This window comes from Sphaerodactylus townsendi, linkage group LG05 (genome assembly GCF_021028975.2).
Source record: "Sphaerodactylus townsendi isolate TG3544 linkage group LG05, MPM_Stown_v2.3, whole genome shotgun sequence".
NCBI lineage: Eukaryota > Metazoa > Chordata > Lepidosauria > Squamata > Sphaerodactylidae > Sphaerodactylus > Sphaerodactylus townsendi.
In genome coordinates this window covers 122897079-122969167 of record NC_059429.1, presented here as the reverse complement: position 1 = coordinate 122969167, position 72089 = coordinate 122897079, and positions in this window count along the sequence as shown.

Genomic DNA, 72089 nt, shown 5'->3' with positions numbered 1-72089 from the left:
CCAAGCTAGATCAAAATTAACAGAAAAGGGGCAGTGTAAAGGAAGACCTTACTGATCCTCCTTAAATGTGGGTTAGGATTTTGTATTAACACATAACTCAGAGGCAAATAGTCTTTTAAAAAATATTTTTAAGGTTTATTGAATCAAGCTTCCATTTAACAAACTATTATATACTGGCATAAAATGCATGCGAGTAATCATATAAGAGCCAGCATCAAAACAATTCAAATAAAACCACAGTATTTATTTATTTATGTATTTTATTGGTTGGTTGGATTTATAAACCGCCTCATCCCCAAAGGGGATGCTGCTATCGACTTGGCTAATACATACAAAATATAAGGCAAGCGTGATAAATTCTTCCCAAAGTGCTCTAACAGGCCATAAGCCTCTAGCCTGGTTGTTTGCAACTACCAATTAGGTACTTCAACTAATCAGGAGTCAGACTTATCAGGTGTGAAACTTAGCATTCTTTGAAGTTTCAACCAAGCTGGGCAGTGACCTTCAGCTAATTATTTAGTACCAGGACGGGCCAGCTGGAGAAAAGCCAGAGATGATTATGATTTTAAAAACACCATACCAAAACTTTGCCAGCTAAAGTTGCAACCTAACATGGCTATAGCTGGCACTGCCAATATAAGTTCTTTCTTGACAGGCAGGCAGCAAGTTACCAAACAAAGAAGACCTCGCCTGCTTCTCTCAGGTTTAAAATGAATGCATGAATGGATCCTAGCCTCTTTTTCCTCCTTCAGCTTCCACTTTTCCCTCCTGCTCTCGACCATCTTCTGTTTACAACCTTCCCTTCCATTGTTCAGAGAGTAGATTCCATCATAGCCAAGGCATTAGCCATAGCACAGGGGTACAGCATGTGCTTTGCATGTTTAATGTCCGATGGCCCTGCCACTCCAGAGCCAACTTGGTGTCGTAGTTAAAATCCTGGACTTTGAAATGGGGGAGCCAGATTCAAATCCCCATAGTTCCTTGGGCCAGTCATTCTCTTTCACCCTAATCTACCTCACCAGGGCGTCATAGCAGTAAAATAGAGGAGACAAGACCAGCGTATTTTGTCCTGAGCTCCTTGAAAGAAGAGCTCGTGTTAAGAGCTCATGTATCTAATCTGGAGGAACCGGGTTTGATTCCCAGCTCTGCCACCTGAGCTGTGGAGGCTTATCTGGGGAATTCAGATTAGCCTGTGCACTCCCACGCACACCAGCTGGGTGACCTTGGGCTAGTCGCAGCTTCTTGGAGCTCTCTCAGCCCCATCCACCTCACAGGGTGTATGTTGTGAGGGAGGAAGGGCAAGGAGATTGTAAGCCCCTTGGAGTCTCCTGCAGGAGAGAAAGGGGGGAATATAAATCCAAACTCTTCCTCCTCCTCCTCCTCCTCCTCCTCCTCCTCTTCTTCTTCTTCTTCTTCTTCTATATAAACATATTATAATACAATAAGATAGCGAGAAGTTACAAATGTGAACCATGAGCCAAGGTGCCCAGCAACCTATGCAATATGAAAATATCAACAATGGTCTACATTAATGGATTGCTGCAAAAACTGATACAGTACAGTGTAAGAATGTTTGTTTACATATTTTAAAGACTGCATAGATGTGCCAATTATAATTAAAAGGTCATGGCTAGAAAGGCTGTGAAAAGTCTCCTCCCAGGTCTCTGGACAGCAGCTTCTAATCAAAGAAGACAAATATGGTCCGTGGGCCTGATGCCACATATGTCCGTTCCTTACCTCTCTTGCTAATTTGACAAGACAGCTCTGCTCGCACATCTGCTAAAGCTTTACAACTGTTATTCATGTTGCTGTGTCCCCCTCTCCCCCCCCCCCACTGATTTTATCAAGGGGTCAAGGGAGAAAAAACACTTTGACCTTCCCTCACAAGACTAAAGACATGTCCAGGTTTCAGGTACCACGAGTAACGTTTTGGCATTTCTTCTAGTTCCCCCTTCAAATTGAGTGGAATCCATGATTCTTTAGCCTTTCCTGGCTCCTTTTTGGATTTCAAAGCAGTTGTAGACTGATACAGGCTTCATTCGGATGGCAGTTAATTCCCAATGCTTCTCCTGCCTCTTTGTGTCTTAAAAAGAAAACCACTCAGGGAGTCCTGGGCGTTCATAGACCAACGGTCTTACAGCTTCATGTGTTAAAGGTGAAGATCAAAGAAAACCCTCACTATCTACAAAGGTGGAGGCAGAGGAGGTTTCCAAATGCTATAATGGGATGTGGATTCATCTGAAAATGTTTTGTGGTGCAGAGGTCAAAAGCAAAAGGTCAGCAGCATAGAGCAAGGGTAGTGTGACCAGATGTCCCGCTTTTGGAGGGACAGTCTCGCTTTTAACCAATTTGTCCCACGTCCCATGGGGTTTTTTAAATGTCCCGATGAGAAAGCAGCCGGTGACTGCCTTCTGGCGCTCTTCACTCTTTCTGGCTGGAAATAGGGAGCGCCTCTGCAGCAGTGCGGCAGTTCTCAAGACTAAGTCGCGACTGCCGCGACTGCTTCAAGAGACTGCCGTATTCGCCGCACGTCACCAAAGTCAAGATTGTGCCTTTCACGCTTTCCCGCCCTGTGACAGGACAGGAAACCAGGGAGCGCCCCAGAAGGCAGTGCACTCCTGCAGCCGCATGCGCGTGCATCCCGCTTTAAAAAGGTGAAAATCTGATCACCTTAAGCAAGGGTCACTGGTAGAGCAGGAGGGGGGTAGCTGTGAATTTCCTGAATTGTTTAGAACGTTAGACTAGATGACCTTCGGGTACCTTCCAGCTACACGTTTCTATGTAAAAGGGTTACCTTTTCTTAAGAACACTGTGTTCTTGCTTTTCACTCACGGACTCATCTTCTTGTATGGTCATCCTCACTTCCTTGGCCTAAATTTGGGTTTTTAAGAGTGGTGGATTCTACTCTGGACAACAGGGTTTGATTCCTCCACATGAGCAACAAAATCTAATCAAATGAACTAGTTTGTTTTCCCCTCTCCTCCACAAGAAGCCTGCTGGGTGACCTTGGGCTAGTCACCGTTGCATGGATCACTGTGGCCAAATCGGCTGGAGACAGGCGGCTAATTGCTGAGCACAGCAAAAGTGATTAAAAAGCCATCCTGGTAACAGTGGAGGCCTGACAATGGAAGCTTTGGGTCTTGGATCGTCTTGCTCCATAGGAGATAAGATACAAAACCATGTCCAGCTGAAGCAGCAGATGCAAACAATCTGTTCTTTCCCTCCCCAACATGCTTTTCTAGGCTTCCCATGGAGAAAGGCGAGCAGAACAGATGAGCAAGGCCACTCACAAACTTTCCATTGCTCCTTCCCAAAGACTTTCTAGTTCTTGCCAGAAACCGCACACAAAACAACTGGTAGAAAAAAAGGCCCAAATAAATATATTATTTTTAGAAAACAATGTGTAATTCGCTTGAACAAATTGGAGTTATGGCAACCCTTAGCAATGACAGAGAATGACAAACTTGTCTATTCACTAGAGCATGGAATTGCAAGGTCATTTCTAAAAAAATCTGGTTTCTAGGTTGGCACGCTACGTAACTTATGTGTGCAGAGTGCTCTGGGGTATTTACATTTTTCTTCTCCTTCCCTCTCTGGTAATGGGAGCCCACAAATGGTCGCTTTCCCAAAGGCCTCCCAAAGCATGATGCCACCCCCAAGAGATCAAGCCAACCCTTGAGGGAGGTGGAGCAATTAGTAGGCACTGGATAACCTAGCACAGGGGTCCCAGTTTTTTTAAGCCTATGGGCAGTGGTGGGATAGGGTTGGTAGATGGGAAAAAATTTGCCCCAGTTTGGATTTGGGCCCAGTTCAGGTGTGTGGGGTCGGATCTCCCACCTGAAATTTTATTTTTTTGGTGTTTTTTGCGTTTCGGCCTTCAGGGGGCGCATTTTAGAGGTATTAGCACAAAATTTTCAGGGTATCTTAAGGAGACTCTTTTGATGATACTCCCCAAGTTTGGTGAAGTTTGGTTGAGGGGGGCCAAAGTTATGGACCCACAAAATGAGTGCCCCTATCCCCCATTGTTTCCAATGGGAGCTAAGCAGATGGGGGCTACCCCTTTTAAGGGTCTATAACTTTGGCTCCCCTCAACCGAACTTCCCCAAACGTGGGGTGTGCCATCAGGACAGTCTCTCTATGATACCCTGAAATTTTGGTGTGGATAGGTCAAAAAATGAATTTCCTGGGTGGCATCCCTGTATCAATAGCAGCTCTCCAGACAAAAGAGATCTAGAGAAAATGGCAGCTTTGGAAGGCAGACTTTTTTGGGTGTACCAAAGTGTGTAGGGGAACCTATGGTCGGTGGTGGGATTCAAATAATTTAACAACCGGTTCCGGTGGTGGGATTCAAATAATTTAACAACTGATTGTTTACAAGCACCATTTTAACAACCGGTTCTGCCGAAGTGGTGCGAACCGGCTGGATCCCGCCACTGCCTACAGGTGCATTTTGAATTCTGGCAGCTTAAGAACATAAGAACATAAGAACAAGCCAGCTGGATCAGACCAAAGTCCATCTAGTCCAGCTCTCTGCTACTCGCAGTGGCCCACCAGGTGCCTTTGGGAGCTCACATGTAGGATGTGAACGCAATGGCCTTCTGCGGCTGTTGCTCCCGATCACCTGGTCTGTTAAGGCATTTGCAATCTCAGATCAAGGAGGATCCAGATTGGTAGCCAATTTAGCTTGGTGTATGTAGCAACAAAATGGCTGCCACAAAATGGCGGAAGGTGGAGCCAGTCACAAAATGAATGCGACAGCTTAATTTCAAGAGCAGTGTAGATTCTTGCGCTGCGGTGGCAGCTTCTGCCAGAGCAACATTTTGAAAAAACTATACCCCCAATCAAATCTCCAACAGTAAAAAAAGCCTTACCGGCCTCAACCACTTCCTAAAAATGCTCGGTGGGCACCACAAAAGGTGTTGGTGGGCAGGCAGATGCATGGGGACTTCTTTAGGAATGTAAACACAATACAGTGTTTAAGAAGAAGAAGAAGAGTTTGGATTTATATCCCCCCTTTCTCTCCTTGTAGGAGACTCAAAGGGGCTGACAATCTCCTTGCCCTTCCCCCCTCACAACAAACACCCTGTGAGGTGGGTGGGGCTGAGAGAGCTCCGAGAAGCTGTGACTAGCCCCAGGTCACCCAGCTGGCGTGTGTGGCAGTGCCCAGGCTAATCTGAATTCCCCAGAGAAGCCTCCACAGCTCAGGCGGCAGAGCTGGGAATCAAACCCGGTTCCTCCAGATTAGATACACGAGCTCTTCGCCTCCGACGCCACTGCTGCTCTCATTAAAACACAATACAGCGTCCATGAGAATTTTGGAGGTGGAAATAGGTATTAGGGGTTATGGTTTGGAATGATTTCCATCAGCGTTTCCCAAACTTTTTTTCCCCATGGGACGGTTATTTTAATACCTCCCCTCCAGACCCACCAAATTTTTATGGTCTATTTATTATTAAAATAAAACAAATGTGAACGTCACCTTGCCACGTGTCTGCCCCTGCTGGCTTGGCAGGGGCGGGCCTAGCCCCTGCGCTGGGCCTCATCTGCACATGGCAGCATCAGAGAGGCTCCCTGGTGTGCCATTTCCGCCCCCACCTCCCTCACGACGCCAGCATCTGCTGTGAGCTACGGCTCCATCCCCAGCCCCTTTCTGGGTGGTCGGCTGGCTGGTGAGGAGCCCAAAAGCTGCTGTATCGTCCCGGCTGGTCCGGCTCCAGGTGGGTGGTGCCCTCCGAGCAAGGACGTGGGTGCAGTGGTCATCCCCATCCTCATTAGGTGACCCAGCATTTTGGAAACGCTGGTTTAAATGATTCCTTACAGATCAGATTCACCGGGTTGCTGTTGGGAGACAAAGTGTCATCTGTGTGGGATTTGTCCTATGGGCTTCTGCAAGGCTCAGTTCTGTCCTCATTCTCTATGTCCTGTCCTCGTTCTCTAGGAGCAGCAGTGGCGTAGTGGTTCAGAGCAGGTGCATTCTAATCTGGGTGGCTTACAGAAAAAACGGTTAAAAACCCCATACAATTAAAAACTTCAGTGGCTCCATAAAATAATTCTAACTGAAGGGAATGAAGGCAATGGGGGGAGAAATGGGGGGGGGGGTAATCAAAACAGGGACAGGGAGGCCAGTTCTGATTCAAGTTGGGACCCCATTCTGCAAATAACAGTGGAATGACACAGTGATGGATCCATCAGCCATCTCATCTATTTATCCCCTAAGGTAGTGGTGGCAAACCAATGGCACGGGTGCCAGAGGTGGCTCTCGAAGCCCTCTTTGTGGGCACGTGTGCCCTCTTTGTGGGCACGTGCACCAGTTTGGGCACTCGGCAGTGGCACAGTGTCAAGGGGGCGAGAGGGGTGCAATACACTGGGTGCGTGACCCTCCGGGGACATGGCAAGGGTGTTCCAGGGGTGTGACAGGGGGTTTTCGGGGCGTTCCACGGCAGGGCAGGGGCAGGCAGGGGCACAGGGCACACACGTGCCCTGGACACAGTTTTCCCTTGCTCCGCCCCTGGCACTCGGTCTCTAAAAGGTTCGTCATCACTGCCCTAAGGCATCAACGTGACAAGGCAAGGAAACAAGAAGAAGTTGTTCTAATGGAGACTCCTGGCAAATCGGGTCTAGGAAAAGCTCTGGACTCATGACATGTGATTACCTAACCTCTCCTCTGAACCAGAAATTGTGTGAGCCCTGGAATCCGCGTGTCAAAGGAAATAAACCTGTTACCCTAATGAGTTTACTGTACATCAGATTCAGCAGATTATTGGCTCTGATAAGGGAAAGCTACTTAGGTGGACAGATGAGCTGGAATTTAGCCTGCCAGAATAACTAGAGAGGGGATAATGCACAGCAAAAATCAACATCATGGAATAAACCAGATTATTTCCCACACAGATGCCAGAGCCCCTGGGAATGACTGAAATGGGAAAGGGGGCGTTTTGTATATTACAGAATAAACGTTCACACAGAACAGCTTTCAACCGCTTTCTCTTCTTTGTGTATTTTGAAAATCTTGGGCTGGCTTGCCGGCAGCATAGAAAATCAAATAGTAATGATATAGATATGTGAAATAATAATGAAGGCCATGCCTGGGAGATATGAAACTTGCCTTTTGATTTCCACAAATATTATTGCTATTCCACATGTCAGCACCTCATGTTTCTAGTGGGAAACTGGAGTCTTCTCTGCCAGTAGACCTAAAGACCAGTAGTGTGCTTTATTCAGGAGTGGAGTTGCCTGCAGGAAGCCATTTTCTCCAGGGCTACTGACCTCTGTAGTCTGGATATCAGTTGTAATTCTGGGGTGTTTCCCCACTTGCCACGACCCCCCTATGCCACGACCCCCCTGAGAGCAGCCTGCGTCCTTTCTGGCGCGCGCCCGGGCTTCCCCACAAAAGGCGCCGTTTGGAAGAGCGCCAGGAATGACACATGCTGAGGGGGCGTGACAGCAGTAGCATTGGGGCGGCTGTGTTCGCCGCCCCTGTAGTGGGGAGTGCCGGGGGACCCCGCGCTACTTGCCTACAGTAGCGCAGGGCAGAAGGTAAGTGGGAAAACGCCCCTGGATTCTCTCAAGGGGAGGGAGGCAACCTTAAAGAACACAAAATTTTCTAGGATACATATCTTGAGGAGGCAGGTAACAGATACCAGGGCATACCAGGGCATATACTCGAAGGGACAGGTAGTGGATACACAAATTAACTCTTAGTCAGGTGGTCCAGTGAAGTCACTTGAGGTAGCATGATAAGGTAAGGATTGACACTTGAGGTATTATAATAAGGTGGAAATTGAAACAAGGGGTCCCAAACGTGGAGTCCTGGGCTGGCTGCATAGCATTCACCAACACTTTTGGGGGGCACATACCAAATGTTTTTAGAAAATGACAGGGGCTTGCACAGCAGAGCTTCTGATTGGCTATTGGAGATCAGATAGGATGTTCAATTTTTTTTAAAAAAAATTGTTTTGGTAACAACTGCCTCCACAACAGAAGGATCTTTGACACATGTATATAAGCGGTGTATAGGGGTTAAGAGCAGTTGACTCTAATCTGAAGAACTGGGTTTGATTCCCCACTCTTCCTCATGAAGCCTGCTGGGTGACATTGGGCCAGTCACAGCAGTGGCGTAGTGGTTAAGAGCAGGTGCATTCTAATCTGGAGGAACCGGGTTTGATTCCCAGCTCTGCCGCCTGAGCTGTGGAGGCTTATCTGTGGAATTCAGATTAGCCTGTGCACTCCCACACATACCAGCTGGGTGACCTTGGGCTAGTCACAGCTTTTCGGAGCTCTCTCAGCCCCACCCACCTCACAGGGTGTTTGTTCTGAGGGGGGAAGGGCAGGGAGATTGTAAGCCCCTTTGCGTTTCTTACAGGAGAGAAAGGGGGGATATAACTCCAAACTCCTACTCCTACCCTACTCTTCTTCTTCTTCTTCTTCTTCTTCTTCTTCTTCTTCTTCTTCTTCTTCTTCTTCTTCTTCTTCTTCTTCTTCTTCTTCTTCTTCTTCTCAGAACACTATCAGACACACACACCCCTTACCTCACAAGGTGCGTTTTGTGGGGAGGGGAAGGAATGGCAAATGGTAAGCCACTTTGAGATTCCTTTAGGAAGAGAAAAGTAGAGTTCAAAAACCAACTCTCCTTCTAAGAAAATGTTATGGAAGACTGTGTTCATTTTTAAAGCATCCAGACAGCTTCTGCCCGAAACCAACAACACTGTTAATCATGTATCATTTCATTCCCTGGCATTCTGTAGTTGGCCCTGCCTTCTGTGGTGGTTGTTTCATGGTTGGGTTCACCACTTTGTGTCAGCTTCCAAATTTGCCCACAGAGTCAAAAAGGTTAGGGATGATGGACGATATAAGATCTTGGCTCACTCCTGGTTATCAACTACTTGGGAAACAACATGTCTTGCCTCTGGAACCTGCATTTCCATCAGCCAGGTCAGAGCCAGCCCCCTGAAGCATTTATTTCTTTGCTTTATTTATACTTTGGCTCATTCCGCACGTGCAGAATAGTGCACTCTCAAACTGCTTTCAGTGCTCTTTGAAGCTGTGTGGAATAGCAAAATCCACTAGCAAACAGTTGTGAAAGTGGTTTGAAAACACATTATTTTGCGTGTGCAGAAGGGGCCTTAGATTTCTTTGCTTTATTTATATTTCACCTTTCTCTTCACAGGAACATCACTCTCCTCTACTCCACTGAGGACATCATTTTCCTCTAATTTTTCCCTCTCAGAACAGCTCTGTGAACTATATGTGTTTGAGAGTGAGTGATTGGCCCAAGGTCATGAAGCAAGATTTTCATAAAGCTATAGCTTGGACCTGACCAGTAATAAAGGCATAAATGTGTGTGCCTTGCTTGGGTGACTGACAAAATATCTTAAACTATCCTCATTTTTAGGCTTCATAAAAATCCCTAAGGTGGGACAGGTTGAGCTAGAACATTTTGCCCTAATCTATATAAAGAATTTTAGAGCATGAATTTGAACCCAGGGTCCCGACATCCAAGCCCAATTCCCTCATTAATTATGCATAACAAAACTCACCTTGGGGCAAATGAAAAGGGGTATGTGGGTTAAATATATTCCCCCCTTTTCCTCTGCACAACCTTACATAAGGATATTTTTAATTGGGAAAGAACTCAACTATAGAGTTGCTTCTAATTCTCCTTAGGAAAAGAGTGGAATGTTTTGACTGGATTCTCTCTTTCTCAAAAGCACGGGAGCAAGACTGTTATCTTTTCAACCCATATTTTATCCTTGTCAGTAGAAATTAGGCAGTAGGAACAAAGAGGCATTAATATGTACACTCTGAAGCCTGCAGACTTTAAAAGGTTAGCAAAACAAACCACTAGAAGGGAATATGAGAAGGGAAGAGGGTATAGATTTAGGAAAAGCCACACTTCGGGTGGGTCTCTCCTCACACTTTGTTTTCAATGGCCCCAGGAATGTTTGTTCCTTTTTTGTAAATTAAAGAGATTAATGTCCCTTGTATAACAGCAATGATTTAAGTCCAGAAGATCTTTTTTTTTCCCCTGTGAATTTCATTCACATTGCTGACTCCAGACAATGAGAGGAAGGGCAGTTTACCAGAGGACTTTCTAACTGGAAAGCCTCATGGTTGGAATCCTGTGGAAAACAGCCTCTGCAAGTTGGTGTCCTGTTTTACCAGGTCAATGGGAAGCTTACCTAGCTGGGCAAAGCCCCAAGTTGCCAGACCTCAGGGGTCTCCCTGCAATGGCAGGGGAATGTCAGGTGAATTCTTCCTGACCGTGGACAGCACGGGGCAGTGGTGGTGAACCTTTGGCACTCCAGATGTTATGGACTACAATTCCCATCAGCCCCTGCCAGCATGGCCATCTCCTACCTGTCTGTTCTATGTGTGAGCAGCTCCACCAACCCAGGACTTTTCAAAAGGATTGCTGGTTTAGTCATTTTTTAAAATCCCGGAGTGAGGGAAACAAAGGGGGGCAGGCTTGTTTTGGGGACAGGATCTGTGTGGAGCCCCCCCCCCAAAAAAACAGGTTATTTAGCATCCTGAATCAATTCAGGAGCAGCAGTGGCATAGGAGGTTAACAGCCCATGTATCTAATCTGGAGGAACTGGGTTTGATTCCCAGCTCTGCCGCCTGAGCTGTGGAGGCTTGTCTGGGGAAGTCAGATTAGCCTGTACACTCCCACACATGCCAGCTGGGTGACCTTGGGCTGGTCACAGTTCTTCTGAGCTCTCTCAGCCCCACCTACCTCACAGGGTGTTTGTTGTGAGGGGGGAAGGGCAAGGAGATTGTAAGCCCCTTTGAGTCTCCTGCAGGAGAGAAAGGGGGGATATAAATCCAAACTCTTCTTCTTATATTTGCCCTGTGTAGAATCAACCATATTCAAATTCTAATATATTTCATGATAGAAAAGTTCCCACACAAAAAAGTTGACAAAAGTAACTGAATCTTACAATACCCGAACAATCAGAGCCAGAATTTCTTTTTTTACAGCGGCAGAATGTTTCTTTTGAGTAGATTCAACTTTTTCCTTTCACATGTAGTTGTTTCCCCACTGAGAAATTCAAGCCGGGAACAACCAGGTTTCAAAAGAAACAGCACCTTTTCATCGCATTCTTTCCCCACTGCAGCATGTGTCGAGTGAAGACCTCGACGTCTATCACGGTTTCAAGCAATGCGGCACTTCCCACGAATGTACGATCTGCTAGAGGCTCTGTTCTTCCTCATCCTGATTGGCTGTTGTGTTGGGGCGGGGTGGGAATTTAAAAAAAACTTTTTTGTGTGTGCAGCTACATCACCATGTAGATGCATAGATGGAATTTCCCCGCCTATGCAGGGAGCAGCTTTCTTCTGATTGGCTATTGTGTTGGCGCAGGAACGATAGCTATTTTTTCTGCCCAGCTACGTTTATGCGCGTCTTCGACATTTTCTAAACTCTTTACCCACGCAGCTTCATTGGCATGAAAGTCTAATTTATGTTTACAATTTTACAGTTGGCAGACAAGTCAAAACATGTTTCCACATAGCCACATTTCAACATAGCCGCCACTGACGTGAAACAAAAAAATAGGAGCTGTGCGCACTTCGTGCACAGCCCACTGAGCTCTGATTGGCTGGAAGACTCCATGTCTCTCCCTACAGCGGGAAAATAAATCTAGATTCTGTCCCCTGAACCTCCCCACCAATCTGGCTTCAGCGCGTGTTTTTTAAAAAGGTGCACTGCCATGCAGGTTTCTAAAAAACATGTGATAAGGGGGAAAGCTCGCGCCAGAACTGGGATGAATCCATGTTTGGCAGTGGGGAGTTCTTGCTGAAACCTTGATATTTCGCGTGAGTATCACGTGATTAATTTACCATGGGGAATTGACCGTCGAAACACTTACATGAGTACTGTTCGCTAACAGGAGGTTTATCGAAATGACACAATTGATGTTTTCAACCCAGGTTATTTGGAGGGGAAAAACCCAAAAATGTTCATGAAGGAAAACATTTAAAATCAATAATTTCTAACATAGTTGGTATCGTGGGTATTTTTCTACCCCCAAGAATATATCCCTGTCATGAGGTAAATGTTCTCCGGATTATCAGGAAGAGCCATCAAGAGGGGTCTTTACGTTATTCAAGGACTGTCCAAAGCACCCATTAGCTGTTGAACTCTACCACTACTGATATTGCTTCTCAAGACTAAGGGGCACTAGAACTTTAGCATGGATTTTCAGAACTACTGAAAAATATTTTTACCACAGCTTCCATAATGCATCAACTGATATCTAAAAGGCGAGGTAATCAGGACTGAAGCCAGAAGAGAGGATCTTGGCTTAGCATAAAGCTTGGGGGGGGGGGGGGCAGGAAATGAGTTTTAGATTCTACTATCTGGGCTCCACATGAGCACTGTCTCTTCTCCAAAACAATATCTGTAAATCTATTGTGAAGTTCCACATAAGGGCTTGCCAGAGAGAACCGTCTATGGTAAGATGGAACCATAAGATGAAATGTATTGCTATATTTGGAACCAAATTACTATGTTTGGAACCAAATGGCAGATTTAAAAAAATCTGAAAGGGATTTTTCCTGGACTGACCTATCCGCTCTGGTTTTACATAAAGTATCCCCCTCCATGCTAGGGAAAATGATCAACTTTACTCATAGGATGAAGAAAAAAAAACCCAAACTAGACCAGACCCCCTTAACATTAGCTACTAAGAGCTACGAGTAAAGTTGATCATTTTCCCTATCATGGAGGGGATACTTTATGTAAAACCAGAGCGGATAGGTCAGTCCAGGAAAAATCCCTTTCAGAATTTTTTTAATCTGCCATTTGGTTCCAAACACTACTAAAAGTATCCAAATGAAGCCACAACAATAGGGTTGAAAAGGAATCCAAAAGCACAAGAATTACCCTAACTTTAATCACTGATGCCCATGATAACATGAAGGGTAGAATCTGTGGCAGGATATTTCACTGAGAAGAAAAGTTTGAATTGAAACCCCTCTTTTTTCATCCGTAAGGAGCCTCAAGGCAGCTTACAAACTCCTTCACTTCTTCTCCCCACAACGGACACCTTGTGAGGAAGGTGAGGCTGAGAGAGTTCTGAGAGAACTGGGATGAGCCCAAGGTCACCCATCAGGCTTCATGTGGAGGAGTGTGGGGGAGGGGAGAAACTGGATCTCCAGATTAAAGTCCTCCAGTCCTAACCACTATACCATGCTGGTCCCTCCCCAAACTCCACCCTTCTCAGACTCCACCCCCAAATATCTACAAATTTCCCAATGTAGAGTTGGCAAACCTCAGAGGTAGAGCGAGGGGAAACTGTGCCTGGAGTGTGCGCGTGCCCAGTGCCCTGCCCCAGGGCATACAACGTCACCCCTCGCCTTGGAATGCCACTGCCACGCCCCCACCCCTGCTCCACCCGGGGCATCGCCCCCACCCCCCACCCCGTGAGCACTATGCCACTGGCAAACCTGAAGGAAGGGTAGAACAGAAATTTATTAGCTATATAGTTTGGCAGGTGAATGGCAAGTGTAATGATATACCATCTTCAGGATGGAAGTGCCTCCATTCCAAACCACCACTAATTTCACTTCTCCCTGCCATGCCCTTCAACACTGCCTCGTTTTCTTTCCCCAGGCTCTCAAATCATCACATAAGCAGTGCACAAAGTTATTTGCTAAAGTGGTATGACGATATTTTTTTCTGTAGTACTGTGTGCTCTGAAGTGGAGATTAGGACTTATGCAAAGGGTAAAACTCAATAATGGGATTCGTCTGTTAGTGCTTTTCATAAACACCTGCTCATTTTTTCAGGTGATGAAAGAAATTATACTGTCATGAGCCAGCTCATGGGTACTTACCAGGACGCAGAGGACTCTGAAGGAGAAACTGAGGACACAGTGCAGCCAGAGCTGGCTGCTCCTGGGGAAGACCAGGCAGCAGAGCCAATGCCCAGCCCTGCCCTTCCCTGCCTGATGGCATACAGGAGGAGGAGCCTGCAGATCCTCCTAGGGACCCCAGTGATGAGCCAGTTGTGCATAGGGGGCAGAAGTAGAGGCTGCTACTGCAGAAGCAAAAAAAATGCTCGTTTGGCAGCAAAATATGAGAGATTGGAAGTGTCTGCATCTGATGAGGATTAACTCCTTGCAGAATCCCAACCCCTTGAACAAGGCTCTCTATATAAGCCTTGCTGCAAGCTTGCTTCTGCCTGGGTGCAATAAGTGTCGCCATATGCCTGGTTCTTCATTGATTTCCTTGCCTGCCGCCTGCCTTGACCCATTGGACTGTGACCTGACCACACTTGTGCTTGCTGCATGTTTGGCTCTGCAGGGTCAGACCCAGCCACACCCCTGCCTGTTGCCAGCACATATACTCAGTAAAATATACTCAACAAAATAAGTACACATATTGAGCTAGCTAAGAAACCCTCATCTGGTAGTATCCATCTTCATTTTGCAGGAATCCAATAAGCTAATGCATAAGCCTAGCTGTTTTCTTGTAACAGCTCTCTATGGTAGTTCTTTGCACATGTGATAAGAGATAGGCCCTTTCTGCATGGGCCAAATACAGCGCCCTGGGGATGGCAAAAACGCCATCCCCAGGGAGCTGTTCGCATGGGGGGGTGCAGCTGCTTCGCAGCCGAGCCGCCCTCGTTCCTCCCTAGTGGCGCAAAGCCGCCATTTTCCCACCTTGCTCCCCGAGTGAGGTTTTTGGGAAACGGCGGCTTCCAGCCACCGCCGTGCAAACAGCAGCGGCTGGAAGGCACCATCCCTCCCCCCCCCTTGCCCGATCAACCTACCTTCTCTGCGACCATCCGGCGCGTCGCCGAGGCCTGGGGACACGCCCCCCCTGCCTTGCGACTTCAGAGCGGTCGCGCAGGGCAGGGGGGCTTGTCCCCTGGCCTCAATGACGATCTGGACAGTCACTAGAAGGCTCGTCAATTGAACAATGACTCCAGCGGAACCTTCTTCCCGTTCGTTACTGGGACCATTTGTGCGAATGGTCCCGGGGGGGTTGGGTCGGCGTCATGTATGCAGACCCAACCCCCAGCATGGTGGTGTGGAAACGGCCATAGATTCTGCCGAGGTTTTGATAGAAATACAAATGATTTTTGAAAAGTTACCAAAATTTGTTGCAAAGAGGCAGTTAGAAGTCATGAGTCTGGGTAATCCTAAGCAGAGTTACACTAAGGTAACCTATCTCAGTGTTGCACAGTTACTTGGGGGTGTGCATGGCTGAGGGACTAATTCATGCTTTTTTAGATACAGTTACCCTCATGCGTTTCTCAGAATACTGTAAATGCACTGGCATTTCCCAAATGCGTTCCTTTCAAGCCTTGCCAGCAATGTTCTCTTATTTCTCCCCTTAGGTCGATTATAATGGTGTGTGTGGATTTCAGGTTGCTATGGGCATCTGTGAAGCTTCGTTTGTGGTCACTATCGGACAGAACTGCTGCATGCAAAGGCCACAAGCCAAATGGAGTGCACTGGGGGTGGGAGGTGAGTGACTTTGTTGGGGCCTGGTGCAAGAGGTTGCAAGGACATGGGAACTCAGAGGAGTTAGTGGACTGGAGAATTTGTGTGGACTTGGTTGTGTGTCTTCTTGTTCATAGGCAAAGCATGGGGGCAGGAAAGGATCTATTTTTAACTTATTCCCCAACAGATGAATATGGAGCTAAATCCTGCCCCTCCCTTTCCTTATCTCCTTGCAGTTTCTTGCTTCGTGTGTTTTTTTCTTGCTGCCCCGATTGTTTTGACAAGCAGACTTGTGAGTCAGATCTACAGAAAAATGCTGCGTGTGCTACAGTGTAGCAAGGGAAGGGGGGAGGAGGGGCATGGCTTCATTCCCCTCACCCCTATTTTTAGTGAACTTCACCCCCATTTTACACATAAGCGCACAGACAATCACTTATCTCGCCCTTCCTCTAAGGAGCTCAGGACTAGTATACAGTGTTCTTCTTTACATCACTCTGTTATCACAGCAATCACTGGAAGTAGATTTTTGGTTTCTCTGCACCATATAGGCACTTGCCCCCACAGAAGCCTTTGTTATTTTCATTGTTAAGTAACAGTTTCCCATAGATAGCATGGGTTTAGTCCTCTGTATAGTCCCATAGATATTTATTTATTTATTTGTTTGTTGTTGTTTGTTGCTGTTGTTTGGCTGTTTTGATTTGGCAGGCAGCTTCTCACCAGGATTAGTGTCCTGTACAACATCCACCACCACAAATGATTAAATGAATAACAACAATCCTGTCATTAAAATCCATTAAAAACGTGTTTGACAGACGTTGTGTCAGCCAAGAAGGTGCCTTTAATCCAGTTCAATTGGGATCACCCAAGTGAATGAAAAGGGAGGGACTAGGGTTCTCTCTGGGACAGATGATAAGGTGGTAAAGGGATATCAGATGGTATGTTTGCTTGCGACAGAAGGAGAGGGGGAGGGGAGGGGGCGCCACTCAGCGCCTGGACACTCCAAAGGACTGAAGAACAACTTCAGTCTTACAGGGCCTAGAATTCTGCAAGATTCCATAGGGCCCGAACAGCTGGACAAACAGTGTTCCACCTGAGCTGGGGCCAGGGCCGTATGGGTCCTAGCCCATGTGGGAGGCTCATGCATCATAGAGAACTTAGGAACCTGACAAGCAAATGAAACTCCTACTGGATCGCTAGCAGGCCGAGTAGGTTCATATGGAGTAATGCGGTCTCTCAGATATGAGGGTTTAGTGCATGAGAAAGGCCTTAAAGGTTAGAACCCACACCTTGAAACTAATTGGGAATTTCTGGGAGCCATTGGGACAGCTGGCTGTTAGGCTATGATCACGGAAGGCGCCCCCTGTGAGGAAACGTGCCACATCATGTGGGACCAGACAGTTTCAGAATCATGCGCAAGGGTAGGCCTGCATAGAGCAGGTTACAATAGTCAGCCCTGGAGGTGACCGTTGCCATGTATCACCGTGTAGGTCTGCCTGAGAGAGGAAGGGGGATGGAAAACGAGATGGAAAAACGCAGTAGAGTTACAAGGGACACCTAGGAACCTACGTTGAAAAAGACGAATCCAGGTGGAACCCCTAGACTGCGGACTTAGAAATGGCCAGTGCCAAAATGACCCTCCCACTCAGGAAGCTGGAAGTCCCCCGCCTCCCACCTGCGGCCAAGCCAAAGGGATCCTCATCTTCGGTGGATTTAGTTTCCAGCCTGGTCCTGCTGTATGCTCCAGCAACCGCCTCCAAGCAATGCTGTAGAGGCACAGAGGCCATGACAGCTCCCCACCTCCATCAGCAGAAGGCCAGGCTAGGTGTCATCAGCGTACTGGAAACCAAAACTCAGCCCATTGACTCTCGTACCAGCTGAGCTTAAGTGGTCGCATGTAGATGTTGAATGACAGCTCCTAGCAACTCTGACAGAGGCACCCCACATTGAAGTGGGCACCTCAGGGAGGCTTGATCCCCGCACCACACTTATAGCAACGGTCCCCTAGGAGAAAGCAGGCTTACGTCATTTGAAAGGACCATTTCCCTGTATTCAGGACATTGGTGGCGGTGGGTCAAAAGGTCGTGATAGACAGACCATATCCAGCACTGCATAGAGTACAAGATCTAATAAAGCCAGCGGCGCCGATCAGTCATAGTCCGGCTGCTTACGGAGCATGTCAGTGTGAGAACTGTCTCAATCCCATTTGCTGTGGAGGCTTGAATGGAAGAGATCAGAGGCCGATCAAATAGCCAGGAAGCCCTGAAGCTTTATCAACACCACTCTATGTTACATTTAGAGCAGAAAGATTCGGGACCAGGGACAGTAATTGGCCAGATGGCCTGGATCTAACGATGGTCACTGGGAGTGCAGGCGGACCCACCTGCCTCCTTCAACCCATCCAGAAAAACTCCTTGCTCAAGGGAGCTATTGATGATATTCAATAGATGGGAGTGCATTAGCTCCGCCCAACCAGGTTTTAATAAACCAGGAGAACCACCGAGGATCCAGAAGGGCAGGTAGTAGGTCTAACAACAGCCAGAGACCCATATCCAGCAGCTGACCTCGGAGAGCAGGGAGAACTGGGCCAAACAAGGGCCGGAAGACGGCAAGGGAGCCTCCAGTTCACTCATTGTAGTCAAAGTGGAGGGAAGATCCTGGCTGAGCGACGAGATTTTATCTGCAAAAAAGCTCATAAATGCCTCACAGCTAATAGCTAATAGCATGGGTTTAGTCCTCTGCATGGGTTTAGTCCTCTGTATAGTCTTCAAAGGGAGGGAATTTTAGTTAGCCCCTGTCCCTGTAAGAAGTTTCCCAAGAGGCAGTCTTTTTTTTATTACCCAGTAATCCCCCTGTTTATTACCCAGTAATCCCCCTGTTCAGTCAGTTCAGTTCAGTACAAGGTGCCTAAGGAGTCAGGAGGCAGCAGTATTTTGTCATGTCAAAGGTGAAAAGAGAGCATGAAGTTGAGGTTTACAGAGAATAGTAGCCAGATAACTTCACACTGGATCATAAGTTCAGTTCGCAAACCTCAGCCCGAAACTTTGCCACTGCGAGGCAACAGTCAAGGTCATTACAGTTTAAGAGCATATTTACTTTATCAAGCTCTGTCAGGGTTTTCATAGAGTCAATGATTTGTAATAATAAGCTGGATCTTGGATTCTGGTAAAGTGGGCAGTGGAGGAGAATGTGCGCAATGGAATCCAACTGCCCTGGACTGCAGGGGCAAAGCCTCTTATCATTTAGTGAAGACCCTTGAGTCTTCCTCTATGGAGGCGAGGGATAGCATAATGTTAAATCTAACCAGCAATAATATATATATGGGGTTGAGTAAAGCTGCAATATAGTAGGCTGGGTTTCCCTGCACAAATGGAATTGCCACGTTCATTGGCGAGCAGGATTTGTTGGCCAAGCTCTGCAGTTGTTGATAATCCATTGCTAGTAGCTGCTCTTTGATGAGGGCAAATGCCTCAATAAGGGTTAGCATGTTCAGAGAGTCACTATCATAGCCCAATTCCCCAATCTTTGTTATAACTGTTGTGCACCATTTAGAGTGATGGAGTTCTCTCAAGGTGAGTTGCGTCAGTGAGTTGTCGGAAACAGTCAAAGAAAGAACAAAAGTCTACAGCTTCTACTGTCCAGTCAAGCAAGTGCTTTATTTTAGGCAGACCCTGGGAGGAGTTAGGGTCTCCACTCTTCTAAATATTAAACCTTGTGTTTGAACTGTTAAACTTTGCTTGTGACTCTCCCACTCTGTTCTGGCCAGACACAGGGCACCAGAAACACTTTTGCTTGGGGAACAAAATACTGTTATTTACTCCTGATTTTCTTGAGAGTCAATCCACAAACACTAGAATCAGTTTGAGCACAGTTCTTATGCACATCTGCCCTACTTTTGCATTTTACGCTTGTGGAGTCGGTTTCTTTTCTTTCATGTGCCTTTTTCCTAATATACCGGTAAGAAATGGGCATATCTTTACAAAGGAAGGGACTGAAACTTACTCTTTGGGCCTTTCCCCACTTTTCCTTCTACCACCTTCTCTGCGCGCTACTCACTGCGTGTGTCATTTCTGGCGCGCGCCCGGGCTTCCCCACGATCCTGCGCTCTGCGCGGGGTCATCAAAAGGCACCGTTTTGAGGAGCGCCAGGAATGACGCACGCTGAGGGGGCGTGAGAGCGGCAGCGTCGGGGCGGCTGCATTGTCACCGCCCCTGTAGTGGGGAGTGCCGTGGGATCCCGCGCTACTTGGCCCGAGTAGCACGCAGCAGAAGGTAAGTGGGGAAAGGCCCTTTGTTGAATGAGGGCTGGGACTCAGGGGACCTGATTGACCTGTCAACACAACAGTGTATCAGCATATAAATATTTTAAAACAAAATAAACTATGATTAATACAGTGGCTCATTCCGCACATGCAGAATAATGCACTTTCAAACTGCTTTCAGTGCTCTTTGAACCTGTGCAGAATGGCAAAATCCACTTGCAAACAGTTGTGAAAGCGGTTTGAAAACGCATTATTTTGCATGGGCAGAAGGGGCCACAGTCCAAACACCAAAAGTGGAATGGAGATGGTTGGAAATAGGTGGCAGCTGGGTGGGGTGGGGTGGGGTGGGGTGGAGGAATAAACTGGCAAAACATTACACACAAGGGAAAGTCTGCCAAATCAGCTTCCAGAAAAAGATCTGGGTGAAACTGGGTTTCAAAAGTAATGCCAAACAGGGGGGAGGGGAATCAAAGCCAAAAAAAGGCCAAAGATGACCCAAAACCACAATAACTATGTAAAAAAGCCCTCACTGGCCAAGTGAGTTTCATGGATAAATCAGCATTTGAACCTGAGATCTCCAGATTCCAGTCGATCCCTCTAACCACTGCCCTACAATGGCTCTATAAATTATTTAGCAAGACAGCTGTGTCACTAAACTTCATGCAAGTATTTCGATTTCCACGAGGAAATACTCTTTCACATAACTTATGACAGCGATGGTGAACCTATGGCACGGGTGCCAGAGGTGGCACTCAGAGCCCTCTCTGTGAGCACGCACAAACAGAGTCGCCCCCCAACACATTTAGGCTGGCCTGGGCCGCTGGGCTCATTAGCATTAAACCTAAGACCTAGTTTTGGGGAAGCAGTGTAGGTAACCCTGTTAAGCGCTGTTAAACCCCACTGATTTTCATGGGAAGAACTAAAGCGCGATCCTTTACCTGGGAGTAAGCTTGGTTGCTGGCAATGGGGCTTGCTTCTGAGTAAACCCTCCTAGGGTTGTGATTCACCCATTCAAAGCGTTGCATGGTTGCTTCAAAGCAAAGCCACCGACTACCACCAAGCTTACTCCCGAGTAACGCACGCCTCGGAGCCAACCATTTTTTCTAAACCGAAACCTCAGTATTCAGGTTAAATTACCGCGTTGGCACTTTGTGATAAATAAGTCGGTTTTGGATTGCAATTTGGGCACTCGGTCTCAAAAAGGTTCGCCATCACTGACTTATGAGGAGAGGCTGCAGCGTTTGGGACTCTTTAGTTTGGAGAGGAGACGTCTGAGGGGGGATATGATTGAAGTCTATACAATTATGCATGGGGTAGAAAATGTCGACAGAGAGAAATCTTTCTCTCTTTCTCACAATACTAGAACCAGGGGGCATTCATTGAAAATGCTGGGGGGAAGAATAAGGACTAATAAAAGGAAACACTTCTTCACACAACGTGTGATTAATGTTTGGAATATGCTGCCACAGGAAGTGGTGATGGCCATGTAACCCCCATGCCCAGAATGGGTTAAACCAGTAAGGGGGTGGAGACTCAGAGCAGCAGAAAGGCTGCAGAGCTCTTTGGAGAAGACAAGGCTACCAGACTCGGACCTTGGTTCTATAAGCCCTTAACACCTTGTTAAGGTAAACTGCAATATTATTGGGAACTACTGGGAAGGTAGTTGTTTGTTTTTGCTATGTTGTAAATGTTGGAGTTTACTGTTTCAGGGTTTCTTTTTGTGGTTGTAATGGGTGAGAGTTCTCCTGGAAACCTTCATCATGTTGCATCCTGTTCATCAAGCCCTTGGAGTCTTCAGGAGCCAACCCACTTGCAAAGAAGAATTGGACTTGGCAGTATCAGTAGACTGTAACTAGAAGGACTTGAAATGCAACCTGAACAGGACCTTGAATTGTAATGTTAAATGTTGATGTTTAATGTTATTTGTAAAGAGAAATAAACTGTTTTGTTTAAATTTGGTTCTTTGCAACTCCTTCAAAGTACTGCCCCACAGAACCCACAAGCTGAGGTTACAGCCACTCACCTGGATAGCTTTAAAAAAGGCTTGGACAGATTTATGGAGAAGTTGATCTATGGCTACCAATCTTGATCCTCCTTGATCTGAGTTTGCAAATGCCTTAGCAGACCAGGTGCTTGGGAGCAGCAGAAGTAGAAGACCATTGCTTTCACATGCTGCATTGGAGCTCCCAAAGGCACCTGGTGGGCCACTGCGAGTAGCAGAGAGCTGGACTAGATGGACTCTGGTCTGATCCAGCAGGCTCTTTCTTATGTTCTTAACTCAAAGCAACTTCATTTTAATTTCAGCCAGAAGATTTTATTTGATTGCATTTTACTGCTTTGATGGCATTTAACACCAGAAATTATGAAAAGACTGAAATGGTAGGGAACAACGACCGACCGACCGACCGACCGACCGACCGACCGACCGACCGACCGCACGCACGCACGCACGCACGCACGCACGCACGCACGCACGCACGCACGCACGCAAGCAAGCAAGCAAGCAAGCTAGCTAGCTATTATCTGGGATTATGGACTGCTAATACGGACAGATGCAATAACATATCCCATACCAAGTGCAATTATAAATTGAATAATCAGACATATAAAAATTATGGGTATCAAGGAAAGACAGACACTTTTTGCCCTTTTGAAAAACTTAGAAACGAAGCTCTAATGCATATAGCACTGATTTTTTAAAAAATCAGGGCGTTACCTGGCTGGAACTTTTCCAGACTAAAAGAAGCAGATAACCAATTATTCACACCTCCTCCATAAAAAAAAAAAACCTCAACTGGAACACACCCAGTTGAAATTGGAACTGGTTACGTAGCTTTTCTGAGAATTGTTTTATGTTGGGAATGGATCCAGGCAACTATCAGCAAAGGAGAGCTACTGAAGAAATCGTTACCACGTTCTTATTTCAGCTGCCTACAGGGTCCCCTGAAATGTTGCTATTGAGAGTCAAAAGACTTTTGAGGATTATGTGGGATCTACTAGAATGGAGGATGCGCCAAGAAGGGGAAATTGACAGAAATCATATGGATACTGGTATAAACAGAGGAATTGTCAACCGATTTCTTTCTTGCAGCCCTATACGCTGCACCTGATTCTGCTCCTCAGATTCCCCCAACCTTTAGGAATACCTCTGGAGATGCTGTAAAACAGGGGTCCCAAATATGATGTCATTGGGTGTCATGGCATATACCAAAACCTTTTCTGGTGTCTGTCATGTTTTTAGGATGTAGACAAGGCCAAGTAGGGCTTTTGCCCACCAAGGCTTCTGATTGACTACTAGAGATCTGAGTGGCTGTGCAGACTCTTTACAACGCTGCTTCGGGAGCAGCTGCCACCACGTGGATCTGTACTGTGTTGCTGAAGTTAAGCTAGGACAATTATTTTATGAATGGCTCCGCCTCCTGCAGCAGCCATTTTGTTGCTGTGCCCACTATACTGTGTCAGAATTCCAAATGTGTTGCAGGCTCAAAAAGGTTGGGGACCCCAGTTATAGAAGATGGTAGAACAAAGTGTGGCACAACATAGCAATGATCCTTTTTGTGTGTTCTGCTTTGCTTGGGCCAAAGAACACAGCAAGCCGCTGCAAAACCTTGGAGGTGAAATATTTAAATGAAGAGATTTATTCGCCTTGGCTATGTTAAATCAGAACTTTAATCCTGGCCTGTCTAAGTGTTATCTTTGTTTAGATTTGCACAAATATTTTGTGCAATCTACGGCCCATTGCTAAAAGTAGCAAAAAGGGGGTTGGATCCTACAGAGTCATCCCATGAATAGCAGAACTTTTATTTGGTACAAGAAGCACTTCTGCTAGCAGAAGAGCTTCTGATACTGATAGAAGGTTCATTGTGCAAAGACAGTGATGGTGAACCTATTTGAGACCGAGTGCCCAAATTGCAACCCAAAACCCACTTATTTATCGCAAAGTGCCAACACGGCAATTTAACCTGAATACTGCGGTTTTAGTTTAGAAAAAACATTTGGCTCCAAGGTGTGTGTTACTCAGGAGTAAGCTTTGTGGTAGTTGGTGGCTCTGCTTTGAAGCAAAAGTACAACTCTTCCAATGGGTAAATCACGACCCTAGGTGGGTTTACTCAGAAGCAAGCCCCATTGCCAGCAACCAAGCTTACTCCCAGGTAAAGGATTGTGCTTTGGTTCTTCGCATGAATATCAGTGGGGTTTAACTGCGCTGATCAGGGTTACCTACACTGCTTCCCCAAAACTAGGTCTTAGGTTTAATGCTAATAATCGAGCCCAGCGGCCCAGGCCAGCCTAGATGTGGGGGGGGGGGGACTCTGTTTGCATGTGCCCACAGAGAGGGCTCTGCGTGTCACCTCTGGTCTGTTTCTGACGCCTCTTTAAGATTTATCTGAAATGGGACAAGACATTGTCATTAAACAAGTTGCAGACACGGCTTGCAACAGCTTTGTCCAGTTGATTTTTCTCCACAAACCCCTGCACCTTACTGCAAACCGATGAAAACTGAGGCAAATCGATGAAAACCGAGACAAATTTTTCACTGAAAAAATAGATGAAAACCATAACCGATGACAACCGAAGGCAATAAAAACCGAGGTTCCACTGTAAATAAAATGATGGGTACACGCAAGCAAAAAATATATTTAGCCATTCATTTATGTATCCAATTAAGACCCTTCAGGCAGCAAATAGTTTTAAAAGGAAATATAAATCAGTTTTTAAAAATGGGTGTGTGTGGCTGTGTGGCTCTGTGTGTGTGTGTGTGTGTGTGTGTGTGTGTGTGTGTGTGTGTGTGTGTGTGTGTGTGTGTGTGTGTGTGTGTGTGTGTGTGTGTGTGTGTGTGTGTGTGTGTGTGTGTGTGTGTAAAAAACAAAGAGTTGGATTGAGATATTTGTTGGAAAATTACATTTGTTGAACCAAAGATGTAACTTTATTGAAATATTGTATTGCTGTTGTGCTGTTGGTCCTCTTGTACGCCACCCTGAGCCCTTCGAGGGAGGGTGGGTTATAAATATAATAAATAAATAAATAAAATAACTCTTGGTTTGAAAACTTAATGATGCATTTCTCAGTATTGAAAATAAGGTTTTCTTCTTTATGGCTCATGTAAACCTTTGACACAGTGTGGAGTGATAAAACTAATTTTCCATCATTCTACCAGACGGTTCCAAATGGTAATCTTCAATATGTTGGGACTGTTGGGCTGCTTAAGAATTTTGGATGGACACGCGTTGGCCTCCTCACTTCCTGTGATGAGAGTGGAGAAACTTTTCGGCAGACCTTCAGACTGGGGCTCCTCCAGAACCATATTTGTATGACGCCATTCTCCTGAGGCGATGAGCTTTTGGCGGGAACAGAGGGGGAGCACAATAACAGACGACAGAATCACCAAACAGACGATTCCCTGACAAAGGACAACAAACGTCGACAAACGCAGGAATCCACTGCAAAAAGAACGAAAAGGACAAAACGGAGCGACGGCTACAGAGCTCGGCAAAAACCCTGCTTCCTCGACTAGGCAGGAAAGATACTGGACTAAAATGGCCGCAAACTGGTGGCAGGAAGTGGCCGAGAGAGATTTCCTGCCTCTTCGACAGTGGGTAGAAGGAACCCAACAAGATGGCCTTACACCATCCAGGAGAATCATGGTAGGTATACTTGCCCTCTTTGGTTTTATATAAAGTGATAAGAGGTGAAGAAGAAAACAACAGTTGTGTATGATTTCCTTTTAACAAAGAAAGCAAACAGAAATAGAAAAGGGAGGGGTTACAGAAGGAGGGAAATGAAGGGATGTGGTTAGAGGAGAAAGTGGACTGGGTTGCAATCTGTCACCCAGGGGCTATGGAAACCTGGAAGGAGCCCTGAGGGATGCTTCGCCTTATGTCCCTCAGGTTTTCCATGATCCCCTCAGGTGCTGAAGACCTGCATTTCTCTTGCCTGCAGCGTGTTTGCAAGAAGACGTTGTATTTAGCTGTTATCTTATGTAAGTATTTTTCATTTGCTTCCAGAACCAATCTATGTATTGATACTGACATTGGACTCCATTTTGTGCAAGTTGAATGTAAAGGCTGTTAGCAGTAGCAGGCCTTCAGCAGAATCTCCAGTCCGCAGCATCATCAAACCACTCCACAAACTCAGCTAATGAGACTAGCTCTCCTGTGTTTGGCAGCTCCAATCGAGTTGCTTACTCCACGGTTACATTCATTCTGGGAAACAAACATTTTTTCTCTTCCCAAGGTAATATATAAAACTGAATTTGACTATATGACAGCTCTTTTTAAAAAAGCCAGGCTCTTAAGTGCAAGTCAAACCCGTTCTGAGGTAAAGCCTTCGGTCAGAAAATCAACCAGAAGCCTGAAGATGTTGGCTAATGATAAAAGTGTCAGGTGATGCTTACATCGTACCTGTCGGGACTGTGCCTGCCTGCTTTTCGTTAATGCAGTTAATAACTCCCTTTTCTAAACAAAGGGATTCCTAGAAGTTCCTGTTCAGTGTGAGCCTTTCCGTGAGCTGTCAGTTCCTGAAGAAAGATGTTCTCAGGCAGAGGAAAGGCTGTGGAAGGCAATACCTGCTTATGAAACCAAGAGGTCTAGACAGACACAAAGTGGAAGTCAACTGTGAAATGTGGTTGAAAGGCAATCCTGCATTTTTAAATCCTCAGGCAATGCTGGTTTGTAGTGAGCAAGAACTAACTTCTCGGAAGATCTGGGGAACATCAGAATGACCTTGGGAATGATTTGGGCATGCACTCAGCTAACTCTTACTAAACAGGTGAGCATTTGGAACAATAACAGTTATCATTTATCTGCCCGGTATGCAAACTAGGTACAAAAGTGGTTTAAATGAAAATCAGCTGGAAAGAACAACTTCCCTGGTTGTGTTAGAAAAAAGTAAGATTGTCACAGATTCCTCCGAACAGTCACACCTGTCTATCAAGTCTTTTGCATACTACCCAAGCATTCTGAGATAAAACTGTTTTTTGCTGTCAAGTCACAGCTAATTTACAGTGATCCCGTAGGGTTTTCGAGGCAAGAGACTATTCAGAGGTGGTTTGCCATTGGCTGCCTCTGCATCACGCCCCTGGTATTACTTGGAGGCCTGGAGGAACCGGGTTTGATTCCCAGCTCTGCCGCTGAGCTGTGGAGGCTTATCTGCGGAATTCAGATTAGCCTGTACACTCCCACACACACCAGCTGGGTGACCTTGGGCGAGTCACAGCTTCTTGGAGTTCTCTCAGCCCCACCTACCTCACAGGGTGTTTGTTGTGAGGGGGGAAGGGCAAGGAGATTGTAAGCCCCTTTGAGTCTCCTGCAGGAGAGAAAGGGGGGATATAAATCCAAACTCTTCTTCTTCTTCTTCTTGTCCAAATACTAGCCAGGGTCAGGGCTGGATCTACATTTTTTGAAGGTGGGGGAGTACATAATGATGCTACCCCTACATTATATACCTATTTTTATTTATACAAAAATATACCTATTTTTATTTATATGATCAAAGTATTTACTTATGAATATTTTAACCCAGCCTTATACAGAGATCTCTGGGCAGCTCAAAGTTAAAATAATAAAAACATCATAAATAAAACAGTAACAATAAAGCATGACAATAAAACATCATAAAATTAACCCCAACCGCCACTCCCTCACCCCCACCCACCCCCCAGATCAGCAGCTGTAGAGGGACTTCCAGGGAGGCTAGCCAAATGCCCGGGTGAAGAGAAAATTCTTCACCTGGTGCCAAACTCGTAAATGGTAGTGCCTGGTGAATCTCCAAGGAAGACTATTCCAGAGCCTGGGGGCAATCATAGAGATAGCCCTTTGACCCCATGCACCTATGCGAGGGGGATGCCAGCAAGAGGGCCTCCCCCTGTGACCTCAGTGCCCAGACATGTCTTTGTCCTTGAATATCAAAAACTGAAATTGATCCAATGAAACCAGACAGTGCTTCAGACAACTCCACAGGAGTTCAGTGGTGAAATCCAATCTTGTGTGGATTTGAGCAACATTATACTGACAGCGCACAGCAGATACTCCAGCCACAGAATAAAGGACAGCAAGCTGTTAATCACTCTAAATAACAGAATACATTGTATTGATCTCTATGGATTGTTAGTGAATAATTACACTTTTACATTTTATCATCTATCTATATTTATTTTATTAAATTTAATACCCCACCCCTTCCTGGCTAACGTCAGGCTTCTGATGGCTTACACACATTATGATTAAAATATTCAATGTATACACTTTTAATAAAATAGTCAAAACATTAACTAATTAAATACAATAAAACACAATAAAGCAGTAAAGATGGCGACTGATTGGGTATCCAAAACCCCCAATTTATCCTGAAATCCTTTATCATGACATCCTCTCATATATCTAATATTTGACCATGGGGACCTGGAAAAGGAGGTGGAGAACAAATTGGGAGGCCACCTTAAGAAATAAATGTTTCTCCTCCGCATTCTCATTTCTGCCAAATTTGACCTTCACTAGAGATGTCGGGGTGTGCTGGCTAGGCAGGGCTGATGTGCTGCCACAGCAACATACAGTACTGAGGAGGCTCAGGGCTGGGCTGCTAGCAGCTCAACAAAGAATAAAGTCCATGGTTAGCAAGTCCATGGAAGTCTAAAGAGAAGTCAATCACACCAGGAGTCAATTGCCAGGAATATATGCAGCAACCAGGAGAATCCAGAAATCAAGGTTAGAAGCTGGTCCGTTGTCAATCAGGTCTGAAAACAGCAGCGGTGTGCAGACAAGGGCAGGTATAATCCACTAATGCCCAGTCCATTCTTCCTGCTGGTGGTTGGCTCATGGAGACACCCGAGGCTTGGTGAACTGGATTCAAGATGCTGAAGGTCCCAAGAAAAACTCTCACCATTTACATACACAAAAAACGTGAAACAATAAATTCTAACATTTACAATGTAGCAAAAATAAACAACTCCCTTCCCACTAGTTCCCAACAACATTGCAGTTACCTTAAACAAGGTGTTAAGGGCTTATAAAAATAAATCAAGGTCCCAGCCTGGTAGCCTTGCTTCCTCCAACCTCATGAGTTCTGCAGCCTTCTGCTTCTTTTCAGACTCCACCCCTTTCTGGTTCATCCCATTCTTAGCATAGGGGTTACACTAGCATCCGCTTCAGCCCTGCTGATTAGTTCTGAGCCAGAAGCCCATGTGCTTTCAGGCTCTACCAGTTCAGCTGGCTTCTGTTTGCAAGACTCCATTAACCCTTTTTCAGATGAGCTGTCAGTTACAGCGGGGGGGGGGGGGGGCTATGACATGGGGATTGAATTTGGGGCTTTCTGCAGGCCAAGCAGATGCTCCAATGCACAACCCGCCCCTCCTTTCAAGTAACATTTGTTGTGATCTGAATGGGGGTGCGGGAGGAGGTGGAAGGGTGTTGCATAATGTGCAGTATGCCAAAAGTGATTAGGACAGGTAGCATGCCAAATGCAAGCTGCCAAAAATTTTGCTAAAACCATTTGAAAAAGAGAACATCAGGTTTGTTCCAGGCGCTGGCGAAGGGATGCTACTGCTCAGCATCTCCCTAGTTCCAGGACGACCCCTTTCTCTCTGCGTCCCTAAAGGTGCTCACTCCTCCCCCAGCCTGCCTGCCATTACCTGCCCTGGCCCAGGGAAGTTCACACAGCAAGAGGGCCAGGAAGGAAGTAGATCAAGTGGCTCGGGGATCTCCATGGCTTCACCAGTCTTGTCATTCTCACCACCAGCAGTCCAGAAGGAGAACTCCGGTTGCCACTTGCAAACACTTTGGAGCGGCTGCAAGCCAGTGCTAAACCTATGGAGCCATCTGGCCCCATCCTTCTTCTTCTCCCCATCACAAAACAAGTTCCAGACTTGGGGAGGGGAATGCCAAAGAAGGTACCCCTGTATCGGAGCTGAGGAGGAGGCTGGGCAGGCCCCCTGATGGGGGGTTGAATGGGTAGAGAATCCCTGCACCAATCTGGAGCCAGCAAAATAGAGAGGAAGCTAGGCACACCCAGGGTGGCTGCCCCCCCCCCTTGCCTCCCCAGATACAGTCTTGGTCATCCAATGTCATCCAGAAAGCCTTCATAGAGGAAGTCAGAATTCAAACCTGGGTTTTCCAAGTCCTAGTCCAACTCCATAACCACTACACTGCACTGGCTCTCTTCCTACAGTTTAATAAATGAATGGATAAAACAAGCAATTGCTGTTACAACAGATCGCCATCTCAAATATTCTCATTCCCCGTTACAGAGCAAAAGGATGCTAATTAAAACAAAAAGGGAGTTCTTAAGCACGTCAAAATTAACTCTCACTGGTTATAACTGGCCAACAGTTAGTGTTCTAAAGCTTACTTGATTGACCTACCTATTAAATAATTAGAACTTGCAGGCCTAGGAAAATAACCATTTGCCATAATAATCACAGAAGGACAGGATTCACCTTTAAAAACAACAACCAGAAATCAAAATTATAGATACTTTTGAGATCCACAAAAAAGTTACCACCCTGGACTGTAAGGGAGGAATGTAGCAGGATATAAGGTCATTGGATGCACATGGATCCTGCCTTCGTCTTGCCATGTCTTCAGGTAGGACGGAAGGATGAGGCATCCTGCCGTTGTTTGTAGTATTATTCAGAGAGATGCTATGTAGACATGTGTGGGCTAATTGTACTAGCTTATCCAATGAGTTTTCACCTGGGTCCTCATCTCAGAGTATGGCTCTAAAGAGCTATGCCCTTGGGAATCAATGGTAAGAAGAAGAAAGGAGAAGGTTGCCTAGCAACAGAGTGAAGGGAAGGTGTGTGAAGAGGGGGCTAATGGGAAAGCCAAGTTTGGAAACCTTGAGTTTTGGCAAAGATTCTTGAAGTGTATCCAATCAATAACTCCAATCAATACAACGATTTTATATTCACTGAGTCTGTTTATTTGGGTGGTCTGCAGGACACGGCACCACCCTTCCACGTAGTCATTTTCTCCAGGAGAACTCATCTCTGTTGACCGGCTAAGAGCTAAGTTTTCTCACAAGAAACCGACCTCACAACGGAAGCCTGAGCTGTTTACAAGCATCACTTTGTTTAGCTGATGCTGGCCAGATATCATTACAGCTGGTTTGTTTGGCCTTGAACTCCCATGAAGGGGAAAGCCTGAGATACAAACACCTTCCAGTGATTATGGCAATCTGACCGAATCCAGCTGCCACATTAAAAACAAGGAATACACTTTGGCAACTGCTCAGCCACTGTGTAAGACATGACACAGAACTAGATGAACCACTGATCTGATCCATCAGAGTTCTTCTAATTGTCCATATGTTCGAGGGTGGGCATAATGAACATACAAAGCGGATGGCCACTTAATCAGGCAATCGGTCTATTTCACAGTACAGTCAAACCTGAAAAGCAGCTCTTCTCTTGCATCTCAGGTAGAGAAGGGCCTCTGCTAGCTAAAGTCCTTTATCTGGAGATGCCAGATATTGAACCTGTGAAACTCTGCATGCAAACTTCCATTGAGTTTCCACTGGGATAAGGTCCATAGATGAGCTCCCATTGAGCTTTTATTGAGCTTCCATTGAGATAAGATCTCTAGAGGGCCACTTCCCCCGTGGTGTAGTTAACATCCATGAAAAGTTGTCAGACGTGACCATCTTTACTGAAGACCAATGGAAAGAATTCATTTGACTTCTCTACAATCATCTGGTCACTTCATAAGAACATAAGAACATAAGAACTAGCCTGCTGGATCAGACCAGAGTCCATCTAGTCCAGCACTCTGCTACTCGCAGTGGCCCACCAGGTGCCTTTGGGAGCTCACATGCAGGATGTGAAAGCAATGGCCTTCTGCAGCTGTTGCTCCCGATTACCTGGTGGGCCACTGCGAGTAGCAGAGTGCCGGACTAGATGGACTCCAGTCTGATCCAGCTGGCTCTTTCTTACGTTCTTATGTTCCCTTGTCACTGTTCTAAATGTTTTGATGTGGCTCAGCACAGTCTGCTTTGTTTCTGAGAGAACCCTGGAAGTGGAAATCCCCCCACACACAAATAAACGCATACACGCTGCTCAAACTTCTTCAGCCCAATTCTTTTTCTTCATGTGACATTGCCAAATATTTCCACATAACAATTCGTTCTCGTTCATAATTCACCCGCATTTGTTGTGAACTTTAACAGCACAAGCTGCATTTAGGATCCCTCAAAGTGCTGGCATCCAAATCAGCTTGGCACAACGTTTCCCATGTCAGCTAGAATGACAGCTTCATCACCCTCCAGGATTTTAATGCACAGTAGACTTTTCATGATCTCGAGTAGCATTTCCTTATTATTATGCTGACAATGACCCCACCATTTTTGTTTGTCTGTGGAGAAGAGGATTATGTGTACTCCAGTATATGCCTTCAGATGGCCCTATAACCATGGTGGCGAACCTATGGCACTCCAGATGTTCATGGACTACAATTCCCATCAGCCCCTGCCAGCATAGCCAATTGGGGCTGATGGGAATTGTAGTCCATGAACATCTGCAGTGCCATAGGTTCGCCACCACTGCCCTATAATATAAAGGCTATGGGGACTGAACCCAGACTAATTTCCATAGAAACACAAAAAGCAAAACAAAAACAAAAAGAAGTATACTGTCAGCATGGCAGACTCAAACAGAAAATAAACAAACTATATACCTAGACTACTCAGAAACACAATTAGGAATAAATGCTTAAAAACTGTGTACACTTAATACATAAGTCTGTGTGTCAGCATGCACAGTGAAAACAAAAAAACAGATACAATGGAGTGTTGTGTGGTTTCCGGGCTGTATGGCCGTGTTCTAGTAGCATTTTCTCCTCACGTTTCACCTGCATCTGTGGCTGGCATCTTCCAGCCACAGATGCAGTCGAAATGTCAGGAGAAAATGCTACTAGGACATGGCCATACAGCCTGGAAACCACACAACACCCCAGTGATTCTGGCCGTGACAGCCTTCAACAATACATAGATACAGTGGGCATAGAAATAGTCACAATATCATCTGCAGATCCACAATAAGTAAATAACTTACACTAGTCTCTGGAAGTAACTTGCAAGCAAGTAGAACTCTAGAAAGAGTCCATAAAAAATCCAAATACCAAGACGAGTTGCCCGGTGTATGCCCGTTTCATAGAATTCAACCTACTTCCTTGCCCGCTTTACTCTGGGATCACTATCACCATTTATCCTCCTTGGGGACTTAACATGGAAACAGATTTCTCTAGTTTTCTGTAACTGTTAATTGTTTCTGGTTTTTTTAATCTCATCACTTTGAGAACTGGCAGCAAGCTGTGCTTTCATTTACATTCTTATTGACATTCCACTTTTACTAGCATTCTGTAAGTCCTTACACAATTAAAAAAACAAGGCCATAAGGCTTGCCCTTGGGAAAATCATGTCATCTAGCAATATAAGCGTCCAGCTATTATCAATTAACTTGTTGAAGATCTCTAATTTATAAAGAATACATGACTTTTATGAACTAAAGGCAGTGGTGGGATCCAAAAATTTTAGTAACAGGTTCCCTCGCCAGCCCCCCCACAGCAAAGGGGGCAGAGGCGTACCTAAGCAAACCTGAACCCACCACGACCCCCCAAAATTTTTTTGCACCAGGTCATTTCTAAATCATCATCACATTATAGAAAATGCCCCAACTCACAAATCTGAACACAGCAATGGTGAAACACACAGGTTCTTTGATAGAGACTGGTGAGATAAAAGGTACGAAAGGCTGAAAATCAATGAATTGCAGTACCTGAAAGGGATTAACCCAGTTCAGGGAGTGACATTATTAGTCACAATTGCTATATGGAACCTTCACGTTCAAAGGCAGTATGCCTCTCTGGGAGGTGAGGGCTGGAGATGCAAAAGTGGACCCAATTAGTAACCCCCTCTCAGCACACACAAATAATTAGTAGCCCACTCTCGGGAACTGGTGAGAACCTGCTGGATCCCACCTCTGACTAAAGATCTCATACTGATTGAACAAAATGGCTAATGACATTTGCTTGCTGAGGACATGAAGCTACTGAGTCATCAGATGACTGACTATCAATATCGGCAATGTCTATTCCCATGGTGGTGAACCTTTGGCACTCCAGATGTTATGGACTAAAATTCCCATCAGCCCCTTTTTGCCCCAATTGGCCATGCTGGCAGGGGCTGATGGGAATTATAGTCCATAATATCTGGAGTGCCAAAGGTTCGCCACCACTGGACTCTATTCCAATTGGTAGCTGCTGTCCATTATGTCAAGAAGAGATGTTTCACATCATCTACGACCCAGTACTTTAACTGGAGGTGCTGGGGACGGAACCTGTGCCTTTGGGATGAAAGTAAATGTTCTACCAACAAACCACAAATCCTATCCAAATCCCTGTCAGAATGGTCATATGACCTCCAAAGTTAAGGGCTACATGAAATTCAATTGGGCAATTAAATCACCAGTATTTATCTTTGTTCACATTCTCAAATAATTCCAAAAAATGGGTGAGGCATGACTTCCCTCTGCAGAAGCCATGTTGATTTTCTTCAGCAGGCTTTGTTATTGTTTTGGATTGTACAGGTAACTCAAGATTGACATGAATGGGGAACTTAATAGAATTGTGCTCACTGTTCCCAAACGGCCCAACTGCATCTACGTCTTGCACTAGGCCTCAAGCCCCATTCTGAACCAAGTCCAGACTCACTACCCCTCTGTTTTATTTTGATTCAACCAACTCATGACCAAACTAGATGTGGCAGTGTTCTCATAGCAACCGCAAGGACACCACTGTTTTAAGGTCATTTAAAAATGCCCTCAAGACCCAATCCTGATCTGACCCAAGCACAGTTGTCTGAGATGCTCTCCCCACACACACTTATCAAGTGCCAAAATGACCACTCATACCTCATGGTTGTTTCAGCACCAGAAAAAAATATGCACTGAAGGACCAATCAGTTTCAGGCCCTCGAGGAAATTTTCAATGACTTTAAAATGGTTTCGTTTCCATAGCTGCCACAAGGACGCCATCATGTCAAATTAGGCCTTACAGTGCAATTTTAAGCAGAGTTCCACACGTCTAAATCCACTGAAATCCATGTTCTTAAAAGGGTTAACTCTGCTTATGATTGCATTGTAACACCACTGCCCCTCTGAAATCATTTTCCATAGCCAAAGGGTCTAATTTTTAACGATGTATTTTCTTTTAGCTCTAAAATAATTTTTGTTTGTGAATCGGATGTTTAGCAAACAACTCTGGATATACGCTACTAGATGGCCAGATGGTCCTTGTTTCAAAGGGCTTCCAGCCTGTGTTAAAATGGTGTTTCTTATTCTAAGGAATCTCAGATTTATAGAACTCAGTGGATGTCAGTTTCAGACACATGCTTCTGGTTAGGGGGATTTGGGGTTTAGAAAAGCCAGATGTGTTGGGGTGATCTAGGGTCACGATGCTGAAATTATTTGCAAGTATCAAAAAATTCCATTTATGTGCAGAAATATTGTGTGTAAAAGGTCATCAAGTTGCAGCTCATAGTGACCCATCATGGGTTTTCAAGACAAACAGAGGGGATTGTTGTAGCCTTCCTCTTTGTAGAGGCTTTAGAATTCCTTGATGATCTTCCACACAAGTACTAACCAGGGCTTCACTCCGGAGATCTGAGAAGATGCAGCTGACCTGGGCTATCCAGGTATGGACAAAAATGTTATGAAATATTAACACAGCCATATTAAATGTTCCCTCTAAATTTGCCCCACCACTGTGCGGAACTTCCCAACTACTGAGCGGAACTTCCCAACCACTGAGTGGAACTTTTGATGGTTTGAGCAAAAATATTGTAAATTCAGAGCGATTGTGCGGCATTCAACCTTGCATGCAGCTTATCCAGCACATATTTACAACGTTAAAAGCACCTTTCTATTGGGTTATTGATGCATGGCATGCATCTGGGTTAGACATATTGAGCTTTTAAGGGATATCTCTCAATTGGAGGTGGGGGAGGAAAGTGTCCTCAGGTTGCAGCTGGTTTTCACGGCAAAAGATGTTCAGGGGTGATTTGCCATTTCCGGCCTCTTCATAGCAACCCTAGACTTTCGTCAATTCCAATTTAAATACTAATTAGGAGAGACCCTTAGCTTCTGAGCTTGGGCTATCCTGGGCCACCTGGGTCCAAGCCAATGAGATTTCCCCCTGTGCTGAGGATCGCGCCACAAATGTATGCGAGTCCTCCTTGCCACTACAAGGCTCACCCTTTTCTGTTTTTCCACTTTTGCCCCGGGGGGGGGGGGCGCAGTGGTGGGATTCAGCAGGTTCGCACCACTTTGGCAGAACCGGTTGTTAAAATGGTGCTTGTAAACAATCAGTTGTTAAATTATTTAAATTCCCACCACCAGAACCGGTTGTTAAATTATTTGAATCCCACCACTGGGGGGGGTTGGGTTGCTTTTGAGAATATCTGACCTGAATGTTAGCAACAGTTTTCAGAAAATTGACATAAACTATGCATTGGGGACACTAAAACCGCCCATTATGTTAAAAAGTCATTGGTGCTGGTGTGTAGAAAACTTGCAGGAAGGTCATATAAGAACATAAGAACAAGCCAGCTGGATCAGACCAGAGTCCATCTAGTCCAGCTCTCTGCTACTCGCAGTGGCCCACCAGGTGCCTTTGGGAGCTCACATGCAGGATGTGAAAGCAATGGCCTTCTGTGGCTGTTGCTCCCAAGCACCTGGACTGTTAAAGCATTTGCAATCTCAGATCAAAGAGGATCAAGATTGGTAGCCATAAATCGACTTCTCCATAAATATGTCCAAGCTCCTTTTAAAGCTATCCAGATTAGTGGCTCTGGAACTTATTTTTGGAGGCTCTGGAACTTATTTTTGTCGTTCTGCTGCTATTGGGAGCAATCTGAGACAGAAATATTTAGGGCAACTTTTATCCTATCAATCTTATCTTTCTTTGCGAAGTTTAATTCAGTAGCTACCATCTGACCAGAAAATAATAGAATTACGTTATTAGTAGCTAAATATTTGCGAGGGGTAATTAATTGTGAAAGGGGCTAATTTGGGGGATTATATCAGTGTGGTGCTGCTTGTGACCTTTCGGCTGTTTAAGCAATAACATTTACATAAGTATAGCATGACAAATATAAAGTCAATTGCCCCATGGCTGCTCTCCTACAAGAACTGTGCCCAACAGTACCACCAGGGAATTCAATTGATGCTGTTGGAAGTGATGCAGCTGTAAAATCTCTGTGTGAAACCTTGCGGCTTTGTCTGCAAGCCCTTGTGGGGTCTCTAATGTGCAACTGACTTCTGACAGATTTTTGAGACAGATGGCTTCCTACAGCCCTTTGGGGTCGACAGCCAAGCCTGATCATCAGCCAAAATAAAAAAATATTCTACTCAAAGCCTTTTTGCGTATAGAAATTTACAGCCCCTGCTAGGCCGATGTTCCTGGTCCATCTCTGATGAACATTTTGGTCATGATGGCCTCGCTTGCGATGCCGGGACGACTCAAAGCGCTATAAGTCAGTGTTTCATGTTGATCCAAACAGTGAATAAAAGGACATCCAGCAGAACAAGGATTTATCACTGAAACTAGAAACCAGAAGAACAGACTACTAGAATCTGGAATCTGTGTTTTATTGGGATCTATTGGCTAATTTCAGCTTTCTTTTAGTATTGTTTTCTCTCTCCCATGTTCCTTTTTTCCTCTGGTGGCAATGAATAAGGCTGCTATTATTCTAATAATGCAATCCAACACAATCCTTTGATTTCAGCTGTTTAGGACTGTGCTATAAATTGTCTGGAATATCTAGTTGTTTTCATGCTGATCTCTGATTTTTCCTCCTCGCTTTATAGTTTTTATTAGCAATGTTAATTGACTTTAATTGTTGAAGTTGTTTTGAGGACAAAAGCTGAGGATATGGGGTATGTGGATGTGTGGTTTTGTAATCAAATCACAGCTGACTTATGGGTTGTTCCTGCATGGTCCAAATATCCCAGGTTGAGCAAGGGAAATATCCCAGTTTGGCCAAGAAGTTTGCACGGTTCCCAATCAGAAAGTGGGTTTCTCCCACGATATTTCCCTCATACCCGCATTTTCAAAAATCCTGGTTGAATTATCTACTGTGCAAACTCCACAGGAGCAGAACCAGTTTATTTTTCCCGCCCCGCCGCCCGCCCCCCAATCTCCATACCAGATGTCACGTCAGTTTTCAACTCCGCTGAGCCTCCAATTGTTGCAGCCCACCCGTCCTGAAACATTCCCCCAAGCATGTTTTCTGCTCATGGTTTCGACCGGGTTCCATTTCGCCTGGGTTAATCAGGAGTGGGGGCCCAAAATTTCCCCGTTTTCTTTTCTGTGCATGTACTGTTGCTCGGGGCACATAGCTAGGCAGAGGTACACTTTAAGCTGAATGTTGGTGGGCATATCACGGGAGTAGGGGGAGTCTCGTTTTCCACAAAAATATGAGAACATATTGGCTAGAATTGCCAACTCTGGCTTGCAACATGCCTGGAGATTTGGAGGGGCTGTGCTTGAGGAGTGGGGAGACTGTGGAGGACAGACCTCAGCGCAGTATAACACCATCGCACCCTCCAAAACAGTCATTTTCTCCAATGAAACTGATAAGAACATAAGAACTAGCCTGCTGGATCAGACCAGAGTCCATCTAGTCCAGCACTCTGCTACTCGCAGTGGCCCACCAGGTGCCTTTGGGAGCTCACATGCAGGATGTGAAAGCAATGGCCTGCTGCTGCTGCTGCTGCTCCTGAGCATCTGGTCTGTTGAGGCATTTGCAATCTGAGATCAAGGAGGATCAAGATTGGTAGCCATAGATCGACTTCTCCTCCATAAATCTGTCCAAGCCCCTTTTAAAAGCTATCCAGGTTAGTGGCCATCACCACCTCATGTGGCAGCATATTCCAAACACCAATCACGCGTTGCGTGAAGAAGTGTTTCCTTTTATTAGTCCTAATTCTTCCCCCCAGCATTTTCAATGAATGCCCCCTGGTTCTAGTATTGTGAGAAAGAGAGAAACATTTCTCTCTGTCAACATTTTCTACCCCATGCATAATTGTATAGACATCAATCATATCCCCCCTCAGACGTTTCCTCTCCAAACTAAAGAGTCCCAAACGCTGCAGCCTCTCCTCATAAGGAAGGTGCTCTAGTCCCTCAATCATCCTCGTTGCCCTTCTCTGCACTATTTCTATCTCTTCGATATCCTTTTTGAGATGTGGCGACCAGAACTGAACACAGTACTCCAAGTGCGGTCGCACCACTGCTTTATATAAGGGCATGACAATCCTTGCAGTTTTATTATCAAATATCAGAATGATATTTGCATTCTGGAAACTGTTCTCATTCCAGATGATCTCCAGGCCCTACCTGTAGTCTGGCCATCCTATCAGGCCCACATCCACCCATTATTGGACGTCGTGTTCTCGCTGTGATGTTTTTCTTGGGTAGCCACAACAACCCAGCTGTAAATAACGGCTCGAGTGCAATGACAGTGTGGTATCCAATAATGTGTGGGGGCACATCAGGACTCACAATCAACAATGCCTCATGTAAGCTTTTCCCTCTAGGACGCAACTGAAGTACGTTGCATAGAAACCTTCCCATTTTCTTGTCTTGGGGGAAGGAAAACATGTTTTGATGCATGATTAAAGACCTGCTTCTCCAAGGCCTTCGGGGGTGGGGGGGTTGATTTCCAGCAGAGTCAACGCAACCTCATGGAAGTCTGGTCTCTGGATCCATGCCGATATGGAGCAGCAAAGTTCTTTTTAAAAAAACAACTGCCCCGTACTACAGTCTGCCGCGTTGCAGGGCGTTCCATCTTCAAATGTTCAGCTATTCGTAGCCTTAGGGAGGGAAAATCCACAGTTGAAAACTTCACAACAGTAAAGAATTTCCCTCTCTATCACCTTTGGAATCTTATTTATGAGATGAAAAGTGAGACATCCTGAGCTGGAACAAAGATATAATAAACCACTGTAGCCTTTGAACTGGCTGCCAAAGGATTAAAGGATTGGTGAAGGTTTAGCTGTAACACTATTACATTTTTATGGAAACAGCAGCTTTTAATGAAGCTTAGAGGTGGTAAAAACAGTGTGTGAGGAGGGGAGTCAAGTTTATACTACATTGCTTTCTCATAAAACACACTTATGGCCATCAGGACAATATATTACATTTAAGCAGTCTTGATGGACTAAAATATGTAGAGTATACAGAGGCCGACACACAGTGGCAGCCACGCACTGGCAGCTGGAGTGCACCGTGGCGTTGTACCTGAGTTCTGATCGCTTCCTCCCTGGGGCACAGCACGGGGCTGGGAAGTGACTTTTGGGTAAAAAAAAAATCTTGAGTTGAAAGCCGTCTTCCCTGCAGTGCACTGAGACAGGAAGTGCGTCGGGGCAAGATTTGTTTGTCCTGACATGTTTCCTCTTGCCCCGCCTGCGCTTCTCGCTTCCCCCGTGGCAAGCGAGAGCACTTCTGGCACGACTTTTGCACCAGAGTGGGGCAAGGGCGAGGCAGAGCTGGTTGTGGGGAATCAGCCATAGAGATGTTGCCAGCCCTACTTTGTTGCTGGCAGAGGAGAGGACAGCTTGTAACGGTCTTTGATAAATTAGGTCTGTAGGCTTTGATGAATGGTCTTGGATAAATTAGGTTTCAATTATATGAGGGACATACTTTTTCCTTAGACCTCCGTGATGGAATGGGTAGAGATTTACTTTTGTTAAAAAAAATGACAGCTGGGGATCCAGAGAATTTCCAAGTCTGTAGTTATAAAACTCCAGCAGTACATTACAACTTTAGTGCTCTTTTTAAAAGAAAAATAAAAGGAATCACTAGTCTTTAGGATGTGAGAAGAGAGGGAATACTTTGACCACAACAGTCCAATCATTGAACAGTGGGTGGGAGTGGGTGGGACAGACAGAAATATTACCCCCCAGGAAAAAGTCAACTCAAAACCAACTTCCAGAAAAACATCAAGGTAAATTGGTCTCAAAAGAACCAAGCGGGGGGGGGGGGGGGAGCACAAGGGAGGAGCTAAAAATGCTTGTAGAAATCAGGGAATAAACCAAAAGTGTTATGGAGCCAGAACCAACAGGAAAACACCATGCAGAAAAGCTCATAGGGAGGAAAAGGATAGAGGAACAGAGAGAGGAATGGGCTGAGTTTGAGCCTTCCAAGTACAAAACGTCTGTTTCCCATGGCATCTGAGAACAGCTGATATATACCAGTTGAAAGCCAATTTTAATATTCACTTGGGACACTTTATAAATACTGAAATGTCTGCAATGTACATTCAAGTGCAAGTCGCTGTCTCTGCTAAAATATCAGGGACAAATTGGAGGCAGAAGACATTTCCTTTGTGTGCCAACAGTATACATAAAATAAACGTTTAATCTAAATGAAGGGGAAGGTGGCACAGTTTCCCAACACAGGATATAATTTGATCTCAGTAAATATTTAAATTGGCCCATAGTGTGTAAAACAGGAAGACTATGGAAGGAAAATAAAATGTTCTTTAGGAGCTCAATAGTAATCTGGCCACACTTATGTTTGTTTGGCTTTTCTAAAACTCTCTCTGAAATAGCCAAATAGTTGGTTCATTACTGTCAACCTGTAAGGAAATACAGTAAAAATCCATAATTATGATAATAAGGCCAGATCACTCCAGTGGGAACTAAAATTCATCAAAAGCCACATCAAATCTCTGTTTGGCAATCTTAAAAGGATTGTGATTATATATTTTGCAAACATCAGAGCAGATCAAAAAAGATAAAAGGAATTATTTGATTGCATTCCTCTTTTTTCTCCACATTCAGTAAATAACCACTCTGGGTGGGAGGGATGCTAGAAACATGTCTGTTTTATTCATTCTTCAATGAGCCAGGCTAGTCATAAGCAATTTATGGTTACTGCTCATATCTTGATTATATCTATAAACCACTGCAGGCTTCACATATTGAACTATGGTTTCACCCCCATTCCTCCTTTTTCCCATAAGGAAGACAGGCGGTATCTGCTAAGTGAAGGGCTTACAATTGAACATGCCAGTCCTAAACTGTAAAATCTTGACCCACAAGTTTATATCCCTCCGGTCTCACTGATATGATCTAGAACTGTGGTGGGAGCAGAATTGATAATTGATGAGTAGTTTGTTATTTGTTATACATTATTATTTGTTATACAAATTTGTTATTTGTTAGGCATCGGAATGTTTTTAATTTACTAATTTATTAACATAGTTTACTGGTTGTTTTAAATATGTGTGCCAGCCACCCTGGGCCCGACTTTGGCTGGGGAGAGCAGGATATTAAATAAAAAATTATTTATCTAATTTTGTTTGTTGTTGTTGTTGTTGTTGTTGTTGTTGTTGTTGTAGATTTCACAGCTGCCAGATCTTTCGCTGGTTGTTGGCCTTCATTACAATTTGAGCCTCACACAGAGGCCTAGGAAGTTGTAATGTATCGGCGTAGTATTCGTGCGGATCCCAGCAGGGCTGCCTTCTGAATTTGACCGATGTTAATTTTGTCAATTCAAAGATGTTTCAAGTGCTGCCCTAGTGTTTTTGGGATGGCTCTTCAGCGCAGCCGATTACCACGTCTGGGACAACTCTCAGCTGGTTTGTGCCCTAGATCAGCCAAAGCTCACTTTCAAATCGCGGTATCTAGTGACCTTCTTTGTGTTCTTTTCAATGACCCTGCTGTCACCGGGGTCTGCTATGTCGATGATGGTCACTTTCTCGTCCTCGATCACGGTGATAGTCTGGTGTATTGTGTTTCAACACTTTGTCCGTTTGGATTCGAAAGTCCCACAGGATCTTGACCTTCTCATTTTCCATTACTTTCTCTGGACAGTGTTCCCACCAGTTCTTAGCTGTTCTTATGTTGTAATTCTTGCATAAATTCCTGTGGATCATCTTGGCCACTGAGTTGTGTCTCTGTTTGTACTCAATCTGGGCAATCTTTTTGCACCAGCTGAGGACATTTTTTATCATCATCGTTGTTGTTGTTGTTGTTGTTGTTGTTGTTGTTGTTGTTGTTGTTGTTGTTGTTGTTAAATTTTGTTTAATATCACAGCTGCCAGTTCTTTAGCTGGTTGTTGTTGATCTTTCATTACAACTCGAGCCTCATTTAGAGGTCTAGGATGTTGTGATATATTGATATATATCCCGGCAGGGCTGCTTTCTGCATATGAAAGATGTTGATTTTTGTCGTTTTGAAGATGTTCTAAGTGCCACCCTAGTGTTTTGGAATGGCGCCCAGCGTGCCGATTACCACTGGGATGACCTCAGCTGGTTTGGGGCATAGTCACTGAATAGCGATTTTCAAAACATGGTATTTAGTGACCTTCTCATGTTCTTTTTTAATGACCCAACTGTCACCAGGTATTGCTATGTCGATGAGGATCACTTTCTTGTCCTCAATCATTGTGATGTCTGGTGTATTAAGTGCCAACACTTTGTCTGTTTGGATTCGAAAGTCCCACAAGATCTTGACCTTCTCATTTTCTATGACTTTCTCTGGACAATGTTCCCACCAGTTTTTAGCTGTCCTAATGTTGTGATTCTTGCATAAATTCCAGTGGATCATCTTGGCCACTGAGTTGTGCCTCCGTTCGCATTCAGTCAGGGCGATCTTTTGCAGCAGCTGAGTACATGATCTACAGTTTCGTCGACTTCCTTGCACATTATTATTATTGCAGGACGATTGATATTTTGTCTAATTTTACAGGACTCTTCCAAACTAGATGGAACTTTAGTCTGATAGAGCAAGGTTTATTCTTATTGTCCAGCAGGGTCAATTTATTGATTGATAGGTTGATTACTTCATTTATATCCCAAATTTCTCCCCAATGTGGACCCAAGATGGCTTTCATCATTCTTCTATCCTCCATTTTATCCTCATAACCAACCTGAGGAATAGATTAAGCTGAGAGCGTGTGACTGACCCAAGGTTATCCCCCAAGGTTATTTCCCATGGCAGAGTGGAGACTCAAACTTGATTCTCCCAGATCCTAATGCCATGGTGGCGAACCTCTGGCACTCCAGATGTTATGGACTACAATTCCCATCATCCCCTTCCAGCATGATCAATTGGCCATCCTGGCAGGAGCTGATGGGAATTGTAGTCCATAACATCTGGAGTGCCAAAGGTTCGCCACCACTGTCCTAATGCAACACTAACCATTACACATTGCTGACTCTAGTTCTTATCATCTTCATCTTTGCCAACAACAGACTGTAGTTTATGGACCAGTAATTGTGTCTGTGTCAAACTAGAAGAAGAGTTGGCTTCATTACCCCACTTTTATCATCCATTCAGCAGTTTCAAGGCTGTTTACAAACACCTTCCCTTCCCCATCCCATGACAGATACCTTGTGATGTAGGTGGGACTAAGAGAGTTGAGAGAACTGTGACTAGCCCACCTAGCAGGTTTCATAGAGAGGAGGGAGGAAACAAACCTGGTTCACCAGATTTAGAGTCCAACACTCATGTGGAGGAGTGGGGAAGACAACCTGGTTCTCCAGATTAAGAGTTCACCACTCTTAACCACTATACCACACTTGCTCTCTAGGATGCTCTGGGATTATGCAATCCCATATAAACACATGTGTTTCACATAGTAGAATCTGTCTGAAATGGTTGAATTGTTCTTTTTTCTTTTCCACTGTTTTCTAGCCCTTACTTTCAAGAGTCCCCCAGCAGGCATTTGAAAACGAGTATTCTTTTCTGATTAAGGATACACATTGGAACCAGACCTGACCATAAATATGCGCCACAATCCCAAAGAGAGATTTTTATCACCATTTATTTTTCTTCCTTCCTTCAAGGATGCATTCTAAATGGCACAATCTGCAGAGGAATGAAGAAAGCAGAGGCAGATTCTCTGGGAATGGACTTATGTAGCTTCATGGCTTTTGACGGAGCCCAAAGATAGCAACAAGTTGATGAGAAAATTCTGCAAAAGATCAGGCAGATATATGCAGCCATAGTTAAATAAACTCAGGGAAAATACTTAAGTCAGAATCAGCTGACCAGAGAGATTTGCAGGGCTGCCGATCAGCCTGAGAATACAGCACTGAGCGCCAGCTGGAAACCTAACCCTGCACCAATTTCCAAATTTACAAAGCCAGAGGAGGTCATTTAAGGTTGGGTTTCTGTCTCCTTATTAACACCCCAGATTTTGCTTTCGCAAGATATAGTAGCAGACGGTGATGCGTCAGACTTAAAAAGTCCTTATTTCATACAGAAAGCAAAATGAATTAATAATATCAGTTTTTATAGTTAGCCATTTAGTCTGTTTATACGCAACCGCCTTTCCATGGGAAGTCTGCAGCATTTCACCAGACGTTGAAATCATTGTTTTTAACCGCACAATAAAATGTCTGTAAAAATTTAAAAAGTACGCATTTCCCTTTTCCTTATTTTATACAGAAAGCAAAATGAATGAATAATATTGTTGGCTGTAGTGGGCTTTCCGGGTTGTGTGGCCATGGTCTGGTGGATCTTGCTCAAGATCCACCAGACCACAGCCACACAGCCCGGAAACCCCACCACAACCAGTTGAATCCAGCCGTGAAAGCCTTCGACAATACAATAATATTATTGTTAGTTGGTTAACTCGTTCATTTGTTCATACGCAACCATTTTTCAATTAAAAGTCTGCAGCATTTTACCAGTCAGTAAAATCATTGCTTGCTTTTAACGAGACAATAAAAAGTCAGTAAAATGAACTAAATGTGCATTTCCTCTGCATTTCATCCTTGTTTTAGGCAGACAGGGAATTCAGATCTTGGTTTTATTTCCCACCTCTGTGCTAGAATGTCTCTGTGCTAGAATGGAGCAGCAGTGGCGTAGGAGGTTAAGAGCTCGTGTATCTAATCTGGAGGAACCGGGTTTGATTCTCCGCTCTGCTGCCTGAGCTGTGGAGGCTTATCTGGGGAATTCAAATTAGCCAGTGCACTCCCACACACGCCAGCTGGGTGACCTTGGGCTAGTCACAGCTTCTCGGAGCTCTCTCAGCCCCACCCACCTCACAGGGTGTTTGTTGTGAGGGGGGAAGGGCAAGGAGATTGTCAGCCCCTTTGAGTCTCTTGCAGGAGAGAAAGGGGGGATATAAATCCGCTCTTCTTCTTCTTCTTCTATTTCATATCTTCCAGTATTAATGTATCTGAATCCAGTAATCTGGTCACCTGTCCAGTGCATCTTACCACAATGCGGTCTAGTGGTCAGACTCTTAGACTAGGATCTGGCAGGTTCAAATCCCTAGTGTGTCATAGGAGCTTTCTGCGTGACCTTGGGCAAGTCACAAGCACTCAGCCTAATCTACCACACAGAGCTGTTGTGTGGTAAGCTGCTTTTGGACCCCAAGGGGGAGAAATTAATGATGTAAATAAATTAATTGTGTAATCAAGTTAGGGGTCACACGCAATGTGTGATTGGTGTTTGGAATATAATGCTGCAGGAGGTGGTGATGGCCACTAACCTGGATAGCTTTAAAAAGGGCTTGGACAGGAGAAGTCAATCTATGGCTACCAATCTTGATCCTCCTTGATCTGAGATTGCAAATGCCTTAGCAGACCAGGCAATGGATACCAGTTCTTCTCGAGAGACTGGCTGCTTTCTATGCCATTATTGCAAATGCCTTACCAGACCAGGTGCTCAGGAGCAGCAGCAGCAGCAGGCCATTGCTTTCACATCCTGCAGGTGAGCTCCCAAAGGCACCTGGTGGGCCACTGCGAGTAGCAGAGTGCTGGACTGGATGGGCTGTGGTCTGATCCAGCAGGCTCGTTCTTATGTTCTTATGAGTTAGGGATATGAGCTTCAAGGTGGGACCTGGGGATCCCCTGGAATTACACCTCATCTCCAAACTACGGAGATCAGTTCCCCATGGAGAAAATGGCTGCTTGAAGGTATAGCCTTTGACCCCATTGTGGTTCCTGTCCTCCCCAGGTTCCATTCCCAAATCTCCAGAAGTTTCCTAACATGGATCTGGCGACCTTACTCCCCAATCCCCTGCCAGTGGCCAGGGGTGGGGGGACCCAACAACTGTATCATAGAGCCACGTGACTTACTTGTAGAGTTTCCACTCTCCAGGAGGGGTCTGGAGTTACAATTGCTGTCCAGATGACAGAGATCAGTTCCCTGGAGAAAATGGTTGCTCTGGAGCAGGGGTGTCAAACTTGTGGCCCTCCAGATGTTCATAAATTACAATTCCCATCAGTCCCTCCCAACATGAACATTGGTTATATTGGCAAGGGCTGATGGGAATCGTAGTTCATGAACATCTGGAGGGCCGTGAATTTGACACCTGTGCTCTGGAGGGTCAACTGCATTGTACCCTGCTGGAGTCCCTCTCCTCTCCAAACCCCACCTCCCCAGACTCTGCCTGCAAAATCTCCAAGTATCTCCAACCAAGAACAGGCAACCTTGTTTACATGTGATACTGGCCACATGAGCCTCTTTGTTCTGCAGAACGTTGCACAGGGCTGGATCACAACAAAAGGAAAAAGGCCTCCATGGCAGCTGTTTTGGAACACCTTTTATCCTACCCGGATAGCTGCCTGGAAGCCTTCCTTTAGTCCTTAAAGAAAAGAGCTGTTATCATGGCGACTGGGCTCCCATCCTGAAATTCCTGGCTACACCACACCCAAATCAAAAGGGAAGACTTTTAATGTTTTCCTACAGGAGGAAGCCAGGCCGTAGAGCTGCTGCAGAGCTTAGCGGCTGTTTTCCGAACGACGGGGGACCAGCTAGGAGCTGTGTTTTCTCACAAGGAACCAACCTCACAATTGGAAGCCTGAGTTGTTTACAAGCATCACTTTGTTTAGCTGATGCTGGCCAGATATCCTTACAGCTGGTTTGTTTAGCCTTGAACTCCCATGAAGGGGAAAGCCTGAGTTACAAACACCTTCTGGTGATTATGGCAATTTGACCGAAGCCGGATGCTGCATTAAAAACAAGGAGTATGCTTTTCATTCCCAATGTATCGATCGAATGTTGCATGCTTAACTGATTCTTCCCAGTAGATGGTTGCCAGAGCCGTTTCTTTGGCTAGCCCTCACTCCCCCAGGGAATCGCTCAGGGAAGCGCCCAGAGAACAACACCAATGAACAGATGGCTCCTTTTTAAACTATTTAAACTTTCAGTTGGGACTATCAGCTTCTCGAAAAACTTATCTTCACAGGTTTGTTTCCTTTTGGTTTTTGGTTTTTTATTTGCCACCCAGTCAGAGCTGATTCATGGCAACCCCATAGGTTCTTAAGCCAAACACCTGGTTTTGCCATTGCCTGCCTTTGCTTAGCAATTCTGGTAGTCTCCTATCCAAGTGATATCCAGAGTCGGCCCTACTTAGCTTCCAAGCTCTGACATTGGTTGATTCCCCATGATCAATTAATCCCGTGATACTCACGCGAAACATCCAGGTTTCAGCAAGAATTCCCCACTGCTTGAGCGACAAACAGGGATTCATCCCGTTTCTGGCACTGGTTGTCCCCCTTATCCCACATCCTGGCAGAACCTGCTTGCAAGTACAACTTTTTCCCTTAGCATGCTTTCGATCCAGTTTCATGGGGAGGAACGGGCTGTCCAATCTGTGTTTGAAATTCCCGCAGTGGAGAATGACCCAAGTATAGCAGCTCTCAGTGGGTGCTGAGCGATGCATGTACAGCCTCTTCCGGGTTTCGATTTCGCCATTGGTCTCGGAGAGAGACGTTAGCATAACGAAAAACCATTTAAACGATTAACCGTTCACCCTTCCAAACGAGCAAAAACCCGCTTAGCACCTAAACACTTAAACATTCATCCCTGCAAACAAGCAAACGTCAGGTTAGCAAGTTGCAGGGAAAAATTTCCCGCCCCAAAAAGGTCCCGCCCCAACACGGCATGCCAGCCAATCAGGAGAGACTCACAAAGGAGATTGCGTGGTAGTGGGGATTGCTACATTTCTGGGATCCAAGATAGGCCTATATGTCTTTGCTGCAGTGGGGAGGTTGAAACCTCAATGAAAAGGCACGGTTTCTTAACAAACTTGGTTTGATCTAGATAGAATTTCCCCGTGGGGAATTGACCAAGATCAGGTTCATTTGGACTATCCAGGTCAGGATTTCATGTTGCTGTATTAACTTGCACAGACCAAAATCATGCTTACCCAACTAAAAGCAACAGAATGCAAGTATTCTGATACCATCAGACTTGTGTTGCTCAGATTGTATATATTTTAAAAAGAAATATATTTATTTTAAACCAAATCAAGGTTTCGGAGAGGCCAGTCCCATTCAAGTTTGCCAATAAGGGTGAGTCATTCTTCTTTCCTTGTTGGCACATGCCAACCATAGGGTCTCAGTTCTGTAACCCAGTGCCCACTGCCTCCACTCTTGCATCTTCTCTGTATCCATCAACCTTGTCCAAACATATGCTGGTTTCTCCCAGAGGTTATACAATTAGATAAATGTTTAGAAAACTATGCATGAGGTGGAGAAAGTGATAGAGTGTGCTTCTTCTCCCCCTCCCATAAAACTCAGACTCGGGGGCACCCAATGAAGTTGGCGAGTGATGGGTTTAGAACAGTCTAAAGGAAATACTTCATCACTCAACAGGTGGTTAAATTGTGGAATTCACTGGTAGGGGAGTTAATGGTGGCTACAAGCATAGATTGCTTTAAAAGAGGATTAGACAGATCCATGGAAGAGAACTACATCAATAACTACAAGTCATACCCCTCCCCGGTTTAAAGGCAGTAAACCTCTGAAATCCAGTGCTGGGAGGCAGCATCAGGGGAAGCCCATTGACCTCTTTGTCCTGTTTCTTGACCAACCAGGGCAATTGGGCAGACACTGTGTAAGACATGACATAAAACTAAATGGTCTACTGATCTGATTGAGCAGAGTTCTTCTTATGTTTATGGGTTCAACATAAATGAGAATGGGGCAGGCAGTGGCATAGGAGGTTAAGAGCTCATGTATCTAATCTGGAGGAACCGGGTTTGATTCCCAGCTCTGCCGCCTGAGCTGTGGAGTCTTATCTGGGGAATTCAGATTAGCCTGTACACTCCCACACATGCCAGCTGGGTGACCTTGGGCTAGTCACAGCTTCTTGGAGCTCTCTCAGCCCCACCCACCTCACAGGGTGTTTGTTGTGAGGGGGGAGGGCAAGGAGATTGTAAGCCCCTTTGAGTCTCCTGCAGGAGAGAAAGGGGGGATATAAATCCAAACTCTTCTTCTTCTTCTTCTTCTTCTTCTTCTTCTTCTTCTTCTTCTTCATCATCATCATAATGGACATATGAAGCAGATGTCTACTTAATCAGGCAATTGGTCCATTTCACAGTACTGTCAAACCTGACAAGCAGCTCTTCTCTTGCATCTCAGATAGAGAAGGACCTCTGCTAACTAAAGTGCTTTATCTGGAGAGGCCATATACAGAACCTGTGAAATTCTGCATGCAAACTTCCATTGAGTTTCCATTGGGATAACGTCCATAGACGAGCTTCCATTGAGATAAAGTATCTAGATGGCCACTTCCCCTGTGGTGTATTCAACACCCTTGAAAAGTGGTTCAGACAAAACCATCTGTGCTGAAGATCACTGGAAATAATTTATCTGACTTCTCCACAACCATGTTGTCACTTCTTTGTCAGTGAATATTCCATTTGGTGCATTATTTCTGATATAGTACCCAATCTTGACTTGGACACATTAATCTATTTGGTACTTTGGGCCCTTTCCGCATGGGCAGAAAGCAACGACTTCAGCCCAGTAAAACACCATTTTGGCGGGGACCCTTCACACAGGCGGAGCTCTGTTCCTGCCAAAACGGTGTTTCAAAACTCGCTCAGGGAGCGAGGTTTTCTGCAAACGCCGGCTTCCATCCCTGGCCTCGGTAGCTGCAGCCGTCGCTCTGGCCATGGGGCATGTCCCCTGGCCTCCTCCCTTGCAGGAGCCATTGCAGCAGAGTGAGACGGCTGCCAGCAGAGTAGCAGGGGCTGTATGCGGCTAAAAGGAGCCTGCACCAACAGCTTCCCAGCCCATTGGGGCCAAGCTTTCAGGAACGGACCGGGTTCAGGTGAGAGCCTGCATCGGCATGATTAATGCCGATGCAGGCTCTTTCCCTTGGCTGTGCGGAAAGGGCCTTGGTCACATTATGAGAAGACAAGAGTCACTAGAAAAGACAGGAATCCTAGGAAAGGTTGAAAACAGCAGAAAAAGAAGACCCAACATTAGATGGATTGACTCTATAAAGGAGGCCACAGCTCTCAGTTTGCAAGACCTGAGCTAGACTGTTAATGACAGGATGTTTTAGAAGACATCGATTCATTGGGTTGCCATGAGTTGAAAGTGACTTGACAGCAGTTAAATATTACATAGAAATATTTCTATCCCACCTTCAAACCGGAACTGTCCCTAGAAGCTGAAATGATTAAACTGATGCTATCATACTTTGGTCACATTATGAGAAGACAAGACTCACTAAAAAAAACACCAATAATGCCAGGATAAGCTGAAGGCATCAGGAAAAGAAGAAGACCCAACCTGGAATGAATTGACTCAGTAAAGGAAGTCCCAGCCTTTAATGTGCAAGACCTGAGCAAGACTGTTAAAGATAGGATGTCTTGGAGATCACTAATTCACAGGATCATCTTGTAAGCTAAAATGGTTAAACTGAGGCTATTGGACTTTGGTCCCACTAAGTGAAGAGAAGTCTCACTGGAAAAGACAATAATGCTAGGAAAGGTGGAAGGCAACAGGAAAGGAGGAAGACCCAACACGAGATGGATTGACTCAGTCAAGGAAGCCACAGCCTTCAGTTTGCAAGGCTCTTAGGCTGTTTCCGCACACGTGCAGAAACGCAGCTCCACCGGCATGTATTGTGCCATTGGAGGCTCGGGGAGTAGCCCTGACTTTCACTATCATGCGAGTGGCCCTGACTTTTCCCTCCACCTCACAGACGACCCCCTCCACTTATCTTCCTGTCCAGCATCATTCTGGAGGGCTGCAGGAACCCACCCACGCTGCCCTCCGACCTCCAGGGTCAGAGGGCAGCGTGGCCAGGTCTCTGCAACCCTCCAGAGCGACGCTGGACAGGAAGGTCAGTGGAGGCAATGGGAAAAGTGGTGGTGGCCTGCCGGTGCAGTTCGCACTGCGCCAGCGGGAAGACGCCGCTTTGCAAAAACTTCGCTCAACGCCTCCTGTGTGAACAGCATTCCAGGGACGGCATTTTTGCCATCCCTGGAACACTGTATTCCACCCGTGTGGAAAGGAGCTTAATGAGAAGATGTTTTAGAGGACATTGATTCATGGGGTTGCCACAAGTCAGAAGACTCTTGACAATACTTAACACCCACGCTCACTTTTCCCTTTAAATATTAGTATATAAACCTCTCTGCACTGAGTTTCACCACAAATGTTCTTTCACTAGGCAAAGTCTTTTAACAACTCTTTGATTGCTTTAAATGATGAGTACTTTTTTCTGGAGACCTATTGTCAAGTTCGATCCCATTCCATTTTTAAGGATCATCTGTCAAGGATGAATGCTCACAAACAAGATCCTCCCTAGCCCCTGGCAGCTTCCCCTCAGAAGCTAGTTCAAAAGCTGCTCTGTGACCTTCCTGACATAAACAGTCCAGTTCAATTAACATCAGAAGGGTTGCAGAGGAACAACTTCTTCAGAGGCAAAACTGTGGTTTGGGGACCATTTATTTATAGGCAATGATCAAGGTGATAAAAAAAACATAAGAACATAAGAACAAGCCAGCTGGATCAGACCAGAGTCCATCTAGTCCAGCTCTCTGCTACTCGCAGTGGCCCACCAGATGCCTTTGGGAGCTCACATGCAGGATCGGATGTGAAAGCAATGGCCTTCTGCGGCTGTTGCTCCCGATCACCTGGTCTGCTAAGGCATTTGCAATCTCAGATCAAAGAGGATCAAGATTGGTAGCCATAGATCGACTTCTCCTCCGTAAATCTGTCCAAGCCCCTTTTAAAGCTATCCAGGTTAGTGGCCATCACCACCTCCTGTGGTAGCATATTCCAAACACCACTCAAGCACACCGCTATGTGAAGAAGTGTTTCCTCTTTATTAGTGCTAATTCTTCCCCCCAGCATTTTCAATGAATGCCCCCTGGTTCTAGTATTGTGAGAAAGAGAGAAAAATGTCTCTCTGTCAACATTTTCTACCCCATGCATAATTTTATAGACTTCAATCATATCCCCCCTCAGACGTCTCCTCTCCAAACTAAAGAGTCCCAAACGCTGCAGCCTCTCCTCATAAGGAAGGTGCTCCAATCCTTCAATCATCCTCGCTGCCCTTCTCTGCACTTTTTCTATCTCTTCGATATCCTTTTTGAGATGTGGCGACCAGAACTGAACACAGCACTCCCAATGCGGTCGCACCACAGCTTTATATAAGGGCATGACAACCTTTGCAGTTTTATTATCAATTCCTTTCCTAATGATCCCCAGCATAGAGTTTGCCTTTTTCACAGCTGCCATGCATTGAGTTGAACTTGAGTTGAACAGGGCCCTCAGAACTAGGACAAAGAGGCTTAGAGACAGCTTCTACTCTAGAGCTGTGGCTATGCTAAACTCCGCTGCTTCATATTGATGTATTTGGGGCTGTGTAGGGATGGGTGGAGGAAGGGGAAAGTGAGGATGTTGTATGAATCTGAAACTGTGTGCATCGAGGAATGCTGCTGTTAATTTCGTTGTGCATGCACAATGACAATAAAATGCTTATGCTTATGCTTATGCTTATGAGTTGACATTCCCATGGAACTATCAACTAAGATGCCCAAATCCCATAGAACGCTGGCTGATCATTTCAAGTCTTTGCCAAAAAAGAAATCTGTTGTACTGCCAGCCCACAGGTATACCAGAAGACAGATGAAAGACTGCCAGAGCCATCCTAAACAGTGTTTCTGGCAGAATGTGCGATCGACATATGGTGAATCCTGCAGGGTATTTAAGGCAAGAGGTAAACAGAAGTGCTTTGTTATTGCTGGTCTCCATGTAGCAATGCTGGACTTACTTGGTGGTCTCCCATCCAAGTACAAACCAGGACTAACTCTGTTTACCTTTCAAGATTGAACTAGCCTGGACCATCCAGAGCAGGGCTTTTTCTGCTCCATTGTGGAAGGGCCCTCAAGTCATTGCTGTCTTATGGAAACCTCTAAAGGCTTGAAACAAGAACCGGGTTAGCCAAACCCCCAAATTACTTGCCACAACACAAGGAAGCATAACAAATTGATGTACTGTATTAACTATTACTCATACTTCTATGAGTAGTCCATTGAGAGAACAAGTCAAAGCGCGATGGGACTTGTTCTCTCAATGGACTATGAATGAGTAGAAACGGACTGTGTATTAGAAGTATTTCATAGACATTCGATATGATTTCTGTTCATTGATTGCTGACTAGTATATGAGTAATAGTTAATACAGTACATCAATTTGTTACGCTTCCTTGTGTTGTGGCAAGTAATTTGGGGGTTTGGCTAACCCGGTTCTTGTTTCATTTCTTGTTTTCTTGCCCTCGTTTTGAATCCAACCTCTTAAGGCTGTCAAAGCAAGATACAAACAGAGGTGGTTTGCCATTGCCTGACCATGGCCCCTTCCGTACAGCAAAAGTACAGCAGGTTGCAGTCGGGATAAGGCAACCTGCTTTCCAGTTGGCACATTTGCATGCCTCCGAACGGAGCCCACAGAAGCAATGCAGGTTGTCGTTGCGCCTTCGCATGGAGGCGCATCTTTGTTTTGTTCACCTACTTCCCACCGAAGTGTAGCTATGCAGGCATGCATGGCTGGACCCCCACAGCCATGTTGTCACACAGCCATGTTGTGCACCTGTGCGACTATGCAGGTGCCAGGTGGGGAAGAAAAACAAAACAGAACGTGCAAGCGCCTCCTGCCCAGCAATTCGCTCGGATGCAGCTGCAACCCAGGCTATTTAAAAAGAATCGCGGACAGTGCGATTCTTGAAAAACCTGGGTTGCGGGGGAAAACACAGGGCAGACTCACAATAGGGGTGGGATTTGTGCAAAGTTCCACCCCCCCAAAAATGGGGTTTACACTGTTATTAACCCGCGTTTATTGACCTGTACAGAAGGGGCCTGCGTGTTGAAATCCTGGACTAACCAAAGATGGCCCCCATTTAGCTTCTGAGATCTAGGACAGCCTGGACCATCCAGGTCAACAAAGCAAAGTTATACCCTTCTAAATTCAATAAAGACAATGGGCATAGAAAGGTAAAGCTCTGTTTTATCTATCTATCTATCTATCTATCTATCTATCTATCTATCTATCTATCTATCTATCTATCTATCTATCATCTATCTATCTATCTATCATCTATCTATCTATCATCTACTTCATTCATAGCCTGCCTTTCTTCTTGGCACTAAATGTGGGTCACACAATTTAAGCAATGTAATCAGACATCTTGGAATTGTACTAAACACATCTAACATGTCAACATGTAAAGCAGGCCTAACATGTCAAGAAGCAATCTGAATAGAACTAATTGAACAGATCTCACCAGAGTTTGGAAGCTTAAACCGGGTTGACCATGGTTAGTCTACAGCCTAAAGACTAAAGTGAAAGTGCAGTGATATGCAGTGGAAGCTTAAACCGGGTTGACCATGGTTAGTCTACAGCCTAAAGACTAAAGTGAAAGTGCAGTGATATGCAGTGGAAGGCAGTGATAAAACCCCATGGTCTTTGGGTCTCCATGAGCTGATTGCGATTCGATGGCCCAACATTTTTATTAACATGCCAAGGAGAACGTTTGTGTACAAGTTTCAAGAAGGACTTGTAGCTCAAGACTTCAGCTGCAGAAGTCTATGTTGCTCTGTCCTTTGGTGCAACCTGAAGCAAATCCATGGGACAACAATGCCTGATGGAAAAGCCATCCTACACCATTCAGGGAGGAACTAAAAACAGACCCAGATGTTTGAAAGATCGGCAAGCACAAAAAGAAGCATGATCAGTATTCTCTATTCCATAAGAACATAAGAAAGAGCCTGCTGGATCAGACCAGAGTCCATCTAGTCCAGCACTCTGCTACTCGCAGTGGCCCACCAGGTGCCTTGGGGAGCTCACATGCAGGATGTGAAAGCAATGGCCTTCTGCTGCTGCTGCTGCTCCCGAGCACCTGGTCTGCTAAGGCATTTGCAATCTCAGATCAAGGAGGATCACGATTGGTAGCCATAGATTGACTTCTCCTTCATCAATCTGTCTTTTGCAACAACATGAAACAGGAACATTCCTCTTCAATCGTGTGTCATTGTTAAGTTTTTTCCACCTTTTTCAAGTTATCTCCTCTGCTGCTATGTCTGAAGTCTCCCGCTGCTTCTACTCAGCCCATGAGGGAAGCATTAGTGTGAAAAAGGCAGTGAATGAGCATTATTTTTCTGTTAATGTCTATTTTGTCATTAATAACTTGATTTATATTCCGCCGAAAAACCACTTCAAGATACGGTGGGGGGGTTAGCAGCATCTTTGAAGAGCTTGGAATTTGGTTTTTTAAACTGGGAAGATGAGGGGGAGGCAAAGGGAGGTGAAACTGCAGCGCCAGCATTTCGGTGGGAGGGGATAGAAAGGTGTTCACTATAGTTTGTATGTATTTAATTTGGGGGATCATGAGCCATCTTGAGCTTCAAGAGAAAACATGTGGCATGAATGTTTAAAGAAACAAATAAATTTTTGTCTTCACAGCTAAGATCATAAAAGGTACCTTAAAGACTAACAAAGTTTATTGCAGTAGTTTTCTTTAAGTAGCCACTAGATCTAAGAATGGAAGAAGGACCACGCTGGATTAGAACAGTGGCTAACTAGTCCAGCGTCTTGTCTCACAGAGCAGCCAACCAGTTATTACAAAGGGCCAACGAACAGGGCACAGGACCATGGCCTCCTGTGATGTTGTCTCCTAGCAAAGATTTATTGTCTCTGGATGTGGAGCTTCCCTTTAGTCATATGGCTTTTGAAGGATTCATCCTACTTGAATCCATCTAATCTCCTTTTAAAGCTATGTACGCTCTTGGCCAACCCCGATGTCCACTGGCAGTGAATTCCGAAGTTGAATTACTCGTTGAGTAAAGAACTTCCTTTTGTCTGCCCCAAACATTTTGCCCATAAACTGCACTGAGTGCCCCTAGGGTAAGAAGAAAATGTTCTATGTATTGTTGAAGATGCCACACTGCCACAGAGAGAAACACGTCTTACTGGCACGTGCCTCTGAAGATGCCAGCCACAGATGTGAGCTAAAACCAACAGACCATGGTCACTCAGCCTGGAAAATGCACATCAGCCAGGAAAAGCTCTCTTTAACCACTTTCTCCACCACATGCATAATTTTATAAACATGTATTTACCCAGTTGGCACCCCCAGCCACAGTCAGTCTTAAAATATTTACAGCAGAAACACTTAGGGGCTTTCCCCACTACAGAAGGGAGCTAAGGTCGACTCGGTTCCCTTCAGTGGAGGGCGATTCCAGGCTGTCCCGATGGCAACTGAGTTGGCCCCCTGGAACCGAGCTAAGTGGGCGGGATCATCTTGGTGCCTGTTTCGCTCCTCGATCGTGATTGGAGCTTGTGTTACGGTGGGAAACAGGAGTGTTCTTTTTTTACAGTTTTTACAGTTTACAGTTACATGTGATATCTGCCCGCCACGACTCTCCCATTCTGCGCATGCCACAAAAGCGGCTCATGATTGGTTGAACGGATGAGGTGTCATTTCGATGCTTCCCCACTTCGAAGCTTCGAAGCTGTATCGACCTTGTTCTGGCAGAAAAGTGTAGTTCATAACTGCGACAAGGATGTCACAGTTCTGGAGGGGGGACTGAGACAAAACAATGTTGAGCTCGGTGGCAGTGGGGATTCACTGAGGCGAACCTAGGTAGAAACCAGTTCAACTCTGTCAGTGGGGAAAGCCCCTTAGGCTCTTTCCGCAGGGACCAACAAACCTGGGGTAACAGCATAAAACCCATTTGGGGGTGGACTTTGCACAGTTCCCACTCCTAATGTGACTCCGCCCCATGCTTTCCCCCCAAAAAATGGGTTATTTGAGAATTGCGCTATCCATGATTCTTTGGTGTTAATGCAGGCTGCAGCTGCTTGTGAGCAAACAGCTGTCTCGAGAAGCGCATTACTTGGCCGTGCTTCCCTTTTTTTTCCAGTCCCTGCCTCTGTGCTGCAAAGGGGCACAGGGGCAGCAGCATGACTGTGGAGGTCCATGCCCACTTGGCCCCATAGCTACACAGCAGAGGAAGGGGGGAACGTGCCTCCATGCGAAGGCACGACGGCAACCCGCGTTGCCTCTGCAGAATCCATTCACTGCCTGCACGAAGGCAGGTGAACGCCCCGACAGCATTGTGGGTTGCTTCACCCCGACTGAAACCTGCTGTCCTGTGCCAGTGCAGAAGGGGCCTCAGCCTGGTACCCATTGTCCTGAAATTGGTTCTCCTGTTGAATTCCAACCTGTTTCTGGACCTGGTCAGTTTTAATTGAAGTGCCAATGTGCAAATCTTCCTTTACACCATCTCCCATGATGGATTCATGCAAGAAAATATGCAAAACTTAATGTAAAAATATTGGAAAGAAATACATGACGAAATCCAGAAAATGTTAAAAAAATAAATTTACTATGGAAGCCAAGAGCATACCATTGGGCATTCTGCCAAAAATGTTCCAGAAATTTTGGAAGAATTGTATAGATATGTGCAGAGGCGTACCGGGGGTAAATGGCGCCCAGAGACACATTGTCTCTGGGTGCCCCCCCTGGGGGGGCAGAGCCAGGCACCCTCAACCCGGCCCACGTCCATGTTGATGACGACATGGGCGGGGTTGAGGGTGCTCGGAGACAACGGCAGCAGGAAGTCCTGCTGCCTCGTTGTCTTCAAGAGCCCTCGACCCTGCCCATGTGTCATCGACATAGGTAGGGTCAGGGGTGCCCAGCTCCATACCCCCACTGCCGTCTTCCTGGTCACGTAAGGGGACAATTTTGCGCCCCCCAAGTGATCAGGAGAGTGGCGCCAAGGGGCAAGGGGTACCCCTTGTCCCTAGGCAAATACGCCACTGGATATGCGATAATGGAAGCCACGGTTATATTTGCAACAAAATGGAAAGCAAAAGCGTGTCCAGGTAGGGAGGACTAGGCAACTAAATTAGTAATGGCAAAATTAACAAATTATGTGAATAATTGACCAATCAAAGAATTTCAGGACAAATGGAAAGCATCTTGTTCATATTATTCTTTAAAGGGGGGGAGCAGAGTGGTCGCTGAAATGATATTGGTGAATTTTTAAATAATCCTCTTGATGTATTGAAAAGGTGCTAAAAGAGGGGAATATTCAAGTAATTGCTACTGCATGTTTGTTTATCTGTTCTATTTCATAACATTCATCTTCATGTCTAACATTATTGTTATGTTTATCAAGTATTGTATAGAGAATCTTATGATTTCTGCTAAGGTTTATTATGATGACAATCACCCTTAAATGTTCATCATTATAACACTACTATTCATAGTTGTGGCTATCATCATGCATGTTTACTGTTTATTATATCATAGTTGAATATATTAATATATTATACTTATACTTTTCCTTCCCCTTTTCCTTTGACGTAATCACAGTTATTGTCATGATACGGTTTCTATTTTTCCTTTTTCTTCAGTTCTGTTTATATGTATTTTAAAATATTTTTTTAAATTAAAATGCTCTCTTGATTTACCAAAATTTGCTGATCGACAGAGCGTGGGGCGTCTTCCTGACTTCCGTTCCGCAGGGTAAGGGCCACAGTGGAGAATGTGCATGTATTGGTGGTTACTACTTCCTTGAACGGGTTGATGTATTGACCAGCCTATCCACCAAAAAGTGTGGTTAACTTCAAGGTTAGTCTGCATGTGTCCTCTCTCTTCAGCCAGCCTCCCATTTCATAGCTCCAGCTCCACACTTGGTTCTTGAGCTCCCTCCTCTGCATCTCCTCTTTTCTGTTTCTGACTCCTCAGCCAACCCTTACTCTCCATAGCCACAACTTGCCTCAAACCACCTGGGCCCAATGAGCCATTTATCTTCCATGTGTTGGGAGAACCACACCTGGTGCGTGTGTTTCCCTTGCAAAAGTAGCAGAGCGGCACAGAGGCTGAACACAGGGAAGCTTACCTGGGCACACTCGCGTGGCTGAGCTTGCTAGAGAAAACTTCAGACACAAAAGAAAGTCAGAGTCATTTGTAGTTTCTAATCTAATGAAAAGAGTATTTATTAGTGAACTCCATTCTGGATAGAAAGGTGGAGAGATAGGTTCACTAACTATCCTATTCTAGCTGGATGGAGGCGGATGCTCGAGGCATGCATCGTCTCCCTAGGCATGGTGAAAGTAAGATGGAGACGTTCTGAGAAGAAGGCGGAAGCAAGGGAGGAAGTCCCTAAGAGTATCAGTCTACATCAAAGGGACAGAGTCAGCATGATAAAGGTGACAAATTCCTAAGTCCCTATCTAGCCACTAGCTCGCTAGTAAAAAACCCCTCTGTAGGATTAGGCAGGAAACAGCGTAAAGTCCCTTTCTTCCAACACCGTGTAGACTTGTTCAAAGTCTCCATGTCTTCAGAGACTCCCTGGTGTAAACTGCCCAAACTGCCTTGTTCCTGAAGCTACCTTGGCAGCACCTGGTCCTGCCCCATTGCACCCAGGTGAGTCTTGCTGAGAGGTGTGTCTGCCCTCCCCCCCAATAAGAGACATTGTTGAATGTCTGGAGCCATTTATCTTTAATGACACTGTGCAGTCCTAAACCAAGGAACTCCTTGGAACAGGGGTTCAGTTCTAGTCAGGGCCATCTTGGCATGAAGGAGATGGGGTTCTTGCTTGCCTTCTGAGCCATTTTCCAGACTTGAAATGGCACTGGCATGCATTATTTGCTGGCACAGCCCGCTGGCACTATTTTGTATCAACTGGGGTCTCTGAGATGACTTCGAGGGCAGACCCATATAAAGTAGTACACTGTAGCAGTCTAACTACAAGAGCACTATGTCGTAGATACAGGTGGCCAGATTGGCTGAGTCAAGGCTCCTGCCCTTATTCCAGGTTAAACAAAGTTGGAAGAAAGGTTATTTTCAATCTTATTTCTCCAGCAGTACATTGGACAAAAATGTCCACAATTACTCACATTCACTGCCTTCTGTGAGTGGTATTGCTGCCTTTGGGATCAAATCTGTGCCTGATGTATTGCAGAACATCAGGGCTGGTTTAAGACATTTGAGCAACACTATACATCTAGGACCACATTGAAAGTGCCACAGAGGCTTGACTGGGATCCCACCACCAGCATCATGGGTTCATAAAGTGACCCATTGCTTTCCATCAGTTGGTAGTGAGTCTTTGCCCATCAGTTGTTTGTGTGGTGTGGATGGAAAACATTCCAGCCTTCAGGCAGGACCTGAGGATCTCTTGGAATTACAGCTCATCTCCAGACTACAAAAATTAATTTCCCTGAAGAAAAGGGATGCTCTGAAGGGTGGGCTCAATAGCATTGTACCCCATTGATGTCCCTGCCCTCCCTAGGCTCCATCCCAAGTCTCCAAGAGTTTCTCAACGATGGCCAGGGGAGATATGACAACCCTAAATATCTGCCCTGAACCACATAGCATGTATTAGTTATCAGGTGTTGGTATATACACTAAGGACATCCTCATATGGAAGAGGTCCAAACAAGAAACTGGGAAAAGAACTTGGAACACAGGCATGAAAGTGGGTGGAGAAACATTTTTTAAATGAAAGAAGGGCATAAACTATCTGGGAGATCAAATCACTGAATGAAGACTTAGGAAAGACTTACAGCCAGCTTCTTTTCAGTACAGCCAAGAAGCTTCATCTGTTCCAGTTTCCACTTGTAACATCATTTTGCAAGGGTGGATGCCAGCGAAGGATTTTGGAATGATTTGCATCAGGTTGTTGAAATGTGATGTATGGATACTTGGAAAGGCCTATTCAGCGATCCTGATCTTAGCAAGCTGGAGTTACCCCCTGGAGGGGAAATATAAGAGAGCAGAAGCAAATCCCTCCCAGTCTTCCCCACCCCCAATGTCAGCAAAGGCTACAATCTTCAAGCAGCTGTTGGGGGGGGGGGGCAAAGAACAGCCTTGTATATAGTTTAGATTTCAAGGATTAGAAGCCCCAGGAATGCAGCCCCCACCCTGACTGCTCATTTTCTCCTACCTCCCAGCTTCCACTCTATCCATTAGCAAAAAGCTGTGAATATTTTGTCATACCCACCAACATTTTACAGATGAGAGGAGTGACACACTTGCACATCTGTAACATGCCTGTTCTTGCACCGGGGATCATGGCCAGAACTTTCCCACTATGACCCATAAAGGAAGTCTCTTCTCTGGATTTTGTACATTGTATGTGTTTACTCTGGATTAGCCAGTCCTACATTGATTACACTAGTTGTGCTGCAAACACTCAAATATCCTGTCCTACAAATTCCAAAGTTCCCAGTGTACCTCACTAGCTGCGGCATGTGAAATCTCACCTTGAGCCTTTGTGTTTTGAAGCATATGGATTTGCAGGCACGTGCATGAGAGTCATATTATACCAGTGCACATCTCAGAGAATCAGTTTGTAGAAATCCAAGGGAGAGAGAGCTGTAATACGAATGGCAACCTCTTTCAGCTCTCACTCTCTAAAAAAAAGTCAAAACTAGGGAAATTTTCATATCAGAGGCTGTAAGTAGGCAGTTAGGACAACTGAAGCATATCATCTTTGAGCAAACGGTCTACAAGCATCATGAGAACATAAGAGAAGCTGGTTCCTCTGGTACAACATCTTGTTCTACAGTGACAAGACAGAGGAGGAGGACGAGGACGGAGGGCAGGAGGACGAGAGTGAGGAAGGAACACGAGGACAGGGAGGACGAGAAGGGACGAGGACGGAAGGACGAGGAAAAAGGAAAGAAGAAGAAGAAGAAGAAGAAGAAGAAGAAGAAGAAGAAGAAGAAGAAGAAGAAGAAGAAGAAGAAGAAGAAGAAGAAGAAGAAGAAGAAGAAGAAGAAGAAGAAGAAGAAGAAGAAGAAGAAGAAGAAGAAGAAGAAGAATCTGGATCTATACCACACTTTTTTCAACCGTAAGGAGTCTTAAAGTGGCTTACAAACACCTTCCCTTTCCACAACAAACATCTTGTGAGGTAAGCGTCACTGAGATAGTTCTGACACAATTGTGGCTGTGCCAAGGTCACCCAGCAGGCTTCATGTATAAGAAACAAATCCAGTCCACCAGATCAGAGTCCAACTTTCATGTTGAGGAGTTGGGAATCTTGCTCTTAACCACTACACCATGCTGGCTTTACAAGCTAGAGATGTTAATCTCCACATGGTACCTGGAGATCTCCTGGAATTTCAGCTGATCTCCAGATTACAGAAATCAGTTCCCCTGAAGAAAATGGCTGTTTTGGAGGAGGTACAATATGGCATTATACCTCACTGAGGTACCACTTATCCCTAAACCTTTCCACTGAGGTACCACATTTCCCTTTCCAAGCCCCCCCCCCCCCCCCCAACCCCTGAAAAAACATCTCCAGAAATTTCCCAAATCAGAACTGGGTACTCTACTGCAAGCAGAACAGGAAGACTAAAACCTAGTTTATTGCTGCCTCCACCCTGAACTGGCATTCAGAGGGTTTCTGCCTCTAAACATGACCTGTCCTCCATGACTTCACTTAATCCTCCATGACTTCACTTAATCCATGTTTGGATTTGGCACCTAATCCCACTCTGTATGAAGAAGCACTTCCTTTTGTCTCTCCTCCCATCACTTTCATTTGGATTTTACTAGTCCTGTGGGAGAAAAAAATTCTTTCTAACAGTTATGGCCCAGTCCACCCTTGTGTCATGGAAACCACAAGTGGTATACGCAGCAGTTTTTTTTGTGGGACGCCCAACTTTGACCTGTGTTTTCTTCCTCTTTGATAGAGCTGAGCTACCACCTGCTCCCTTGTTCAAAACATTAGAAGGAGAGACAGTGTAAGATACGTATTTAGCTATTTGTTTTATTCATTCATCAAATTTAATTTGGCTGCAAATGTACTGAAATGTGCCCCAGAGTGCCCTTATGGAAGAAGAAGAAGAAGAAGAAGAAGAAGAAGAAGAAGAAGAAGAAGAAGAAGAAGAAGAAGAAGAAGAAGAAGAAGAAGAAGAAGAAGAAGAAGAAGAAGAAGAAGAAGAAGAAGAAGAAGAAGAAGAAGAAGAAGAAGAGGAGGAGGAGGAGGAGGAGGAGGAGGAGGAGGAGGAGGAGGAGGAGTTTGGATTTATATCCCCCTTTCTCTCCTGTAGGAGACCCAAAGGGGCTTACAATCTCCTTGCCCTTTCTGCCTCACAACAAACACCCTGTGAGGTGGGTGTGGCTGAGAGAGCTCCGTAGAGCTGTGACTAGCCCAAGGTCACCCAGCTGGCATGTGTTGGAATGTACAGGCTAATCTGAATTCCCCAGATAAGCCTCCACAACTCAAGTGGCAGAGCTGGGAATCAAACCCAGTTCCTCCAGATCAGAGTGCACCTGCTCTTAGCCACTACACCACTGCTGCTCTTAGTTTGACTAATAATTCAAGCAAGATTGAATAGTACTGATTTAAAGATCTGAGGGGTGCGACTGATCCCAGTCATACAAATTGTATGCTCAGAATTAGAGGTATGTTTAGTCATCTGATGTCAAATTTGGTACATTGCCCACATGTCCACAATCTAAGGACTGAGAGCAATGCTGGATTAAGAGGATTCGGTTTTGCAGACAGAACATGGTCTAGCTTTGCAGCAGAAATGCAATAAAAACCTTCTCTTTGACGCCATCTTAGAAATGCTCCTCAGCATGTCAGCATCTCCATTTTTTAAAAAAAAATGCAAACTGTGAAGCAAGATCTATTTTTGAACAATAAATGGCATACTGCTGTTCCTAGCATCTAACTCAAAGAGCTTCAAGGAAGGAAGGAGAATCCCTGAAAATATTACATTACCTATTCAGCAATTTTGATCAGAGATAATAAAAAAAATGTGTTTAAGAGATATTTATTTAGACATGTCAGTGCCACATGTCTGGGGAATCTGCCTCGGGTAACTGACAAAATGAAACTTAAATCATTGCTCAGAATCCCTGAAAAAAAGGGACCTGCCCAAACACGGCACGCCAGCCAATCAGGAGAGACAAAAAACGGAGATCAATTTGTTGTGGGGAGTGCTGCGTTTCCGGAACCCGATGCAGCCCTACATGTCTTTGCAGAAGAAATCTGCAATGGGGAGGTTGAAACCCCGATGAAAAGGTGCAGTTTATTTTTAAACTTGGTTTAAACTATATTTAATTTTCAGTGGGGAATCGACCTTTACAAACTGGCCATGGTCTGCTAGTTTTTGCTTCTAATGTTTTGCCCGCATCCATGGCTGGCAATTTCAGAGGCAAGTCACAGTGAGAATTTCTCCACGATCGTTGTCCCAAATTTAAGTCTATCAGTTGAATGCTAAACTGGAGAGTAGGGAGAGAGTTTGGGACCTCTGACAATGTGGATTCTCGACCATGTTTGTTGTTTGTTTGCGGGGGCCTATTCTGGATCCTATCTGTCTGATCCACCTGATCCTATGCATTACGAACAAGCAAACCCCGCAGAGCCCAATAGCCCAATAGCCTTATGTCCCAGTAAATCCCAAAAACATGAACTAAACAACTGATTGAACTGCAGCCTAAATGAAGAGGAGTCCTTTTGAAAAACCATGCCGCCATATGCAAGTTACCGCTCTGTGCCTGACAGCACATGTTGCCATTGAAGCTGAGTTATGTCAGCAAATGTGTCAGCTAAAGCAAACAATTGGGGCCAGTTGGGCTGTTAACCTCTGAGGCAGGAGGTCAAAATCACATTTGACTGGCTGCTCAGCCATAAATCCACTCCTAAGAATGGCTTTGTAGTGACCTGTGTCAAAAGTGCACACTTAACCAAGACTCCACCCATTTCGACTGCTCTCCTGGGTGGCATCCCGAAAGGAATGGTCTACTGAAGGGGGGGGGGGGTGGAAGCAAGCCTCACTTGATGGGAGGGTTTACAGCTGCCTGCCACTGATGTTCTCTCCGTAGCCAAAGGGCTTCTGGAAGCCAGATGGCTTCCTTCACAGGCACTTTGATGCTAGCAGCTGAGAGATTCATGTTTGACTTGATTATTTCTTGCATTTTCTGGCAAAGGTTCCCCAAGCCTGGAAGAGGCACATCATTTAATTTTATTGTATTTACCCATGTATTTTGTTCATTTTGCCTGCATCCGTTAAATGAGTTGCGTGCTCGGCACGTTGCAAAACCAAATTCCAACTCCATATTTCTTCCATGTAAGGATTAGTCCCAGAGAGCTCACGGGAGAGCCTTGCTTGTTCTTCCAAGTTATGCAACGAGGAAAACACACGACTTACTTATCTCAATCCCAGCAATCCAGGTCTCCAAGATCTCAGTGGCGATCTCTTTGACCAGGGGTGTCAAACATGAAGCCTGGGGGGCAGATGTGGCCGCTTGAGAAGGCTTATCGGGCCAGCAAGCCAGCTGAGGCATAACAAAAGCCCTCACTCCCAATCTGGCCTGCCGAGCCAACTGTGAGCTGGCTAGTTCATGCATCCATTCATCCTGGATCTGGGCTGGCCCTCGTAACAAACTGAGTTTGACACCCCTGCCTTTGACCCTAAGTGCAGTGGCCTGCTTCTCTTTGTTTACTGATGTCGACCTCCTGTGGCCCACCATCTGCTTCCCTTCCCTTTCTGGCCTTACATGGTAGGGACAACCTCTGAAGATGATCGAAGTAGAAGGGTAAGTTCATATATGAGAAGGCTTTCCCCACTACAGAAGGGAGCTAAGGTCGACTCGGTTCCCTTCAGTGGAGGGCGATTCCAGGCTGTCCCCACAGCAAAAGAAGTTGGCCCCCTGGAACCGAGCTAAGTGGGCGGGATCATCTTGGTGCCTGTTTCGCTCCTCAATCGTGATTGGCGCTTGTGTTACAGCGGAAAACGGGAGCGTTCTTTTTTTTTTTACAGTTTTTACAGTTTTTACAGTTTTTGGTTTTTACATTTTACATTTTACATTTTACAGTTACATGCGCTTTCTGCCCGTCACGACTCTCCCGTTCTGCGCATGCCACGAAAGCGGCTCGTGATTGGTTGAACGGATGAGGTGTTGTTTCGATGCATCCCCACTTCGAAGCGGTATCGACCCTGTTTCGGCAGAAAAGTATAGTTCATAACTGCGACAAGGATTTCGCAGTTCGGGGGGGGGGGAGGAAGTGAGACCAAACAGTGTTGAGCTCGGTGGCAGTGGGGATTCACTGAGGAGAAAGAACCTAGGTAGAAACCAGTTCAACTCTGTCAGTGGGGAAAGCCCCTGTTACTTCCTGGCTAGCTGTCATCTCACCTTCACAGTACTAGCAGCGGCATCCGCTGAACAAAGGTTGCCAGCTCTAGGTTGGGAAGTAGCTGGAGAATTGGGGGCTGGAGCCTAGTGGGGGGGCAGGATTTGGGGAGGAAAGGGACTTCAGTTGGGCATAATGTCATAGAGTCTATCCTCTAAAGTAGCCATTTTCTCCCGGGGAACTGATGTCTGTTGCCTGAAGATTAGTTGTAATCAGAGGTGGGATCCAGCAGGTTCTCACCAGTTCCCGAGAGTGGGTTACAGATTATTTGTGTGTGCCGAGAGGGGGTTACTGATTGGGTCTGCTTTTCCGTTAAAAATTCCATTAGGTCCAAAAAACATAAAGTCCTGTTGTTTCCTATGTGGCTGGTTAGCGAAGGTAGAAAACGGGATCATTCTCCCTGTTGGGCTGTTTTAAAAAACATGTTTTAGCAATATAGTAAAGTTCCTTGTTTCAGGAAAGTATCCTTCTTTTGATTTCTAGAAACAAAATTAAGTATTTGAAAGTATTAAGTATTTGACAGGCAGCCAATTAGAGGAGAATGAGTTTAAAGTATGGACAGAAAGATACCAGCTGGAAATTAGGAACTTTTTTTTTACAGTAAGGTTTTTTACAGTAACAGAGAAATTATTAATGCCCCGCCCCCGGAATGCCCAGCCCCGCCCCCGTCGTGCCCCGCCCAGCCCCATTGGCACTACGCCACTGTTTGAATCCCACCACCATGGGAACCTGTTACTAAATTTTTTGGATCCCATCACTGGATGTAATCCCAAGAGAGCTCCAGCCACCACCTGGAACGGACTGTACCAAAGGCCAGAAATGCAAGGGGAGAGTGCATCTATTGTGCCAAGTTCAAGTCGGCAAATGTTTCCTTTCCTAATCTCTCTTAATGAGGAAATTGAGATGTGACAATAATCGCAGGAAATTGAAAAGCAACCCGATTGGCAACCCTTGTGAACCAGTTTCTTTTCCCTCCAGCCTTTTAATTAAAGGGGTTGATCTTTTAAAATTCATTTTCACAGTCTGTTCCTAGCCTGTTTTATTGGGATTGTTTTAGGCACCTAAATGTTTTACACTGTCTTTAATGGTTAGTTTTTCAAATATAAACGGTTTAAACTTTTTAATGGGAATCATTTTAGGCTGCTAAATGTCTGTTGCTGTTATTAGTCATGGGAGTCTCATCCCATTAATGTAAGTTGGAGCGTGTTATAACTGACTTCAGCTGGATCAGGGCTGGATCAGACTAGCCTTGTTCGTACATTACTGCGAATGTACATTCATCCTACCTGTACGTGTGTAGATCTGCTTGTAAGAAAGAGCCAGTGCACTTTACAAATGAAACCAGGGACCAATACCTGGAAAAATGTGAGGTTTGTATCACGCGTTCAGCTGCACATGTGTAGAAAGAAGAAGAGTTGGTTTTTATTCCTTGTTTTTCTTTACCTTAAGTCTCAAAGTAACTTACTACCATGTTTCCCTGAATATAAGACAGTGTCTTATATTAATTTTTGCTCCCCAAGATGCGCAGTGTCTTATTTTCAGGGGATGTCTTATTTTTCCGCTCCGCAGCTGCATTCTCTGGTGTTCTGCTCCCAAACAAAAACGTTGCTACGTCTTATTTTCAGGGATGCTTTATATTTAGCACTTCAGCAAAACCTCTACTACATCTTATTCTCAGGGAATGTCTTATTTTTGGGGAAACAGGGTATTACAATCCCTTTCCTCTCCACACAACAAGCATCTTGCAAGGTAGGTGGACTGACCGAGTTCTGAGAAAACTGTGACTGTCCTTCATGTGGAAGAGTGGGGAATCAAACCTGGTTCTCCAGATTAGAGTCCACCACTCTTAACCCCTATATTGCACTGGCTCTGCGTGAGTACTGTTCTGTTCCCCAAGCAAAACTGTTTCTGGTGCCCCATGCCCAGCCAGAACAAAGTGGGAGAGCCACAAGCAAGGTTCAGCAGTTCCAACAAAAGGTTTAATTGGTTGTGGTGGGTTTTCCGGGCTGTGTGGCCATGGTGAAACATTAGAAATAAGATCTACCAGACCATGGCCACGCAGCCTGGAAAACCCAACACAACCAGTTGAACCTGGCTGCAAAAGCCTTCGACAATACAAAAGGCTTAGTATTTAGAAGAATGGAGACCCTAACTCCTCTCAGGGTCTGCCTAAAATAAAGCACTTGCTTGATTGGAGAGTAGCAGCTGTAGACTTTTGTTCTTTCTTTGACTGCTTCCAGGAAAGTCCACTTGTTTAAGTTCCTTGAGTCTTTATCTGGCTACTATTCTCTGTAAACCTCCACTTTGTGCTCTGTGAACACCTTTGACATGACAAAATACTGCTGCCTCCTGCCTCCTTAGGCACCTTGTACTGAACTGAACTGACTGAACAGGGGGATTACTGGGTAATTTAAAAAAGACTGCCTCTTGGGAAACTTCTTAAAGGGACAGGGGCTAACTAAAATTCCCTCCCTTTGGAGACTATACAGAGGACTAAACCCATGCTATCTATGGGAAACTTATACTTAACAATGAAAATAATAAAGGCGTCTGTGAGGTCATGACAAGTACAGAACATGAGAATCACTCAATGCATATACAAAGAACAATCAAGTTTACACAGATTTATTTATTTATTTATTTGATTGATTGATTGATTGATTGATTGATTGATTGATTGATTGATTGATTGATTGATTGATTGATTGATTGATTGATTGATTGATTGATTGATTGATTGATTGATTGATTGATTGATTGATTGATTGATTGATTGATTTTAAAATGCCCACCCCTGAAGGGCTCTGGGTGGTGTACAACAGGCCAAAAACAACATTATACACAACAGGCCAGGAACAACATTACACGTAATAAATAAATTAAGTTAAAAACAATTTACAGATTCTATAAAAACATAGCAGTATTAATATAGTACAATAAAGTACAACAGTATTGCAAAAAGTGTGGCGCCCGATCCCAAGACCGGGAGGGGACAGCAGTGCTAAATAGATGTTATATCGGACATGCCAGTGATGAAATAGCATGCAACACAGGGGCAACACTCGGCCCTACAGCCTGTTTTGTTTATCTGCAAGTAGCTTCAGTCTTTTCTTGGGTGTGCAGTATCTATCTAATTGCAAGGCTGGTGATTAGAGAGCGTCAGGCTAGAATCAAAGAGACCTTGCTGCAAACTCCCATTCTGGTGTGAAGCTGGGTGAACTTGAGCCATTAATGCTCTTTCAGCCTTACAGGGTTCTTGTGAGAATAAAAAGGGGCAAGGGAAAATGTGTGCCAGCAAATATATTCCAGCCAGCCTTCCTTGTGGAAAGGGTGGGATAAAAATGCAGTAGATTATGTCGATGTTGATATCCATTCTCTGACTTTATTGCTTTCTGTGTTAAACTGGAATTTTAGCAGAGTTTTTTAAATTATTAATGGCTTTAATATTTAATTTAGTTAAAGAACTATACAGATAAGCAATGTTCTGTTCAGACTGTACACCAATAATTCTTCAATAAGTGAGAATAAAATAAAGCAACACAGCCTTAAATCTTACTCCAGTGAATGTCAATACCTGAAGTTCATAAATCTAATAAAAGATTGAAAGATAAAAGGGAGCAATAACTTTTCCCTCTCAACTGGATTCCATCTAAGATGTAGGCCATTTTGGCAACAACCACAATCTTAGACATTCCTTCAAAGTTGGAGTGCCTGGTTGGAGCCATTCCCTGGCAACCAAAATTCACGCAGCTTTCAAAACAGGTTCCAAATTATTTCCCAATACGTTGATTGCACTTTTCCTCTCTATGATCTGAATTAAAAAGTCAGGAGGTTTGATGATAGACTCACATCACTCTACAGCACATGTAACTGTGACAGACAACTGCATTCTATGGACTTGTCCCTTTCTTAGAACCCCTTGATTGACAAGGAGTTTGAGTAGAGTTCTGAGAATGGCAGTTGAAGAATTCTGACAGTTGAAAACTGACTGTTGACTGAGAAAAAAGTTAACAGAGCTATGAAACAGCTTGTGTGAGCTGTAAGCTGTCTGGTGGAGGCTTCTCCTCAGGAGTGAAAAAGAACACATTTTGGGGGTTTGAATCAGAACAGGATCCAGTTATCTAGGAAAACAGGTCTAAGAGTGATTCCTAAGAATTTAATGGGAAAAACCTCTATGGAAAGGAATGATCCCTGGCCAGACTGAGAGGAACTGGGGAAGTGTGTTAATGTTCCTAATTCCTATAACTAAAGAACCACTGTGAAAAAGGAAGAAGCTTAAATTCAAGGAGGTTTAAGTTTAAAAGGAACGTAACTTTAGGAAACAAACCAGTGTCTGCTAAGAGAAATCACTTTCTGTAGAAAATAAATCTTGAAACCCTTGCATGTGAACCACCTTGATAAATTTGGGATTACAATATATTCCTTGACCATAATCACCTTTAGTTCCTCAGTTCTCTTACTCTGTTACACACCTAATTCCTGTTATGAAACTTTGCTAACTTAACTTAAAAAAACAAATAAAAACACTAAAGCTGCACTTCAAAAGCCTCTCAAATGCCAAATATTTCTGACCTGTTATAGAAAAGAAGGGATCTTTCAATTAGTGTCAGTAGTGTCATAAGTTATAAGACTTAACAGAAATAGCAAGCATTGCAGTGGTGGGATTCAGCAGGTCCGCACCATTTTGGCAGAACCGGTTGTTAAAATGGTGCTTGTAAACAACCAGTTGTTAAATTATTTGAATCCCTCCACCAGAACTAGTTGTTAAATTATTTGAATCCCACCACTGGAGCATTGGTATGTGAGAGAACAAAACAAAATTAAAACAAGTGGCATTCCATTATAGTAACATTTCCCCAGGTGCTATAAAGGATGGATTATAACAACCTTTACCTATGATTGTCTCTGACATATTCCATGGTTGTTTTGGGTGACTGTTTTTTAATTTATGTGGGGGTCAATTATCAATGA